Source organism: the organism of the source record quoted next, unplaced genomic scaffold (genome assembly GCF_019419815.1).
Source record: "Pyrus x bretschneideri cultivar Hongxiangsu unplaced genomic scaffold, Pyrus_bretschneideri_v1 Contig3, whole genome shotgun sequence".
Taxonomy (NCBI): Eukaryota; Viridiplantae; Streptophyta; class Magnoliopsida; order Rosales; family Rosaceae; genus Pyrus; species Pyrus x bretschneideri.
This window is the reverse complement of record NW_025999612.1, coordinates 2,939,209-3,010,254: the sequence shown is the minus strand read 5'-3', so window position 1 is coordinate 3,010,254 and position 71,046 is coordinate 2,939,209. Positions and strand designations below refer to the sequence as shown.

The 71,046-nt window shown below is 37.8% G+C and overlaps 4 protein-coding genes, 1 non-coding gene and 1 pseudogene across 8 annotated transcripts in view; 5 read left to right on the top strand and 1 right to left on the bottom strand.

The window, feature by feature from the left end:
• LOC103941962 (cation/H(+) antiporter 2-like) overlaps nt 1-3,552 on the top strand; it is a 4,639-nt gene extending 1,087 nt beyond the window's left edge. The window contains exons 1-4 of the mRNA XM_009352165.2: nt 1-148; nt 419-1,414; nt 1,743-2,680; nt 3,099-3,552. The exon at nt 1-148 is cut by the window's left edge and continues 1,087 nt beyond it. Coding sequence (XP_009350440.2) covers nt 1-148; nt 419-1,414; nt 1,743-2,680; nt 3,099-3,381 — 2,365 coding nt within the window. The 3' untranslated portion in view covers nt 3,382-3,552. The remainder of the gene's footprint in view (nt 149-418; nt 1,415-1,742; nt 2,681-3,098) is intronic.
• A 22,930-nt stretch (nt 3,553-26,482) lies between these two features.
• On the top strand, nt 26,483-33,540 carry LOC125479642 (annotated as a pseudogene).
• An 11,057-nt stretch (nt 33,541-44,597) lies between these two features.
• LOC125479839 (glutamate--cysteine ligase, chloroplastic-like) lies at nt 44,598-48,217 on the top strand. Of its 2 annotated transcripts, XM_048589913.1 has the most exons (15): nt 44,598-44,865; nt 45,381-45,531; nt 45,632-45,739; nt 45,897-45,989; nt 46,093-46,176; nt 46,260-46,328; nt 46,404-46,474; nt 46,611-46,679; nt 46,779-46,872; nt 47,000-47,089; nt 47,173-47,253; nt 47,414-47,506; nt 47,620-47,700; nt 47,782-47,851; nt 47,950-48,217. In XM_048589913.1, the coding sequence occupies exons 1-15, from the start codon at nt 44,618-44,620 to the stop codon at nt 48,036-48,038; spliced, it is 1,491 nt and encodes a 496-aa protein (XP_048445870.1). In that variant the 5' UTR covers nt 44,598-44,617; the 3' UTR covers nt 48,039-48,217. The 2 variants fall into 2 exon arrangements, with proteins under 2 accessions (XP_048445870.1, XP_048445871.1); XM_048589914.1 differs by lacking the exon at nt 47,782-47,851.
• Nucleotides 48,218-52,664: 4,447 nt separating this feature from the next.
• LOC103954803 (tubulin beta chain-like) lies at nt 52,665-55,326 on the top strand. Its single transcript, XM_009366628.3, has 3 exons — nt 52,665-53,218; nt 53,798-54,067; nt 54,413-55,326. Exons 1-3 carry the CDS (start codon nt 52,825-52,827, stop codon nt 55,078-55,080), a joined length of 1,332 nt encoding a protein of 443 aa, XP_009364903.2. The 5' UTR covers nt 52,665-52,824; the 3' UTR covers nt 55,081-55,326.
• A 2,023-nt stretch (nt 55,327-57,349) lies between these two features.
• TRNAC-GCA lies at nt 57,350-57,421 on the top strand. Its single transcript has one exon. It is a non-coding gene; the product is annotated as a tRNA-Cys (tRNA).
• Nucleotides 57,422-57,992: 571 nt separating this feature from the next.
• LOC125479880 (serine/threonine-protein kinase BSK7-like) lies at nt 57,993-66,622 on the bottom strand. 3 transcript variants are annotated; one of them, XM_048590034.1, is made up of 11 exons: nt 66,225-66,622; nt 64,601-64,815; nt 64,294-64,511; nt 63,215-63,350; nt 62,394-62,527; nt 62,180-62,285; nt 61,817-61,902; nt 61,314-61,502; nt 60,715-60,870; nt 60,009-60,122; nt 57,993-58,665 (listed from the first exon to the last, which is right to left on the bottom strand). In XM_048590034.1, the coding sequence occupies exons 2-11, from the start codon at nt 64,680-64,682 to the stop codon at nt 58,420-58,422; spliced, it is 1,467 nt and encodes a 488-aa protein (XP_048445991.1). In that variant the 5' UTR covers nt 64,683-64,815; nt 66,225-66,622; the 3' UTR covers nt 57,993-58,419. The 3 variants fall into 3 exon arrangements, 2 of the variants coding, with proteins under 2 accessions (XP_048445991.1, XP_048445990.1); XM_048590033.1 differs by lacking the exon at nt 66,225-66,622 and adding an exon at nt 65,473-65,767; XR_007260342.1 differs by lacking the exon at nt 66,225-66,622 and adding an exon at nt 65,473-65,768 and having other exon boundaries at nt 58,437-58,665; nt 60,009-60,129.
• Nucleotides 66,623-71,046: the final 4,424 nt, after the last annotated feature.

Here is a 71,046-nt window from a genome sequence, read left to right as displayed (position 1 = left end):
GGCTACTCACAAATTCGTATGCCAAGACGATTTGGTCAACCCTCTATCCTCCATGGGCATGCAAGTAGCTTGCATCCTTGTCATCTCACATTTCTTTCACATTCTTCTCAAGGCCTTGGGACAACCAGGCCCCATTGCTCAGATTCTTGTAAGTATATCATTTTCCTCATCTGCAAATACATTTGTCGGTCCGAATCGGTCATCGAGGGTATTCATGTTCGAACTTGGGATTCGGATTATAGTCTCATAACATTCGTAACTTGTTAAATTAACTCGCATACACATGTTATATTAGGCTGGTTTGGTTTGTTAATAGAAATCATCGGTCGCAATTAACATGTGATTTTGGTTGATCGTCTCATAACAAAATATGTCAAATTAACTCGCATGTACATGCTATTTTGTTTTATATATTCAGGCTGGTTTGGTGTTGGGTCCGTCAGGGTTGTCTAATATTTCTGAAATAAAAGAATTCTTCTTTCAAGCTTCTGCTGCAGAATACTACGAGATGTTCGGGTTCTTCTGCCGGATTCTCTTCATGTTCCTATTCGGTTTGGAGATAGACATTGCTTATATACGCCACAACCTACGCATTGTGTGTATCGTTGCCTACGGTGGTGCCTCAGTAGGCGGCATTTTTGGCCTTGTTGCCTCCTTCTTTATCTCCAAGCACTTAATGGCTGAAAATGCCAAACTGAACGCTAGTTTCGTTTTTTGCATCATGTTACTTGTAGCGTACACATCTTCACCAGTTGTCAATCGCTTAGGAGCAGAGTTAAGGTTTTCAACTTCTGACATTGGTCGCTTGGCAGCATCTGCAGCTATGGTCGTCGAACTTACCTGCTTACTTGTTTTCAATTTGATCATCGCGTTCTCAAAAGTTACTAATATACGGGATGGCTTCTTGATCCTCCTAGGCATGGTTCCAATACTTTTTGGGTTCAAGTACTTGGCAGTCTGGTTGAACAAACGAACCAATAAGCAAAAGTACCTCAGAAACCCCGAGGTGTTTCTCATTTTATCTATTCTAATAGCTGGTTCAATGATCATTGAAATGCGCATGTTTAACAGTGTGATAGCTTGTTTTGTTGCCGGCATGGTGTTCCCCAAGGAAGGCAAAACGGCAAGAACTTTGTTGCACAAACTTACTTACTCTGTCCACAATTTTGTACTCCCAGTTTACTTCGGCTATATTGGCTTCCAATTTGACGCGAGTCATTTGAAAAGCTGGAGAAATGTACTGATTGTGTTCATACTTGTGCTGTTGAGCCTCAGTAGCAAGATTGGTGGAACTCTTGCGGTTTGCCACTATTTGAAGATTCCACCAAATGAGGGGCTTTTCCTTGGTTTTGTCTTGAGCTTGAAGGGACATGCTGACATCTTGTTTGTTGGCAGCGCCTCAAAGGCACTAGTTGTAAGGTTCTTAACTTCGATTACGCTGTTTGGAAATTTTGATTGCACATTCAACTGCAAAAGACTAATCTTGCATATATCAGTAACATGTTTAATGACTATATTGCTGATCCCATCTTTCAAACGGCCGAGAGGAAACTTTATTAACGCTACTTATACCACATTCACTAGTCATCTCGAATAACAGACACGAGACACGGCTATTCAAATGAGTTGGTTGTTTCGTACGTGTGGTGTAAGTAGTTTTATTTGCAGATTTCATGCACCAATTCCATGCATCCTTACCTAAATTAATTGGGTATTAAATTTTCATTTTTCTATTGTTTCAGACTTGGAACCCGACGGCTTACAACTTGTTACTAATGACAATAGTGATTAACACCGTAATATCAGGGCCAGTTGTGGCTTTGTTAATGAAAAGAGAAGAAAGACTCTTCACTCATACACACACATCCCTTGGCTTTGAGCTGGAAAAGCCCGATCAGAGTGAGCTTCGACTGCTGGCCTGTGTGTACGGCCCTCGCCACATGTCAGCCATACTCTCGGTCATCGCATCAATGCGGGGCTCCCCAACAGCCTCCATCATGCCCTACATGGCCCACCTGATCGAGCTGAATCGGAAAAGCCGCACCAACGTGTCGTATCACGAGCTGGAGGCTGACGAAATGAGCGACGAAGAAGAGTACGGCGGAAACGATGTGCTCGAAATCCACGCAGCTGTGGATGCCTTCACTGCTGAGACTCGAATACTAATCAACCTCAATAAGGCCGTCTCGACAGTGTCGAATTTGCATGAGGACGTGTGCAGCGCTGCCGAGGACTTGCGTGCGACTGTCATTTTATTGCCCTTTCACAAGCATCAAAGAATCGACGGGAAAATGGAATCTGGAAAAGAGGCGGTGCGGACGACAAACCAAAAAATTCTTCGTCATGCTCCGAGTTCCGTTGGGATTATTGTCGAAAAGGGGCTTGCTGGGGCGCTAGGGTTTTCGCAGTTGTTCACGGTGGACGTTGTGCAACATGTTGCAACCCTCTTCTTTGGCGGACCGGATGACCGCGAGGCGATTGCTTGGAGTACAAGGATCGCGAATCATCCTAGAGTTAATTTGACAGTGATTAGGTTTCTGCCAGCAGAATCGTCGAATACGAGGAATATGAAGGTGGAGAATGAACTGGGGAATAATGACATTGAAGTTTTCATGGCTTTGTCGAGTTTAGAAACCGGGAATGACATTGACAATGCTTTTCTCAATGACTTTTATAATGGGTACGTACGATTCTTTCTTAATTAATTTGGATATGGAAGTCTAATATTTGTCACTTTATATGGGACATCATATCATTTTTTTGGTTGAAAACGGGGCTTATAGCCCAAACAAACAAAGCAAAAATAAGTCTAGGCGAGATCCCAAGTCGATTCTCATAAACAAACATTTGAACAAGGAGGATTATCAAAATAGTGATTTCATAGGTGTAGAGCAAGACTATAGTTAGCTATACTATTAGCTACAAATTCTTTTCTCTGCAGACATGTCGTAATTCGCATTGCCAAGATCTTAAAAGCAACTCTCGACGAGTAAAAATAATTGAGTCTCTTATAATTTTAGGCAAAAGGTCTTAAATTAATTTAACTAATTTTGCAAATTTATATATTCTAAACATTTGTTTCTTAATTTGTTGGCTAGGTATGTGGCATCAGGTAAAGTTGGGTATGTTGAAAAGCAGGTGAACAATGGAGCAGAAACAGTGGCAGCTCTAAGAGACATAGGGGACTTGTATTCTCTTTTTATAGTAGGGAAGGGCGGACGAGGACACTCTCCATTGACAACTGAACTAAGTGACTGGGAAGAGTGCCCTGAATTGGGAACTGTTGGGGATCTCTTGGCTTCTTCAGATCTTAATATCAATGGTTCAATTTTGGTCGTTCAACAACATAGGAATTCTAAGAAAAACCTTATAGATGATTAGTTATAGTTAATTTATGTTCTTTAACTATATTATATAATATTGCGATTTAGTACTTCTTCAAATATTGTATATACAGAAATATAGATTTTGAATTTTGGTTGGGCGTTCCCATTTTTACGTCTTACCATTTTTCACTTACTGTTCGTTAGGATGATAGGAAATAAACTTGAAATTTGGACAAAATTTAGAATTTGTAAATTGATATGACCAATTCCCTTGTTGAAGGAAAAAATGTATGAAATTAGAGGATTCGTTAATTAACTCATGCTTAAAAGCAAATTAAATGCAAAAGCTAGATATGCGTATATTCAAAAACCAAATCCTTTACAAAATCTTCATGGCCTAAGGGTTGATATTGTTCCTAACAAAAGTTGAAGGACGATATGATAATACTCTTGAAGCTCTCTTTGGTTCCTAGAACTAACGTTATCACCTTTGAGGAAAAGACCTTCAAAGATGTAGCCTTCATTTGCTCTCCTTGCATTCTTCTAGGTGTGAGTAAGATCTCCAAAAGTCACCATGATAGATGACCTCTAAGTATCTTCACCAACCTTGATTTGAAAAAAAGATGAGATGACTATATATGAAGAGAGAATTGTGCTAGCACTCTCTCCTCATAGTAGCTAAGTTTTGTGGAGAGAATGAGAAGAATGGTGGCTTTCCTCCTTTTCTTTGCTCTCCAAAACCGCTAAGTTAGATGCATATATGAAGTGGCTTATATAGGTGGGTCATTTGTGTGAAACCTTGGCCATTTTACTCCCCAAACCGGCCATTTAGCGTAGGTGGGTCTTTTGGGATCTCCCACTTAAGTTGTCATGCACAACTTGAGTTAAATACCCAATGGTCCTAGGAACCCGAAAATTACTTTTAAGGCTCAATACAATATCATATGTACATATAATTAATTAACTAATCTTAACCTACCCACACTAAGAGCATCTGCAATGGTGACCCTAAATGGAGTCTCTACAACCGTATAGTCCCTAAATATAGGGACAAATGACTTTCAATGGGCTGGAATTGAAGTCCTCAAATTATCTCAATACATAGGGACTCGCTGGATACCTCCTCAAAATTATTAAATGTAAGGACTACAGATAGGGACTCAAATAGTGGACTCCATATTAATTTTGAATGGGAACGGTGCTGCTCTTTATGTTTTTTTTTTCTTGTTTTTTGAACCCACCCAATTGGATTAACTTCTCATTTGCATTTCTTTTTTATAATTCTTGAAAAATCAATGGTAGAGATAGTTTTTTTTTTATTTTTTTATTTTTATTTGTTTCTTATCAATGGTTACAATATTTGAATGATATGAATAATAATTTTTTTAATATTTTAGTCCCTGCATTTAGGGATTATAGTATAAGGAATTTTCATTATAGACAATATTCTTTTAGGGACTCGAATATTCCTCTAAAGCTCCTAAATGAGTCCTTAAAAGGTGGTGGTGGGAGTCCCCAAGTAGGGGCTCCTATTGGAGATGCTCTAATTAATTGACCTCACCATCTTCTTAAGTTTCCAAAGCCTTAAGCTTATCAGTGTGCAATCCATTAGGTTCTAATCAGCGAAGTAATGGGAGGATAGAACTCTTACTAATCAATTAAAACTATCTTTTATTTCTACCTTTAACAAGGATTACGTATTGAAAATCAACATGGCTGCATATTCAAAACAAGTTGGAATGACAAAGCAAAGACATGACTAGGCCTGGATCCCTGACTCGTTGGAATGACATTCAAAACAAGTTATTGGTGAAGTTCTTTTCAACTCAGAAGACTAATGAACTGAAAGACAAGATCATGCAATTCACTCAATCAACAAATGAGACGTTTTACAAGGCTTGAGAACGATTCAACAATTTGTTTACTCGATCATTTGTGTTTCATTGTAACGAAAAAATTTCATCCTAAGATGTTCTCCAGTGACTCCTAGAAACCATGTTAGAATATCTGTAACATTAGTCAATGGATCTTTAGATTTAAACCATAAAAAGATGACATTATACTAATATGAACATTAATCGACTCAAAGTTTCTGGTAGCATCGAGAAGGACAATGCTTAATGGCAACGTAGGAGTAGTCGAGATATCAAGGTCTCCCATTGTTTCCTTCTATACTAGTGCCATCTTTTCTTCCTCTAGCCGATCGTTCTTCCCATTGTTTCATTTTCTTACTACTCTATGTGTGCTCGCGCACGAATGGCTGGCTTGTAGCATCCATATATTCTTGTGCAAGATGGCCTAGAAAGAAGAAGCTTGAACGAATCTGGATTTTTGGATGAGGTGGCAGAGGTTGCTAGAGCTGATATGTAATTAGGAGTTAAGCTAAGCCGATTTTATATTATTAAGCAAGATGTACAACAAACTAATTCAGATGGTTTAACTAAACTACTCAATCTTAGGGTTAAATATTTACCAAACTAATTTGTTACCGTTTGGGTTAATATTTGAATATTAGGCTTGAATGAATGAAAGCCCAAGAATGCCAAATTAAAGGAAGACTTGCCCGAAGCACTAGCATGAGGCTCAGAAGTAAACCGAAGCCTTTTCAGCCAAGACATAAAACACGTGTCTATAACTGAAGTGACAAGTGATGGAGACTAACCTACTATCAGCCAAGAAACATTTTCCAGTGGCACTACATGTAAAAAGCTGATGACTCACTACCCATCAAGAGCCTTTGGGCAAGAGCAATACCCTAACCTTCGGGCCAAATTGCCTATAAAAGGGAGAAGAAACAACAGAGACAAGGACACTCAACCGATTAAACAAACAAGCATACAAACTCTGCTCTCAAGCCAATTCGTACTCTTTAAGCCTGAAATCAACTCAGACTCAATCTCTTTAGCAAAAGTTTCCTCGTAAAAGCTGTCTTTTGTCTAGTATAAAAACTCTGCTACCTTCCTTAGTGTTCTAGTATCGATTCCTTAGTGTAAACCTGTTTACCATCCATCCTTTTTTAGCATACCCTGTAAACTCAAAGAGAAGTAGACGCAAGAGGTTCAACCTTTCCAGACAAGGTGAAATCTTGCATGAGTCTCTTTGTTTGTTCTTTAAATTAGTAGATCTATTGATTAATGTACTGTTCAGCATGTATTCAAGTCATTTCCACCTTGTTTTTTATTTTAAGAGTCTCATTTGCATCGGGATCTAGACAATCGAATGGATTCATTTTCATTAAGAGTAATTTGGAACAAAACAAATGACTTAAGGAGATCCGGACTCCCTCTATTCGAACATACGAGATCATGAACTAAAAGCCCTTGTTTACAAGGCAAGAAAAAAAAATTAATAAGACTTAACCCATCTGTGACAATCCTTTGATTCAAGAAGTTTAGTAACTTGGGGTGCAAGTAATCGACTTGAAACACAGTTGTTCTACATCTGCTATACTGAGATATCAGTGGCATGCCTAAGCACTTAGTTAGTTTTGATTATGAGCTTCAAGGCCTACACCTAAGGCCCCATAAAGGCACATTTCATAACTAACTTCAAGCTCTTATTATGGCACATAAGGCAAGCAAGAGCCCTACTACCAAAGATACACGTCCAAAGTGCCAATTCCTTGGGGAGCTGTGCTGAGATTCAGAGACCTTCTCTAGAGAAATCTTTGCCTGAACATAGTTTTGGCACGCCCAGTGGGACCTATTTAGTCTTGTATGCAAAGAAAGAGGAGAAAGGAAAGAACCTTAAGGTGGAATATGGAATACGGGCCATCGTAGTGTCTACCAAGATCAAGCATGACAGATCATTCAGAAGATTTCCTTTCCTTACGAGGATTAACCATTCTAGAAAGCCTGAATTCATCTGAGAAGTCAGGAGGAAAGGTGACCGATGAAGACTTGCAAGCCATCATGGTGCAAGTGTTGAAAAGTATAGAAAACATTACTTTGGAAACCAGAGGAGAAGTAAGTAGACTCTGTTCCTTAACAGGGAGTCTACAAAGAAGATTAGATCTAGAGTACTTTACTCTAAAAAATGGTTATGCCAGGGAAATGATGAGAGAAGCAAGTCATGAGAAAGAACTAGTTATTCCCCTATTTCCTTTGCTTGAGGAAAAAAAGGATAAAGGGAAAAATAAGAAGGGATCTGGAGTTAGTCAGCCAATATTAGAGGAGATTTTGGAAACATAATTGCTCGACCCTCTATTATTTTCACTAGATAGTAGGGGGCAGAGTGGGCAAGAAAGAAATAAGTATGAGATGCCTCAACTAATTGGAGAATCCAGCAGGAAAGGTGAGCTCACAACTGCAGACAAACATCCCCCTTATAGGCTACCACCATTGGCTAATAAGGGATGGGATGCTAGATGGAGACAGCCTAAACCAAAGAAGGAGACTTTCTCGGGCAATGATCGTAACCCGAAGTGGGGACCACTTTATACCCCACACAACAATGTGGCCAACCAGAAGCTCATAAATGAATTGGCCGAATTAAGAAGAATGGTTTGACTGTTCCCTTTAAACCAGAAGAAAGTGATGGTCATAAAGTAGAGTTTAAAGGAGTAAAGCCAGAAGAAAATGATGGTCATAAAGAAGATGGAGTTGAAATGTGTACCGCAGAGATGACTGCTCCCTTTAAACCTTTGATGGTAAAAGGTTTAGTCTAACCAGTCAAAGACCAGAAAGTGGTGATGAATGATGGTAGATTTGTCTCTATGAAGCCCCCTAAATACCAGAGTTATTCTTTTAATTTAACCAAAGCCTTGGAGATCTATGAAGAGTTGGTGTGGGTAAGAAAGATTGTGCCTGACAGCACCAAAAAGATGCCTAAACCAGAATAATTAAGAGGAAAGAAGTATTGTAAGCTACACTATACTTTCAATCATTCCATAACCAATTGTGTCTAGTTCAGGGATTGGATACAAGACCTCATAGTCAAGGGAAAGTTGCTTTTGGAGAAACCTTAGGCCAACATGATGATTGGCACATATCCATTCCCAGAAGCCCCAATAAACATGATTAACTTGACTTGGGCTGAGAAATGGAAGGGAAAAGCCACTTAGGAAGTGAAAGCAGAAATGAGGCAAGTTGACAGACCTATAGAATGAGCTATCAAGTTGTCTGAGAAACCCAGAACAGCTATAATTAAAAGGTTGGTGTTGCGTAACAAGTGCCAATGTGAATGCGAGCTAGAAGTACCAGCATCAGGAGCTATTATTGATCAGAATAAGAAAGAAAGAAAAGCAAGAAGCCCACAGAAGCATTATGCAGGCAACTAAAAAAGAGACCTTCAGAAATGTTTTCCAAATATTAGGGGGAGAATCTGAACCAAAAGAACTATGAAGCCTCAAAAGAAGTAGAGGACAAAGAGGCCAAAATGCCAAAATGGATGAATGTAAGGCTTCCCCAATCAGGTTATAATGATGTCATAATGAAAGGAACAACAAAGAACCCAATATCCCTAGTCACTAAGAAAGATTCTGCCCGACTTGCGCAAAAATGGTATGTGGTAGGGAAGGATGGAAAACCAATGAAGGAAATTGAAGTTTTTATGATCATGAGAGTCGAGGCAACACAAAGCTCATATGAAATCATTAAAAATCCCTGTTATATCAGAAGCCTCTAAAAATGTGAAGTTTGAAAAAGTGCCTCATAGGGGATGAAATCAACTTCAATGGAGAAGCAAAAATGAGGTAGAAAGAGCCAATAGCAAGACTGAGGGAGAATGAGATCATGTGCCACAAAACCTTCATCCTGGAAAGTACAGAATCTTGAGGAGAGCTCAAGAAGATATGATAATGATGCTAACCCCAAGATGGAGTTGAGAACCAATATGTTTTGGGACTATTTCACCTGAGAAAGGAATACCCTCACCTTTGTTGTTTGAAACTTTTTGTGAAATTCCAGGGCAAGTGCCAAACTTTGGAATAACTAGGAATGAAGAAGTGCCCAAACTAATGTTTCCAAAAGAAGCACATGCTTGGTTAGATGAGTTTATGGACCATATTAGAGGAAAGAATAAGGATTTACCTGGACTTAGCAACTTCCATGTAAACATGACATATGTACTATCTGCCATGTTTTGCACCGAACCTGGTCAACCTACCACAATGGAAGGTGATTACTTGGCGACAAAACCTATGGTAGCATATGTTAATGTTGAAGAAACAAGAAAAGGGAAATCCAGCCAGACAAGTTTGCCTAAATTATCAAGAAAGAGCCTGAGAGAATGTATTCTGATAGAATGGTCTTCAGCTGCCCGAGTATGTCTTTGGCTAACCATCTCAAGCCCATATACGTAACTGCTCATCTGGAGGAAGTACCCTTCAAGTGGGTTCTGATTGATGGAGGAGCTGCAGTCAATAAAATACCAGTGAAACAAATGAAGAAGTTAGGAAGAAGTGGGGAAGATCTTATTCCTATTGACTTGACATTTTCTAGCTTCTCTGGAGTCATTACCAGAACTTATAGGATACTACCCTTGAAAGTTGACATGGGATCCAAGCAAATCATGCTAGCTTTCTTTATGATGGATAGTAGTTCCATTTATGGAGCTTTACTTGGCAGATATTGGATTCACCAAAGTCTGTCTATGCCATCTACACTACATCAATAAATTGCAGTTTACCATAAAACCAAGACCAAAGAACCAGGGTTTTGGGAGATGGTAGAGGTCGAATCACGACCATTTCTCCCTACAGCTAATGTTACAGAAGCCATCTTTTATAATCCTATTATTGGAATTCTGCAATGCCTAGGAGTCGATGAGAATGGTCGTCCGACCAAGGTGATGGCCCAAAAGCTCTTGGAACGAGGATTGTTTCTCATTAGGGAAGAATGGGATAGACCCCATATCATCTCGGCTCCCCAACACTAGCAGTGTCAGAACAAAGAAGAAAGGACCAAGTAGTTGTAGTCAGATCCTTAATCAAAAGACTGTTGGTGTATGGGATAGAGAGGATCAAAAGACTGTTGGTGTATGTGATAGAGAGGAAGCAAGAAAGGGAGAGACTAGCCTCAAGTAGCAAGACCACAAGAGAGGAAGAGTTTTTTGAGAAAGAGATAGAGGTAGCCATACACATGGCTGAGTGTATACATGACTTAGATTGGCCCAATGACATGCTTGAGAGCCCATAATTAGTTGAATTTTTGTGTACAGAACATGACAACCCAGCATCAGAGGTACAAGACCCCTTAGAAACCATTGATTTGGGAACTAAGGAGGATCCAAGGCCTATACGAATTAATGGCCTGTCAGAAGCAGAAGATTGGGCAAAGATAGTTAGCCTTCTGCACAAGTTTGAAGACTGTTTTGCTTGGCATTACACTAAAATTCCAGGTTTAGATTCACCTTAGTAGAACACAGTGCCTATCAAGGAGGGATCCAAACCTGTAAAGCAAGCACCACGAAGGATGTCCAAGGAGATAGAAGAAAAGGTCAAAGAAAAAATTGAAAGGCCGGTAAAAGCTGGATTTATTAGGCTTGCCAAGTATGTCGAGTGGTTGGCCAATATTGTACCTGTATTAAAACTTATAACTAATGCAGTTGACTATAGAAACATTAATAGAGCCACGCCTAAAGATAAATACCCTATGCCAATGGCTGACCTATATATAGATGCAGTTGCAAAACACAAAGTTTTATCTTTCATGCTGGTTATAATCATATAAAAATGGCAAACAAAAACATACATAAAACAACTTTTAGATGCTTAGGACATGTCGAAGCATATGAATACTTTGTAATGCCATTCAGACTAAAAAATGCTGGTGTAACTTATCAAAGAGCAAAGGATGCCATTTTTCATAACATAATTGGCCATAGCATGGAAGTATACATTGATGACTTCGTGGTGAAATCTAAAACTAAAGAACAACACCTAGTCGACCTTAAACAAACCTTAACAAGAATGAGGACCCATAAGTTGAAAATGAATTCTAAGAAATTTGTTTTTGGGGTAAGATCGGGCAACTTCTTGGGATTCTTTGTTCATCAAAGAAGAGTAGAGGTCGACAAAAACAAGGCTTGGGCAATAATGGAATCACACCCTCCACCAATAAAGTATAACTGCAAAGGCTTTTGGAAAAAGTCAACTTCTTAAGGAGATTTATTGCTAACTTGACGGGCAAGATTCAACCGTTGACTCCTCTATTAAAAGATAAATAAGAGTTCGAATGGGGCCCACCACACCAAAAGGCCTTTGACAGAATAAAGGCTTACTTGGCATCTCCACTAGTGCTCATGCCACCTCAGAGAGGGAAGCCTTTAAAGCTTTACATCTATGCCTCCGAAAAGTCAATGAGAAGTCTGTTAGCCCAAAACAATGAAGGTGGGAAAGAGTAGGCAATATACTACCTTAATAAAATCCTTACTAGGGTAGAGACAAGATATACCCCAGTGGAAAAGTTGTGTTTGGCTCTGTACCTCACTGCTTGCAAATTAAGGCAATACATGTTGCCTTGCCACATTTACATCATTGCCAAGACCGATGTAATCAAATACATGCTATCAAAACCAATGCTAACTGGAAGGATTAGAAAGTAGATTCTAGCACTATCAAAATTCAGTTTTCAGTATGTACCTCAGAGAGCAGTAAAGGGGCAAGCAATTGCAGACTTCTTAGCCGAGCACCAAGAATCGCAAGATGAACTTATCAATATCTAGGGACTTTAGAGGTATCCAGTCTCTAGATCCCACCAAGCAGAGCTCTCTCGAGCAAAGAGGAATGAATTCAACAAGAGATAAAAAGGATAACCAGCCTTTGGATCACTCATTGGAAGTTGTATTTTGATGGATCTTGCAGTCAAAGTGTTACTGGGGCTGGTATCGTCATTATTAATCCCAAGAGGGTTCACCATTGCTATTCATTCTTTCTAGATTATCAAGATACTACTAACAATCGGGTAGAGTATGAAGCACTGATAATTGGTCTGGAGATCTTGATAAAGTTGGGGACAACTGAAGTGGAGGTGTTTAGTGATTCAGAGTTGGTTATTACAAGTGCAAACACATCACCATGGTCGGTTATTACTTGGCAGCCACTCAATTGTTGAGTTATTGGGGCATTGAAATATCAGTCAACTATATTCCCAGAGAGTCAAATGCAATGGCTAATGAGATGACGCAATTAGCTTCTGGAGCATATCAAGCTGGAACTAAGATGAAGTGGTTGTTAAGAAGATATGACTACTTTTGGCCCGAAATGGAGAACGACTACAAGGTCTATGCCTGAGGGTGTGAAGAATGTCAAAGGCATGAACCTTTCTAACATGTGCCCTCAGTACCCTTGAACCTTGTGGTCAAGCCTTGGCCATTCAGAGGATGGGCATCTTTTAACAAATGGTACACATTCATAATTGTGGCAACATATTACTTTACCAAGTGGGTGGAAGCTTCAGCTGTGAAGACTATCATTTTAACTGTTGTCAAGAAGTTCATTGAAACTAAGATCTTACATAGGTATGGGGTGCCTGAGATAATTGTTATAGACCGCGGGCCATCTTTTATTTCAAAAGAAGTAGAGGAATTTGCAAGTAAGTTCAAGATTAAGATGATCCAATCTAGTCCTTACTACCCTCAATCAAATGGTCAAGTAGAGGCCAACAACAAGATCTTGGTGAACATTATTAAAAGAATGGTGGTAGGTAGTCCAGAGAAATGGCATGAGAAGTTGGGAGACACTTTGTGGGCTTACAAAACCACCAAGAGAGTAGGAACTGGAACTACTCCCTATGCCCTCACCTTCAGGCAATATGTTGTGCTTCTTATGAAGATCAATGTAACTTCGATTAGACTTCAAAACCAGTATGGTTTACACAGTGAAGAATACATCCAAGCTATGTGCCAAAGAGTTGAAGATCTGGATGTAGTCTGAATTGAAACTTTAAATAAGATTGAAGAAGGGAAGAGAGGTATTGCCCGAGCATATGACAAGAAAGTAAAGTTAAAAGCCTTCAAAGAGGGGGAATTAGTGTGGAAAGCAATTTTGCCCTTGGAAGCTCAAGTTAGACGCTTTGGGAAGTGGAGTCCTACTTGGGAAGGCCCTTTCACTATCAACCAAACACTGGATAGAGGAGAATATTACTTGGTAGATTTAGAAGGGAGCTTGCAAAGGCATCTAATCACTGCTAAGTTTTTGAAGAAATATCATCCAACTTTATGGGATGCAAGAGATTGTTATATTAAAGAGATTTAAGCAAATTGAGAGAAGTTGAAGTTAGTTTACTATAGTTAAAAATTCGAAGGACAATAAGACAAGTAAAGGTGAAGAAGATATTCATTTCATTTCATAAGGAGATTACAAGGATCCTAGCCTAATAACTTTGCATCTTCAGCCAAGGCAGCTATCCTAGAATAATAAGTTTGCATAATGGTGAAGATTCTGCCTGGCTCTCCTAGGTACATATTGCTATTGGCAAGTTGGGCTTTGAAATCTTCAACTTCTTGGGTAATCTTCTTCATTTCTTCTACATTCTGAAAAAGATAGTTGGCTAAGGTCATCTTTTCAGCCTTCAACGAAGAAAGTTGCTTATCCAGTCTTTGAATCTCAGAATCTAGTATTGCAATCCCGTCGTCTATCACTGACCCTGCCTTTACTAGCTGTTGGAGTGTGGTAGAAGTCTGATTATGTTTCTCTTGATAACATTTTACTCTATTAGATGCCCGCTTCGCCCCGTTGGTGTTGATCCCTCAACGCTTGAAGGTTCTTAAAGAAACTGAGAAAAGACTCGTAATGAACCTTTGACAGTAACTAAGCCTTGTAAAGCTCGGTCAAGGCCTTCTCAACATCATGAAGGACCTTAAGACTGAAGGAAGTAGTAAAGTCACTACTCATCCAATCCTTGAAGATTTGGCAAGCATTTTGGAGAAAATGAGACTCGGAGGAACACGAAGAAGACTATAGCTTAGTCTTGATTTGCCTGAACCTGACCAGCTTAGGCAAATATGCCGCTGAAAGAGTGGACGCTAAAAGTGGAGACATTTGTCCAACACCTTCAGTAGTAGTAAACAGGGCAGCCTTGGTTGGCAAAGAATGAAGGGACTCACGAGAAGGAATGGAGGTGGCAACAGCAGTCTTGGCTTTCTTCTTGTGCCGAGGTATAAGAATTCCCGTGACCCCAGAAGCCAAGGAAGGCTTGGGAAAATCTACCTTGTGCACTAGAGGTGGAAGAGACTGGCCCGAGCCCTCACCAGGACTCTGTTGCAAACAAAGGGAAGAAAAATTAGAAGATTAGTCTGCAATGGAAGAAAGAAAGCTAGAAAGGGAAGTTGGTATACCTGAATTGAACCTAAAGCCCTAGTAGGAGATGGATGATGAGTTCTTTCTTTTAGTTGCTGAGAGGGATCATTTTTGCTTACTGAAGAAGAATGAATAATGCCCGAGCCCTCACCAGAGGCCTATAAACAACTTGCCCGAAGCACCAGAAAGTGTCAGTAACAAACTTATGCAGAAAAGCAAATAGAAGTAAAAGTACTTCCAAACCTGAGCAAGATCTTGAATAGGAGGGGAAAGCTCCTCTGTGGTTGTTGCTGCTTGAGGAGAAGCCTATGGGCTAGTCACCTCTGAGACCACAAAGATCTCAGGGACTATGGGCTCCCCAAATACAGTTGCTGCTAGTTGATGAGACTTATGTGTTGGGGAAGACTAGGAAAAGCAAAAAGAAGATAACTATAAAAGAAGGAGACGACTTTAAGCACAAAAATGTCAAGATAAAAAAGCTCACTAAGTTACTGTTATCCTCCACAAAGTGCAGCATCTCCCTAGTACTTGGATTGAATTGGGAAGTTGGAGTCACCACCAATGTAGGGGGATGAATAGAAGACATGTGAGTTAAGCCTTGCCTGGTTGAAGATGTGGCTTCCCCAATCTTGGCGTACAAAAGAATGGAAATCAACCATTAAACTCTAAAAGTGGTGAAGATATAAGTTTAAAGCCAAAAAAGAGATAGAGGTATACCATTGAAGGCTTAACTCGAGAGGGGGAAACATGCACTGATCAGGTAGGAGGAGAAGAAGGCTCAGGCTGAATAGACCCTTTACCCTTAATATCCTATTTTAAAACAAAAGTGAGGAATTGGTACAAGTATTGTGAGAGATAATTATGAAGAAGAGTTGGATGCTTAAAATAATAGAGTCTATACCTTCAACTCCTTGATGGTAGTGTTAAGGAGGGGCTTGTCCTTCTGATACATCTTTGCCCTCAATGGCTTTTCCCTTGAAACAAAAGTTGATTTTTTGGTTCCTTGAGGCCCTAGTTGTAGAAAGTGGTTAGTTCATATTCTAAGACAAAGTGAAATGACGGTAAAGAAAAATAGAAGATTGTTTACCAGAAGAATTTTGCTTCTTTATGCCCGCCTTAGCTGGAAAAACAGTAGAAGTAGTAGAGGCAGATGGGGCTTTGGAAGCTTTGGAGGTCTGAACCCTTGTCCTTTTCATGGTAGGAGTTACCCGCGGAATAGACAAAATAGGCCAAGTCTTGGGCTGATCTTCAGGCTCGAATTCTAAGGTTTCCACCACAGTTGCCCTTACCTGCTGAGGTGCCCAAATCTCTACCTCCGCTTCTGCCTCTGAATCTCCAAAAAGTTCAGAAATATATTCACCCCCAACTCAACTACAGCCCTTTGAAGGATAAGTTTGTCTGTGGCTGCTTCATCTAGCCCGACATCCACCTTTCTGGTGTTGCCTTGCAAGTTCAAAATAACCAAGGAAAAACTTAGAAGAGGGACTGATGATAAAATGTCATAAAATACAAGTTAAAAGAATAAAAGGTACCTATTATGAGAAGTTGGTTCTTTTGGTGGACCATCTCCTTCCAGTTTTCAAGCTTATTTGGCTTGGGATAAAACTTGATTGAGAGTTTACCGAAGAGATGGTCATGGGTTTCCCACAAATCCCATCCATACTTTTTAGTCCACTTAGCTTCCCACGATGTAGAAAAGGAAGGAGTACACTCAAAATTCAGCACCACAGGCTTATGGGCAATCTTGCTCATGACTTCAAGACTTCGTCGGGCAGCCCGAAATGTGACTTCTTGTGAGAGTGAAGACGGTAGGAGGTGCCACAATGCACAGAGTAAAAAAATGAGGCTAAAATGGCTTGCCTGAAACCTAGCTACCTGCTGCAGAAGTTTGGATGATAAACCTCCAGCCCGGGTTCATAACCGTCGCTCTTTACACCCCAAGCCAAATTTTTTGGCTGAATGCAACTTATAAATTTCTTCTTGAAAAATGGGCTGGCATCATCCCTGAAGAAATTCTGGAAGATTTGGTCCAAAAACCAAGGGTATATTCTCAGTACTGAAGCTCTCCAATCCAAGTCTGCTCGAGTCCTGCAAACTTTGAAAAAGTAGAGGCAAGGGAATGTGGAGTGGATGATGCCCCGACTAGATTGTGGATAGGGGCCACTCATTCGGGAAACTCCAAATTTGGTGCCCAAAGCTCAGGAAAGTACCACTGCAACCATAACTGGACCATCCAGGTTGGTCTCATTGAGGTTGGTCTCAAAAGCAGTGCTCGGGTCATCTCATAAAGAAGATGATAAAGATGAGCGAGGAGGAAGGGGCATGTGGCCATGTCATCAAAGTTATGGAGAACTTCCACCAAAGGGATCTACTCGACCTTTACTCCCTTGGACTTGTTAGGGAAGATGTGCTTGTTGAGCTAGTGCAGAAGAAAGTACATGTGCTCTTGATTTGTATTGGCATTGGTGGAGGAAGGGCCAAAGTTCTTCTTAACAAACAGGATAAAGCCTGTGAAAAAGGTCTGATAACTCTTAAAAGTAAAAGAGTTATACTCCAGCTGAGTCACAATATCATAAATGCTCGAGCTCTCAGCAATCGAGCACGAAGAGGGAGACTAGTTGTGGGTAACATCCACAACTTTGCCCGAGGGCCGTAGCCCAAAGACTTGAGCCATGTCGAGAATGGCCGAGGACATAGGACCCATCCTAAAATTGAAGTTGTTGGTCCTTGAATTCTAGAAGAGAAGAGCTGTGGTCAGCAGCTTGGGCTTGGCAATCACGGTGGTCTTGGAAAACATGATTAGCTCGTATATGCCGTCGTTCATCCATTTCTTCTTGAAGATGGGCTCGAGCCCGTTTATCCACTATGTCCAGCCCTCGTCTTTCATCAAAGGAAAACATCTTCGATGGCTAGAGCATTTGGAGGTCAAAATACCAGCATTGGCCAAATATGGGTTATGAGTAAACTAGTTGGCCTTGGGTATATTGCTCTCTACTGCAATTGGGACCTTAGAGGTCTATGTAGGTCCCAGGGAATGCACTCTTCCCTCTTCAAAGAAAAGTGAGGTTGGCAGGCTAACTCGAGGGTGATGAAGGTCGTTGAGCAAACGACACATAATGGCAATACCCTCGCCAGATTCACAAGAATATTAGGTAGCTTTCGGTGCCATTGGATGATTTTGAAAAGAAGATGGGTAGAAAATTGGGACTACGAGCAAGAATTGAGAGAACAAGAGAGTTCTGGGAAATTCGAAAAATTTGAAAGCTTTGGAAATTCAAAGTAAGGCTGGGTTTGGTTCGAAACGGTTTGGTTTTTTTCCAAAATCGAAATCGAAACCAAACCAAATTTCGGTTCGGTTCAATTTTTTTCAGTTCGTTTTTTCCGGTTCTGTTTTTTTTTTTTTTTTTTTTATTCCTAATAAAACATTGTTGTTGATTCAGTTCAAAACGTCACAAATGATAAGGGTTAGTGAATCTTTTAGCTGTAGAAAATCACAAACAAATCATTGCAACTAGGATCTAGAATTATTTCTCTGAACAAGGAGCTATCCCACAGTTCCCACTTGCATTTCTGAAAGGAAGCCCATCAACAACCACTCGAATTCCATGGTTTCCTACAACAACTGTCTTTTGAAATGGATGTTTAAACACATGAAAGTAAACATAAATATATAACCTTTCCATAAAATTTGTAGGATTACTGCACTGGTTTATTAATTTTTTTCTTTCATGTCAAAATGAATTGCATAATTTATTTATCCTAACACCAATGATTTGTTGGGTTACCAGAAATTAATGGAGAAAATGAACAGACAATATGGAAAACCCCAAAATATGAACAATATGCAAAAACCCAACAAAATAATTAAAAGAAAAACCCATTTTAATTCAGCAAAACCACAATACAAATCATATTTGTTTTGATTTGAAAATTACCTGTGAGAGATCGGAAAATCCGGTTTAGAATCTTCCAATTTGGAGGGGGTTCCGATTTGAAAGGGATGAGGGAAAATCATGGTTTAGAAGAAGGAATCCGCGAGAAGGACATGAGAAGGCTGGAGAGAGAGTGATTTGGAGGAAGAGAGGAAGGAGAGAGAGAGAGAGAGAGACTGAGGAGGCAGAGAGGAAGAAGGTAGAGGAGGGAATAGAGAGAGAGAGTTTGAGAATAGGAGTGAGTCGTGTGATGGCTAGGGTAGGGATTTGTAAACTTAAATTTTTTCTTTTTTCAAGGCATTAAATATTAGAATCCGTATAAATAACATATTTGTACAATTATAGCAAACAAAACTGGCAGTCAAGTTAACTTGAAGCAACTATCCCCAACCTGGAGGAAAGGGGCTCGAATCCTCACACCATTAGGTTTTGAGGATTTATATATGATTTTCATATATTGGTTCGGTTCGGTTTCCGAACCTCAAAAACTGAAACCGAGCCTATTAGATTCGGTTCGGCTTAGTTTGACAATTTCAGTTCGGTTTTTTTTTTTTGGTTCATTTCGGCTCGATTTTGTTCAGTTTTCAGTTTTTCCAACCGACCACTAATTCAAAGGATTAGGATTGCTAAGGTATTTTGGCCGAGAGTTTTAAGAGGAGGTCATATAATACACAGTTAGTTAAAACGTTGAAAATCGTGGGTTAGTGAAAAGGTTTGGTTAAACAAAACGGCTATTTCAAAATGGTGCAAGTCCCGAGTGAAAGCATGTAGCGGCTGTTTAATCATCATTAACTCCTTGATTTCCGGACTCAACAATTATTAAAGGGGGCACTATTTAGGTTAATATTTGAATATTAGGCTTCAATGAAGGAAAGCCTAAGAATGCCAAATTAAAGGAAGACTTGCCGGAAGCATCAGCATCAGGCCCAGAAGCAAACCGAAGCCTTTTTATCCAAGACAAAAAACACGTGTCTATAACTGAAGTGACAAGTGATAGGGACTAACCTATTATCAGCCAAGAAACACTTTCCTGTGGCACTACATGTAAAAAGTTGATGACTCATTACCCTTCAAGAGCTTTTGGGCAAGAGCAATACCCTGACCTTCGGGCCAAATTACCTATAAAAGGGAGTAGAGACAACAAAGACAAAAACACTTAACCAATCAAACAAATAAGCATACAAACTCTGTTCTCAAGCCAGTTTGTAATCTTCAAGCCTAAAATCAACTTAGACTCAATCTCTTTAACAATAGTTTCCTCATAAAAGTTATCTTTTGTCTAGTATAAAAGCTCTGTTACCTCCCTTAGTGTTGTAGTATCGATTCCCTCATATAAAACTGTTTACCATCCATCCCTTTTTAGCATACAACCCCTGTAAACTCAAAGAGAAGTGGACCCAAGAGGTTCAACCTTGCCATGCAACGTGAAATCTTGCATGAGTCTCTTTGTTTGTTCTTTAAATTAGTAGATATATTGATGAATGTACTCTTCAACATGTATTCAAGTCATTTCCACCTGTTTTTCTATTTTAAGAGTCTCATTTGCATCGGGATCTGGATAACTGAATGGATTTGTTTTCATTAAGAGCAATTTGTAACCAAACAAATGACTTAAGGGGATCTGGACTCCCTCCATTCGAACATACAAGATCATGAACAAAAAGTCCTTGTTTACAAGGCAAGAAAAAAACTTAAAAAAACTTAATACAGACTTAACTCATATGTGACAATCCTTTGATAACAAGAAGTTTGAGTAACTTGGGGCGCAAGTAATCGACTTGAAACACACTTGTTCTACATCTGTTATACTGAGATAGTAGTGGCATGCCTAAGCACCTAGTTAGTTTTGATTGCGAGCCTCAAGGCCTACACCTAAGGCCCCACAAAGGCACCTTTTAGAACTAACTCCAAGCTATTATTATAGCACACAGGGCAAGCAAGAGCTCAATTACCAAATATACATGTCCAAAGTACCAATCCTTTGGGGAGCTGTGCTGAGGTCCAAAGACCTTCTCCAGAGAAATCTTTGCCCAAACAGTTACTATTTAATGTTTCTATTTTATATGAAGAAAGTCTCATTAAATTTAAGGAAACGGGATAATTGAAAAGTTTTAAATCTTTCAACTCGGCTAACTCCGCCAAGAATTCTCTTCAATGGTTATGGAAGGTTTTCTTTTTCATGCACCAGAGCCTTCAATTAAGGTGTGGTTTTGAATTCTCCGTCGCCTCGAGAGAAATAGAAAAGGAGGAATTTAGGAGTTTGAGAGATTTTTATGAAGTTGAATTGGTATGTATAGATTCTATGTAAAATTTTGATTCAATTACCTCGAAATCTCATGGGAAGAGGTAAGATTTGTGGATGCTTCAAGTACACTACAAAATCTATCCAATTCCCTCTAATTCCTTAACTTTTTCAAATTCCTTAAAATCAAATTCTAATTGAATACACCTGGAATGTTATAAACTTCTTTAAAATCCTAATTGAATACACCTAGATTTCTAATGATTTTAATAAACTATCTTAAAATCCTAATTGAACACACATTGAATTTAAGAGAATCACTTAAATCCTAATTGAATACGCGTAGATTTGTTAAAAGAATTAAAATCACTCAAAATCCCAATTGAAAAATAAAACGGAGCACCTAACAACATATCTTCACAAACCAAGAACTACGAGATCGCCTTTTCCATTATGGGGTGACAGAGGGATCGTACTATTCAAGCTCTTTTTTTTCACACTTTTCGTGGAGGTCTGAAGAAAACTGCAATCAACAGGATTTTCCTAATCCTCCCCTAAGTGAAGTCGAGACTAAGTGAAAGAGAAAGAGAAAAGGTAGAGGTGGAAGAGGTGGAGGAGATGGAGGAAGAGGAGGACGAGGAGAGAATGAAAGAAAGAATATGGGATGATAAATCATTGGAGTTAGGATTGACGCCAGTGATGAGGGAGGGTGGCATAGTAGATAGCACTATCAGCGGTGAGGTAGGTCCGGGGTGGAGTTCTTTCCCTTCTTTCCTTCTTTTTTTTTTTTTTTTTTTTCCATAGTGCCACATCAGCACAAAATGGTTTTTTTAATGCCATGTAAGATGAAATAACTTAATAACTCTTCCACGTCAACACATTTGACGGCCTTTTGACATAATTGACGGAATCTCATTAAAATGAAACGAATATTGAGTTCCAATGTGCAAAGTAGTGATATTTTAGTTTCAAAGGAAGTAAGATTAAATTCGAGTTCTAGGAGCATTGAAGAAAATAGTTTTCTCTTAGTGATCATATAACTATTGTGTTCTCAACAACCGACTTAAATTTCTGCAATATTTTATACAACCTTTTAGAATCAGAAACGCATTTCTGAAAATTGTATTTGGCATATTAGGGTGCCATCCCCCACATGTTTAACGTGGGCATTTTCTAAGGTTGAATTACAAATTGATCCCTATTATTAATTGTAGGTGAAATGTAGGAGCTGCAGCTGCAGTTGGATCCCTAGCTAGGATTAGTTTATGTGTATCTGTTAAGAAGGGAACAATTGATTTTTCTAGTAGAGTTCATTATGGAGTTTTCTTGTCATGTTCTCTTTTGAGTTTTCACATCACGTGAAAAGAGATAGATGCAAGTGACCATATACCTTGGGCAGCCAAGTTATAGGCCTCGAAAATACTTGGCTCCTCACAGATAAAGAACCATTCTTTCTTAGAATTGGAGACCAACTAAATTATGACGTGTGCATAAAATTTTCGTTATGTAGTTTTGAATAAGATATTTTAGTACTATCTAACAGTTTCTAAAATGTAAGGAGCCAAGCAATGCTCTATTGCTTAGGTCAGGATGATAGTAGCTTTTTGTTTATGCTGCACTGTTGCTGATACTTTTATGATATCTTTTTAACTCTATATTGAGCAAGAAACTCATTGTGCAAAGTAAGATAAAGATTGCATTCTATTCATCCTCACGTGTTAATCATGCATGGGCATACTGTTACTCTACTTTATTCATTCATTCCGCATGTTTAGTCTGCAGAAGAGTGGCAATGGTAATAAAGAAATGCAGGAGCTGTTAAATTTATGACATGTTGGTGAAATGGTCTACATTATTACGAGAAGTTGGTGAAAAAGTGTACATTATCACGACCCGCGCACGCGCACATGTACATTCTCATTCCTCAAGGGTCACCATATTCTTATCAAGAAAGATCAAAGATCATTGCAATCATTTGTCACACATGGCACTCGTTTCACAGACCAGTTCATCGTCCTGCATCCGCTTCTCTTACTTACCGCCCTGCAGTGGCGAAGCCTGTTGGAAATCAATTTAGAAACAAAAATAACAGAAATACAGAACTTGAAATACTTATACTTTATTACTCAAAAATACTTGCAATACAAAATTTAAAATTACACAACAAATATAGAAATAAAATGATATTAACTTGAATGAATCAAAGGTAGAGGCTAGTGCAAAAGCTATGTCCTTTGAACAGTATTTCTATCCCACTCTTGTGCTTGTGGTTCTACAACATCTGCTCGACCAAGATACAAATACCTAATTCAAAAACCTGCACTGGATTATAGAATTCTAGCGAATTGCTTTGTGTGTTTACTCTCTAGAAAGTTTATATGGAAGAAAAGGAGGAAGAAAAGATGATCTACAATGGAAATGAGACTCCAGTTATATAGGCTCTTTCATACATCTTCAAATACCCTTTGGTTGTATCCCATTAATCAAAATGTTTTTAATTAATTTTAATTAAAAACTTAATTCAAATTTAAAATTAATGATCTGATTAATTTTAATTCTTAGGCCCCAAGTGCCCAAGGTCCAAGGCCTTTGTCTTGATTAATTAACATTAATTTATATTAATATTATAGTATAATCATCAAGCCTAATCCACACAATTAGTGGCCCAAACCTTAATCCCTATTCCAAATGGTCCAACACCTAATCACTAATAAATGAGACTAAATTAATATAAGGAACTCAAGTTCCCTTGAGTTCCCCAATGTGGGACTTAAAGGAGCTCAAAACTCCAACAAAGCCAAGAATTGTCTAGAGGAAGGGCGGAATTTAAAAAAGCAAACGTTCCAAAATAAATGTAGATAACCAAATTCTTTTATATAATATACAATATTAATTTTGTTCGTATATTTATCAAGACAAATAAGTTACAATTGTTGCCGATGAGATTTTATGCTGTAAATTTGCTACTCGTTCAATATCTTTAAGGGAAGGGGGCATTGCGGTGATGTCCATCTCTTTGATCATATACTATATGGTCTCGTTTGGTCAAGAAGACTGAATTTACATATTTGTCCCATTGATATAAAATCCTAGAATCCAAACGAAGCCTATATTTGATGCAAGCAAACATATTTACCTAATAAAAATTTTAATTTTCAATATAAAAACTGCAACTTTAACTAATAGTTGATGTGTCAACCCCTTTCAAGCGTCAAATTTTTACAAAAGTTACACCTTTTTGAAAAATGGTAAATTTTGCCTAAAAATCTACGATTTTGAGGCACCATCTAATTCCCACAGTGAAATTAGCAGCAAAAACGAAGGATCAGACTGGTTAAAAGCTAGTCTAAATCAAAGATCAAATTGCAATAAAATCGGGTAAAAAAATGCTTCAAGATTCAATTCTTTGAATTTCAAGCAAGAACAAACATATCCACTTATTCATCAATAATCATATGATTCATATCAATAATCAATACCCATATTACATTATAATTCTTATAAGGAAAGTCAACTAAGAAAACATTTATGTTAAATTAGGAATTAATAATTTAAATTAAAAAAAGGCAAAAGGCACGACAGTGGGGTGGAAATTGGGGAAGGATTTGGATCCCATCATGATCCAAATTGTGGGGATCCTAGAGATCCTTACATCTTAGCCATTCATCGTGCATCGTGCGGTAAAAAATCATTTGATTTTTTAATTAAAAATTAAATAAAAATAGTAATTGATGAAAACTAACTGCATGATGTGCGATGAACGGTTAGGATCTGGAAATCCCTAGAATCCCCACGAAGGGAATTCGGAAAGGATCCTCTTCCATATGGGAAGTGAATATGTGTGGGTTAATGGGGACAAGTGGTCCCCCTTTTGTTGTGTTTATTTTTTTGTTATTTTTTTTATGCCCAAACGACATCATCTAGCGTCTATGTCGTTTTCATGGACTTGTTAACAATAGAAAACGTAACCGCTACATCCTGCAGCAGCCATGGCTTCCCCTTGCAGGTTTTTCGACAACATCAGAAGGGCGAACCGTCGCTCCTAAGCTTGATTTCTGACGAGGGGAGAGGCGACCTCCCCTTCCAAACCCTCTGTAACTTCACCATTGCCACCCTGTACTGCTAGGAAGAAGAAGATTTCGTATGCATACAATGTAGGAGTGGGGCAGATGAAACCGTGACCCATTGTGATAGTTGTTGCAAGTCCTCCCACAGAAGCTGATGTAATAGCTACCTTACTAATAAAAGAGGATCTTATGGGGTATCTTGCCTCTAGATGCAAGCCTAAGGAAAAGTGGAGGTAATAATATTGCATTATGTGTTTATGTTGATCAAAATTATTTCCATGTGGCTTAAGATTCAATAGAATTCCCCTCGTTATACTTTTTATCTTAGCTTTCTCTCTAGCTATGCTTTGCCTTTAGGATATCTTGCCCTAATTTTTATACTTAATCGTGCTCCATCCTCAGAATTGGCACTGAACATGAGAGGTTTGGGTTTGATCTGAAAACTTTACATCCTATGACATACAAACACATTGCTAAGTTGCTTAATATGATTGCTGAGAGGTTGGATTGGGAAGAAATTATGGAAGGGGAAAGCATTATTGCACTTAAACAAGTAAAATTGCTATAATTCTTGTTTCTTTTTCTTGCCTGTCAAGGAACCCTTTCCACATTTGTGTGATTTTTAAAGCAAATGCATGATATTGTCGGCCAGGGTAAGCAAAGCATAACGTTAGAGTTGAGAGGTCAAGTCAAGCATAATTGTAACAACCCGTTCTAATTTTGGAGTGTAAATTTCAATTTTTCCTTTGTGTTGGGTTTTGTCCATCTGGCCCAATTCTTTGGGCTGTGCTACCCAACCCAAAATGCGGCCCATTGTTTTATTTCTCTCCCATGACTACCCCATCCCTAACTATCTCTCTCACCTGTCTCACAACCCTCCATCGTCATCTTTGCAAACATAACCTTAGCAGCAAGAGCCTTAACTCTCACCTTCTTTCTATCACTCAGCTAATCAAACCTTAAATTCTTATTTTCGAGTTCTATTGGACGCAAGGAGTTCACTGGTGGTCTTGCATGCTTCATCGAGACACTTTGTGGAGCTTTGCCATTAACACCCCAGAACCTTAAGTTTTATCTTGAAACTAGGTGAGGTTCCCTGGAACAGTCTTCAATTATTGTAATGTTTCTTGCATCTATGATGATTTGGAGCTGAGTTTTGGACCATTTAATTCATGCATGCTTGTGTTCTTTGAATTCCTAGATTTTTCGATGACCCCTGACGGCTTTTGAGCTAATTTTTGGCCAACTCCGACCACAGTTAACTATCAAATTGGTAAAATCTTATTATCCTCGTCCTTAGCTTCACTATGGTTCAAAAATCACCGAAAATAGTGAAGATTTGACCCCAAATCGGAGCCAGACAAATTTCTCAGGCAAAAGTCTGGCCTTCTCCTTCATTGGGTTCGAGGACCCGCAAGCAAATCGGGTTGACCCAATCTGCAAACCAACATCCGACCCAGAACTTGGATCCAGACCGGATCCAACCTTGGCTCAAATCCACCAACCTATTGCCCAGGCCCAAATACCTTAAACCATTAACCCAAGCCCAATCCTTTAGACCCGGCCCAAAACCCTCGACCCAACCTAGCAAACCTAGTTTAACCCATCAGACCTGAGCCCATATCTGTCCCAGATCTGACTCGACCTGAGTCAGAATCTAGTTCCACGACCGGTGCATGGGCGCATCGTACTGTGCTTCGTCGCCATCCACAGTGGCGCTGGTGACTTTTCTGGCCAACTTTCGGCGACCCATCTCTGCACTTGCAGCGGTGTATGGCCTTCTAAGCCGCCATCCGAGGCGGCGCATGCGGGAACCTGAGGTCCCTTCTTAGGTTTTTCAATGTGTCGAATCCAAATCTACTGTCCATTTTCTTAAAATCCATCATTTAGTATAGTTTTATTAAATAGTGTCTATTTGTGTATAGGTGCTTCTGTGGAAAATGATCACGTCTTCCCTAGTTCAAGCTACTCCCCAGGAGCGGAATATGTTTTTCAGTACTTATTTACTGGGTTATCATACATCATATACACACAACATAGGTATGTAGACCTCTATGGCCATAGGACACAATTGATTATATTATGTCATACCTCCAGCTTCACTGGCTAAACCAGTGTTGGACAGCTTCACTAGCCACGGCTAGTGTCGGTGTGTTATGTTTTATGTATAGGTTTCTTCTCTGGCGTAACCCAGAGTCGTACAGCTTCACCTTCGAGTGATAGAACCTACCATGCTTCTTCACTGCCGTAACCCAATGTCGTACAGCTTCACCTTTAGGTGATGGACAGGTTATGCCTTTGGGCAACTACAATACTCCTAGTTGAGTATACATATGATTTGAGTTATGAGATTTTGAGATTTGCCTTCAGGCGTTTCGATACCCATTTTAGATACAGTTTTTATCACCTACGAATGTTTTCATGGCATGTTAGAGTTTTAGAAAAACCTATATGTAGTACTATATGAGTTTTCAAAATAGGGGTTAGTATGTTTAGAAAGAAAAAGGGGTTTTTTTATTACTAGCACGTATATAAATGATGGTCCACTCACCTTTTGTTTTTGTGCCCCCTCAAGACATAGTGATGAGGAGTACGACCCGAGTGTCGAGGCATTCCCCTATCAGTGATCTAGCATTCTTCACTTATGTAGGGCTTTTCTTTGTTAAATATGTAAATTTGATGTCTTATCTTTCATTTATACTTCTGTTTAGTGGTATACTCTGTACATCATTGGGTATCTTTTATTTCTGATTAGTTATTGTTGAACACTCAATTGCACTCTTGATTTATTTGGAATCTTATTTATTCTCTCCCGGTGTTTGTATATTCCATATCATGGTTTTTTTTATTTCAGATTCTCTTTTATTCATGCGTATTTATATATTTATGGCTTTCATCACTCTCGAGTGTCAGCCAACACGTGTCATCTAGGTGTTATTCGGATATCTGGGTTGGGGTGTGTCAATAGTGGTGGTTCACCTCTTGAAACTCTGCATCAAATATGTGCTAAAGTTAATTCACATCTTTATCAGGTCAGCGAAAATATAGTTTTTGCTTTAGAATTCACATGCCACTATGCAAGCAAGTTCACACTCTAAGCATACTGTTCTTTTGGATAAAGTTTAGTTCACAAATGGAGTTTTTGATTTGTTGGTTTCAGAGTTAACTTGTCCTTATGTTCCTTTTTACTAGGTTAAAGAAGTTCTAAACGAAATAGGAATCAGATTAATGGATATTGATTGTCAGCCGAAGTGGGAAGGTAAAGACATACCTATGATGCCTAAGGTAATTTTGAACTTTGGCTACATATCAAAGACTCATTTTCAAATTCATGCTGCAAGTTTGTATTTTAATATTGGAAGAAGCAGGAAGCAGCTAAGGCTCAAATCGATCAAGTCATATCTTTTGTTCAATGTAAAATTCTCGGCTAAAGGCTAGGGTTTTATTCAAGATATTGTTTCTAGCTTGCTTTAGCCTAGAATTAAGGGATTGTGTTTACTTGTTATTGTAAATAGTTGGTAGTCCTTGTAGGAGTGATTTAAGGACTGATTGGAGGTTGTTTTCCAGCTGCTCCCTTTTTTTTCCGTCACTTCCATATATACATGCTTAAACCTTGTAAATGTTACTTATGAAATATACATCCAAAATTCAACATGGTATCAGAGCAGGAATTCTAAAATCCTGACTCTGAATTTTTTTTCCGTTGCAATTTTTTTCTTCACGCTACGATGGCGGAAGACAGTTCCTTTGAAGCTAGAAGCTCGTTGGCTATTGTAGCAGGTTCTGACATTGAGGTTAATCCAAACCAACGTCTCAGTTCTGTCTTATTGAATGAATTCAACCATCTTCCATGGGCTAGAGCCATATCTCTTGCACTGGGAGGAAGATCTAAGCTTGGATATGTCAATGGTGTTATACAGGCGTCTGCAGTCACGTCTCTTACATTTAAGTCATGGTTGTGTATAGATCAACTGGTTATGTCTTGGCTACTTAATTCTATGGAGTGTAGAATTGTTGAAATTTTCAGTTATTCAGAGTTGTCCATGCATCTATGGGATCAAGTCAAAGAAATGTATGGGAATCAAAACAACGATGCTCGTGTTTTTCAGCTTAAGAAAGACATTGCAAATTTGCAACTAGTAGGCAAGTGATTTGTTTAACATCTTAGCAGCTTGACGAGTATGTGGAATGAACTTGACATTTATCGACCTCATACTACTGATGCTACTGTCTTAATAAAGAGAGCTGAGAAGGATAAGATCTTTCAACTCTTCGCAAGCTTAGGCCCAGAGTTTAAAGATCTTAGAAGCCATGTGCTTATGAATTCTGAGCTGCCATCTTTCACAGGTGTGTGTGCTATCATTCAAAGAGAAGAAGTAAGGAAGAAAGTGATGAACTTGGAGACCAAGTCAAATATGCCTGAAACTAGGGCTTATGTTTCTAATCATAGTCGCACTGAAGGAAGGTCTTATAAAGGTAAAAGACCTGACTTGAAATGCAATTATTGCGATGTTGTTGGACACACTCGAGATAGATGTTGGATTCTACATCCAGAGCTGAAGCCAAGCTACTTAAATGATAGCAAGGGCCCTCAGAAAAGCTTGAATCATCCATCTCATTGAGCCAATCATGCAGCTGGTTCTTCAACTAAGCGAATGATAAACTTTATAGCAAATCTTGCCCTGTTGATCAACGAGTTCGCAACCTATCTTCACAAGACACAGTTGCCCAATGACTGTTTGGAAACCTCTATGTCTGAAAGCAAAAATCACACTGCTTTATTGGGAAAGTTCGCTGGATTTCTTGTAGAGACTGACTGTGTTCCACAATGTGATATTCGAGGTATCTTAAGTTCCTTCTCAACTGCTCTTAATGCTAGTTATGTGCATGATTATTGGATTATAGATTCAGGAGCTATGGATCATATGACAAATCAACTCACCAAACTGCATGATTTTAAAACAATGTACATTCGATCTCAAGTGTCAGTAGCTAATGGGAAAGGAACCTCAGTTGTAGGAAAAGGAAAAATCAATCTTCTTTCAGATCACATAAAGTCAGTAGCACTTTATGACCCTTCATTTCCTTGTCAAGTTTTATCCGTTGGAACCCTCACAAAATCTTTAAATTGCCTAGCCATTTTCTCCCCTCACAATGCTATTTTTCAGGATATCATTACCAAGAAGATGATTGGTGAAGGTCTCTTCTTTAATGGACTTTATTACCTAGCCAAAGATCTTAAGACTTCTAAAGTTTTTCAAGCTAGCTCCAGTATACCACAAGACCAACATCTTTGGCACCAATGGTTGGCTCACCCCTCCGAAAAAGTGATGTCTTTTTTGTTTCCAAACCTGTGTAAAGACAAGATTCAATGTGATGTTTGTCACTTGTCGAAATCTGTCAAATTACCCTTTGATTCATCCTTGTCTAGGGCTAGTAATCCTTTTGAAATCATTCATTTAGATATTTGGGGACCAGTTGTTGAGTCCTTTGATGGATATAGGTATTTTGTAACCTTTATGGATGAATTTACAAAGATTACTTGGTTTTACCTCTTAAAGTTTATAAGTGAAGTTGCAAGTGTGTTTCAAGATTTCCATAAACTTGTTGGCACTCAATTCTCGTCCAATATTCACATATTAAGATCCGATAATGGCATTGAATATATGTCCAATAATATGTCTCAATATTTGAGCAACCATGGCATTCTTCACCAAACAAGTTGTGTTGGTACTCCCCAACAAAACGAGGTTGCCAAAATCGAGACCTTCTTGAGAAGACAAGAGCTCTCATGTTTCATATGCATGTACCTAAGAAGTTCTACATACCTCATCAACCAACTCCCTAGTAGAGTGCTAGGTTTCAAATCTCCTTATGAAGTGTTGAAGGAGAGAAAGATTGATCTATCTCACTTAAAGGTCTTTGGGTGTATATGTTTTGTTCACACTCAACTTACACACCGTGACAAACTTGATCCTTGGGCTGTTAAGTGTGTGTTCATGGGTTATTCATCTACACAAAAGGGTTATAAGTGTTATAATCCAGTCACTAAGAAGCTTCTAGTGTCTAGAGGTGTTAGATTTGATTAGTCAACTCCCTACTTTACACATAAATTGGTTGATACAAATCAGGGGGAGTTCCTGCATGATTTCTTTCCATTACCTAACATCCCTTCTTATCAAGAAAAAGTAAAAGGGAATGACAATCCAAGCTCACATACAGAGTCCTTATCTCAAGTTTCTGAGCCACTGCCTTCATCACAAGTTTCAACTCGGAGAAATCCCACAAGAGATCGCCATCCTCCATCAAGGCTTGTTGATTATGTTACCTATACTACAAGATATCCCCTTGCGGATTTTGTCATTTACAAAAAATGTTCATCCTCTCATGCTACTTTTCTCAGTGCCCTAGATGATACTCATAATCCACAAAGATTTCAAGAAGCAAATGAGCATGATATTCGGAAAACTGCTATGAAAAATGAACTTCAAGCGCTCCATGACAATGAAACCTGGAGTGTTATTAAGTTTCCTCAAGGAAAAAAGGCAGTGGGTAGTCGTTGGGTGTATAAGACAAAGTTCAACTCTGATGGAACTGTTGAGAGACACAAAGCTAATGGCTTGTGGTTTTACTTAGACATATGGAATGGATTATAAAGAGACTGTTGCTCCAATTGCCAAGATGAACACAGTGAGAATATTGTTGTCTATGGCAGTTAATCAATCTTGGCCTTTATATCAAATGGATGTGAAGAATGCATTTTTACATGGTGAGCTAAAAGAGGAAGTGCACATGAAGTTGCCTCTAAGGCACCCTCAGTCCCATGATCTTGACATGGTGTGCAAACTTCATAAATCTATCTATGGCTTAAAGCAATCTCCACGAGAATGGTATTCAAAATTTAGCTCAGTGCTTGAAGAAGTTGGCTTTCACAGAAGCAATGTTGATTCCTCACTTTTTGTTCGAATTGGTTTAATAGCCAAATTGGTTGTTTTGATTTATGTTGATGATCTCATAGTGACAGGTGATAATATTGAGGAAATTAATTCTCTCAAGCATGCCCTTCGAGTCCGATTTGCTCTCAAAGATTTGGGAACTCTCAAGTATTTTCTTGGCATTGAAATGGCTACATCTCATAAGAGGCTCTTTCTAAATCAAAGGAAGTACGTTCTTGACCTTCTAAAGGATGCTGATATGGTGGATTGTAAGCCTGATCAGACTCCCCTTGACAGTAAACTCCAGCTCGACATGCAAAGTGAGGCTCTCACCAATCTCACTGACTATCAAAAGTTAGTTGGGAAATTGATTTATCTCACAATCACGCATCCTGACATTTCCTATGCCGTGAGCATTGCCAGTCAGTTCATGCATGCTCCCACCATTGTTCATTTACGTGTTGTTAAAAGAATACTTCGTTATCTCAAAGGCTCTTTTGGTCAAGGTATATTGATGAAAAGGAATGGTAACACTGCCATCATGGGGTACACAAACGCTGATTGGGCTGGTAACACTCTTGATCGTAAGTCAACCATTGGATTATGCACATTTGTGGGTGGAAATTTGGTTACATGGAAAAGCAAAAAACAACGTGTCATAGCTCGATCAAGTGTTGAGGCTGATATCGAGCAATGGCATCCACTGCTTGTGAGCTCATTTGGTTAAAAGGTCTTCTCTCAGATTTAGGGTTTCCAAGCAATTAACCAATATCTTTGTTCTATGACAATCAAGCTGCTATGCACATTGCTTCCAACCCAGTTTTTCACGAGAGGACTAAACATATCGAGGTTGATTGTCATTACATTTGAGCAGAAGTTCAATCTAAGGTTATTAACACTCATTACACACGCAGTCATGATCAGTTGGCTGATATTTTTACGAAATACCTTCCCACTGCTCAATTTCAGCGTTTAATGTTCAAGCTTGGCTCAACGAACCCCCTTGATCCAGCTTGAGGGGGAGTATTGGAAGAAGCAAGAAGCAGCTAAGGCTTAAATCAATCAAGTCATATCTTTTGTTCAATGTAGAACTCTCGGCTCAAGGCTAGGGTTTTATTCAAGATATTGTTTCTAGCTTGCTTTAGCCTAGAATTAAGGGATTGTGTTTACTTGTTATTGTAAATAGTTGGTAGTCCTTGTAGGAGTGATTTAAGGACTGATTGGAGGTTGCTTTCCAGCTGCTCCCTTTCTTTTCCGTCCCTTCCATATATAAATGCTTAAACCTTGTAAATGTTACTTATGAAATATACATCCAAAATTCAACATTTAATTATTTACATACTGATCGAGTAAATTTTGGCTCAGGAAAGATGCGAGATCATTACAAATTACATGCCCAAAGTTGGCTCTCTTAGACTTGATTTGACTGTTCAGGACTTGGACTGCACAAATAAGATGATTTTTACAAGCTAAGCTGATCAGGAGGCAGTATCTTTTAAACTAAGAACAACTTCTTTGTTCAATTTTTTTAGGTTAATCTGGACTTTAGTTTTGAAGCGGAAATGATAAAGAAACTTCGCTCTAGTCTTGCTTTGCAACCTGTGAGAACACTGAACTTGTTTTCGGTGTACATTTTTCTGCTTATATGGTATCTAAACTTTCAACAAATGGAAAAGATTGCAACAGCTCTATTTACAAATTCACCCTTCACTAAAGGAAAGCCTAATAGTTTTCTTGTTAGAGTAAAATTGGCAATCCCTGAACAAAACTCTGTAATGTCTAGTGCATGTCAGTTTTGATTAGTTTAGTTTAAGTTTGTCTCTCATGCTCTCGAGCACAAGAATGTCAAATGCTTTAGAGACATCTATGAGGTAAGTTCGGCATGCATATACATTCATGTAGTCTGAATTTATATTAATGAGCTAATTTGGATTAATTTTATTAATATTAAAAGGCCCCCCGATTCAAGTCAACATAAAAAATAAAATTAAAAAAACCCTAGCATATATGCTATAGCTGGTCCTTGCAGCATGACTTAGGTGTCTTATCCATAATTAACATCTGTTAAAGACAAATGGTTTTCAGCCTTGTCAGGTTACATATTTATCCCATCATCTTTAACTGAATTAGTGATTAGGTGTATCACTTATTTGGTCAACGTGATCTTCAGGTTCGTATGTTAACGTAATTGCTAAATATTTGTATATATATATAGGGGTCTAGGTTCATAAGCGTTTGATGCCGCATAAATATAACCAGGTCAGTATTAGAGCATTTTGGTGGCTGCCGCATAACACAGAAGAATAGAGCAGCATCACAGTAGGGCTTCATTTTTAATCTTTGTTTTTTGACATTTTTCTGGTGTTGTCATATGCATGATTTAGGGGTTTTGAATTGTTCTTGTACAACAAACCTCATGCATTAAAAGGTTTTCTGCTTTTCTGTTGCTGCATGTTTTTGGAGTCCAATATATATATATATATATATATATATATATATATATATATTTATGCTTTGCAATTATTGCAACAAAAATTGCATGTAAAGCTAACCTTTATATGGCAGCACAATAAGGCCGTGTTTGTTTGGCCTCGTTAGAAAGGATTAGCTAGAATTGGCTTAGGTACTATCCTAGTCCCTTGTTTGGTGCGAGTAATGGACTAGGTTTAATGGGACTAGACGGAACTCGCATTCGCTAAGGGCTTCACTACTAATACCGTGCAAAAGGTTGGGATTAGCAGTCCCGTTTCATCTTCCCATTGTTTTCGCCCATTTCAGCGAGAACCCTCTCTATTATGAACATCCACTCTAAGCGCTGCAGGATCTTGAGCACCTCGACGTCTTCATCGTTTTTTAGCTTCTGCTGCGGAAGCGATTTCATGGCCTCAATGGCTTCTAAAATTGAACCCAGGAAGTCGGAAAAGGGCGATGAGGATTGGTTTTTCTCGTCATCTGTGACTTGGCATGTTGTGGTAGTTAACTGGGAGAAGGGTGCAGTGGTGGTGGGGGGAGGAGGAGGCTGTGATTTTGAGGGATTCGAGGGAATCGATCTGGGTTTCAAACGGGATCCAATTTTTTCTTTTGTCTTTATCTTCTGCGTTTTTTCTTCCAAATCAATTCGGTTTGGAATTCAAACAGGATGGGAGGGATTTGGTTGTCATGCGTTATGGAGCTATCTAGCTTCTAGAGTTGGACAGAGAAAAATACGGAGGGGAGGGAGAGATGAAGAAGACTCTAGAAACCAAAAATAAAAAGATAAAATTAATAATTAAGTATTAAAAATATATAAATTAAATAATATAATTTTTTAGAGTTGATTAATTATCATGTTTTCTAGTCCGACTCTACACCAAACGATTCACTAAATCAATCCAGCTTAGTCTATAAAACTAGTCCAGTCCGAGATAATTCGGTGCAACAAACGTACCCTAAAAGTTTTAATGTGATTTGTCATCTGTGAGTTTTCATTTGAGAAAAATTGTTTTGTATTTTGAAAAAGAAAAGGCAGCTGTTGCTGCATTGTGTTTGAGTCACATATGTATATATGCATTAAAGATCTTAGAGTAGCCGCATGCATCGGATATAGATTTTGCACTTCACATTTGCCGCAAGCTTTTAGAGTCAAGTGCGCATGCATATATTTGCTGGCAATATTGATGTACTGAGAGCAGCATGTGTCTTTGAACCAAAATCATATTTTCTTGATCTTTCAATCGTAACAACTATGAGAATGTTTATTGTGATGCTCATAGTTGATTTATCATTTTAAATTATACACTTTATACATATATTCTGCATGATCGCGTTAGTATCCTGCAAATTAAGTTTGAGGATATGATGATTGTCGGCCGCATTAGTATCGTGTCACTTCCACTCAAAGGTTGAAGAGAGATCGAGTTGCAAAGCCCAGAGACAAAACTGCCTACTAGTATGTGTGTCTAGTTGATGAGTTTTGTAAGTCTTTCTGTACTCATTTCTCTTAGTGTTTATCCTAACTTGGGATCCCGAGAATTTTCCTAGTGGTGGTTTTACCTCGTTAAATCCTACATCTTGTGTGCACATTTTATTTATCATTTTAATTGCATATGAGTGTGATAATTTGATATGTATTGTGAATGTGAAAACTGCACTAAAAATTGAATTGAATTTTTAAGTTGGAACCTATTCATTTCCTCTAAGTTAAATTAGTACCCATCCTAGAACTTTCATTTCTCAGAATGAGAAGGTTTCTTTGATTCTGTTTTTCCTGTCTTATGCAATTGGAGATGCATGTCATTTCGGCACAATTTTCTCTTCTTCATGGCATCTCTATGTTTATTGGTTGATACATGGCGTCTGTATTGAATCTGCTACTTTTTCTAACAGTCAAATTTGGACCGATACTGACAAGGATCGTACTGGCATGATTCCCTTTGTTTTTGAGGAATCCTTTGGGTAAGAGAGTTTTTGTTTTAATAGTTGTACAAGCCATTAAATGCATTTCGTTGGTGTTATTTTTCTTTTCTCCTCTTAAAATGGGTTTTTTTTTTTTTTTTTTTTTTTTGTATGCAGGTTCGAGCATGTTGAATATGCTCTTGCTATCCCCATGTACTTTCTTTATCGGAACAAGAGGCATTTTGACTGTGCTGGGATTGTTGGAGTTTTTAGATCGACGGGTCTAGAAGTTTCAATCTAACGACACTAATATTGTTTCCAATTTGATAGTTACTACATGTCCAATCTATTAGGTGTAGGGTTTTATTACAAAAGGTCGCGGTATTAGTTAGAGTAAGGTTATTCTATTTAAAGTCGTTACTTTTTCTTTGAATCCACTGATATGTGATAGCTAACATGCCCCTTCATGTGTAAACTCACATGGTTCACACATGGAGATCCACACATCGGCAATTGAAACTCAAAGGTTTGCTCTAATGGAGTCCAGACTTGTTTTCAATCCTTCCAGGAAGTGCTTCTTAAGAACTCAGAGGCCGACTCAATGTTAAGAGTCCAGGCTTGTTTCCAAGCCCACACTTCCTGATGACAAGTCTTTGTCTGCACGGGCCCGTAACCAGGGCTCTAATACTATGTTGGAACTTTTAGAATGATGGGTTAGGGGGTGCCACTCTAACGACATCGATAATATCCACAATTTGATAATTACCATCTACCCAATCCACTAGGTGTGAGGTTTTATCACAAAATACCTCGATGTTAGTTAGAATAGGTAATCCTATTTAAAGTCATTAATTTTTCTTTGAATTCATCTATGTGGGATAGCTAACATTATTTTTTAGAAGAAACAGGAAATTGGTTTATCATTGAAACAAAATAAACTCGGTAACCCAAGTAGCACAGAACAATAAAAGCATTCCAATTTACGATCCAAATTCATCGAGCACAGAACAATAAAAGTCCTTGTTTACAAGGCAAGAAAAAGAACTTAATACAAATTTAACCCATCTGTGACAATCCTTTGATTACAAGAAGTTTGGGTAACTTGGGGCGCAAGTAATCAGCTTTAAACACACTTGCTCTACATCTGTTATATTGCAATAGTAGTGGCACGCCTAACACTTTGTTAATTTTGAATATGAGCCTCAAGGTCTATACCTAAGGCCCCACAAAACCTTTCAAAATTAACTTCATACTCTTCTTGCAATACACCAACAAGTAAGAGCCCAACTACAAAACATCAAAGTGCCAATCCCTTGGGGAGCTATGCTGAGGTCCAGAGACCTTCTCCAGACAAATCTTTGCCCGAACATAGTTTTGGCACACCTAGTGGGACTCCATTAGTCTTGTATGCCAAGAAGAAAGAGGAATGACAGAACCTTCAAGTGGAACACATAATACGGGCCACCCCAGTGTCTACCAAGATTAGAAATGATAGATCATCCAGAAGATTTCTCATCTCTACGAGGACCAATCGTTATGGAAAGCCTGACTTCATTTGAGAAGTTGGGAAGAAAGGTGACCAATGAAAACTTACAAGCCATCATGGTGCAAGTGTTGAAAAGTATGGAAAATATCTCTTTAGAGACCAGGGGAGAGGTGAGCAGACTTTATTCCTTAACAGGAAGTTTGAAGAGAATACTAGATCCGAAGTACTCTACTCCAAAAGACAGTTATGCTAGAGAGATGAGGAGAGAGGCAAGCCCTGAGAATGAACCAGTTATTCCTTTATTTGCCTTACTCAAGGAAAGGAAGAAAAAAAGAAAGGAGAAAGTAAGGCCTAGGGCCAGCTAGCCAACCAATATTAGAAGAAATCCTGGAGACTGAGTTGCCCAACCTACTACTATCCCTACTAGATAGTAGGGGGCAGGTCAGGCAAGATAAGAAGAAATATGGAATGAACCATCAAGTTTGAAAATCTAGTGGAAAAGTTGTGTCCACAATCGTGGGCAAGCCTCTTCCTTATAGGCCACCACCATTGGTTAATAAGGGATGAGGGGCCAGATGGAGATAGCACGAACCAAAGAAAGAGACTTTCTCAGGCAATAAGTATAGCCCGAAGTGGGAACCTCTTTACAGCCCACATAATAATACAGCCAACCAACTGCTTAGAGATGCGTTAGCTGAGTTAAAAAGAATGGTGGTCCAGAATGCTCAACCTTAGGCTTGCCCGCTGTTTAGGATCACCTACCAGAAGACCTACCCTGAGTATATTGATGAGCATAATCATTTTCCCCTAAACTTCAAGATGCCCGTGTTTCCAACTTTTAGTGAAGAAGATGGCAATGTGTCCTCTAGAGATTACATCTTTAAACTTTTCAATTACTGTGTGGCATTTGAAGACAATTCTAACTATAATTTAAGATTGTTTAGGAACTCGTTGGTTGGCCTAGCGTCTCAATGGTATTCTCTATTACCCCTCAATTCTATTGCTAACTAGGGGCAAATAGAGATGGCTTTTCATGAACAATTCTATAGGGTGGAGCTCAAGATGACTATCAACGATCTAGTTAAGGTGAAACAATATGAGCATGAGTCCACAGAGGACTTCATGATGAGATTTAAAAGGACAAGGATGAGGTGCCAATTTCCTATCAACCATGCCCAACTTATATCTATTGCTCAGAAGGCATTGAGGTTGCCTTTGAGAAAGAAGTTTTATGATGTATAGTTTAATGAGTTATAAGAGCTGGTACTTGTTGCCATAAAGTATGAGAATCTGTTGATTAACGAACTACAAGTAAAGCACTCATCCAAGGTGCATCCGTTCTTCAAGAATAAAGCTACAATTCACCAAGTAGAGTTTAAATGAGCAGAGCCAAAAGAAAGTGATGGTCATGGAGGAAAGGGAATTGAAATGTGTGCAACAGAGATAACTACTCCCTTTAAGCCTTTAATGGTAAAGGGGTTAGTCCAACCAGTCAAGGATCATAAAGTGGTGATAAATGATGGTGGATTTGTCCCTATAAAGCCCCCTAAATACCAGAGTTATTCTTTTGATTTAACCAAAGCCTTGGAGATCTATAAAGAGTTGGTGCGGGCAAGAGTGATTGTGCCTGACAACACCAAAAAGATGCCTAAGCCCAAAGAATTAAGAGGAAAAAAGTATTGTAAGTTGCACTATACCTTCAACCATTCCATAACCAATTATGTCCATTTCAAGGATTGGATACAAGACCTCATAGTTAAAGGAAAGTTGCTCTTGAATAAACCTAAGGCCAATATGATGATTGACACAGATCTCGTCCCAAAGGCCTCAATAAACATGATCAACCTGACTTAGGCTGAGAAAGGGAAAGGAAAAGCCACTTGGGAAATGAAAGCAGAAATAAGGCAAGTTGACAGACCTACAAAATGAGCTATCAAGTTGCCCGAGAAACCCAAAGCAGCCATAGTTAAAGGGCTGGTGTTGTGTAGCAAGTGCCAATGTGAATGTGAGCTAGAAGTGCCAGTATCAGGAGTTATTATTGATCAAGAGTGGATCAGAAGAAGAGAGAAAGAAGAGCAAGAAGCATGCATAAGCATCATGCGGACAAATGAGAAATAGACCTCCAAAAATGTTTTCCAAAGGTTAGGAGGAGATTTTGAACCAAAAGGGTTGTCTGAGTGTTCAGAAACTATAAAACCTCAGAAAAAGTGGAGGATAGAGAGGTAAAAATGCCAAAATGGATAGAGGTAAGGGCTCCCTAACCAAGTTATGATGGTGGTGCTATTAGAGTAAAAGGAAGAACAAAGAACCTAGTATCCCTAGTCACTAAGAAAGATTCTGCCCAACTCGGGCGAAAATGGTGTGTAGTAGGGAAGAGGGAAGGATGGAAAACTAGTAAAAGAAATGGGAGCTTCTATGATCAGGATAGTCCAGAGGCAACACAAAACCCATATGAAATCATTAAAGGTCCCTGCTACATCAGAAACCTCGCAAAATGTGAAGTTTGAAGAAGTCCCTCATAGGGAAGGAATCAACTTCAATGGAGAAGCAAAAATGAGGTGAAAATGGCCAATAATAAGATTGAGGGAAAAGGAAATCATGTGCAACAAAACCCTCATCCTGGAAAGTACATAATCTTGAGGAGAGCTCAAGAAGATATAATGATGATGTCAACCCCAAGATAGAGTCTAGAACCAATTTGTTTTGGGACTATTTCACCTCAGAGAGGAATATCCTCACCTTTGTTGTTTGAGACCCTTTGTGAGATTCTGAGGCAAGTGCCAAACTTTGGTATAACTAGGGAGGAAGAATTGCCCAAACTAATGTTGCCAAAAGAAGCACACGCTTGGTTATATGAGTTTACAGACCATATTAGAGGAAATAATGAGGATTTACCTAGACCTAGCAACTTCCATGTAAACATGACATATGTACTATCTGCCATGTTTTGCATCGAACCTGATCAGCTTGCCACAATGAAGGGTGATTACTTGGCAATAGAACCTATGAATGCATATGTTAGTGTTGAAGAAGTAGGAAAAGAAGAATCCAGCCAGACAGGTTTACCCAAACTTTCAAGAATGGAGCCCGAGAGAGTGTATTTTGACTAATCTTCAGCCACCTGAGTATCTCCCTAACTAACTATCTCAAGGCCATATATGTAACTACTCATCTAGAAGGAGTACCCTTCAAGAAAATTTTGATTGATGGAGGAGCTACGGTGAACGTGATACTGTTGAAACAGATGAAGAAGTTGGAAAATGTGAGGAAGATCTTATTCCTACAGACCTAACAATCTGTAGCTTCTCTAGGTCCATTACCAGAACGCTTGGGATGTTGCCCTTGGAAGTTGACTTGGGATCCAAGCAAATCAGGCTAGCCTTCTTCGTGGTAGATAGTAGTTCCACTTATGGAGCCTTACTTGTTAAAGATTGGATTCACCAAAGTCTCTATGTGCCCTCCACCCTGCATTAACAAGTAGCTATTTACCATGAGGCAGGGGCCATAGGTCCAGGATTTTGGGAGATGGTAGATGCCGAATCATGACCATTTCTCCCTACAACCAATGTTGCAGAAGCTAGCTTTTATAATCCCAGTGTTGAGATTCTGCAGTGCCTATGAGCTAATGAGAACGGCCGCCCGACTAAGGTGACGACCCAAAAGCTATACGAACAAGGATTGTCTCTTACTAGGGAAGAATAGGATAAACCCCATATCGTCCTGGCTCCCTAATACCAGTAATGTCATAATAGAGAAGAAAAGACCAAACAGTTGTAGTTAAGTCCTTAATCAAGAGACTATTGGTGTATAGGAGAGAGAGAAAGCAAGAAAGGGAGAGCTCAGCTAAGAAAGAAGCTTCAAATAGCCAAAACACAGGAGAATAAGAGTTTTGTGAGAAAGAGACAGAGGTGGCCATACACATGGCTGAGTGTATATATGACTTGGATTGGCCCGATGACATGCCCGAGGGCCCAGAGTCAGTTGAATTTTTGTGTACAGAACATGACAAGCCAACACCAGAGGTATAAGACCCCTTAGAAACCATTGATTTAGGAACTAAGGAGGATCTAAGGCCTATACAGATCAGTGGCCTGCTGGAAGTAGAAGATCGGGCAAAAATAGTTAGCCTTCTACACGAGTTTAAAGATTGTTTTGCTTGGCATTACATTGAAATGCCAGGTTTAGATTCAATCTTAGTAGAACGTAGGATGCTTATTAAGGAGGGATATAAACATGTAAAGCAAGCACCACAAAGAATGTCAAAAGAGATAAAGGAAAAGGTCAAAGAAGAGATTGAAAGGCTGGATTTATTAGGCTTGCTAAGTATGTCGAGTGGTTGGCCAACATTATACCTGTATTAAAAGTTATAACTAATACAGTTCGATGTTATGTTGACTATAAAAACAATAATGGAGCCGCGTCTAAAGATGAGCACCCTACACCCATGCAGTTGCAAAACACAAAGTTCTATCTTTCATAGATGGGAATGATGGTTATAATCAGATAAAAATGGCTAAAGAAGATATACATAAAATATCTTTTAGATGCCCAGGACATGTCTGAGCATATGAATACTTAATAATGTCATTCGAACTCAAAAATGTTGGTGCAACTTATCAAAGAGCAATGAATGCCATTTTTCATGACTTGATTGGCCATAGCATGGAAGTATACATTGATGACATTATGGTGAAGTCTAAAATTGAAAAACAGCACCTAGTAAACCTCAGACAAGCCTTAACAAGAATGAGGATCCATAAGTTGAAAATGAATCCTAAGAAATGTGCTTTTGGGGGTAAGATTGGGCAACTTTTTGGGGTTCCCACCAATAAAGTACAACTGCAAAGGCTGCTGGGCAAAATCAACTTCCTGAGGACATTTATTGTAACTTGGCAAGCAAGATTCAGTCGTTGACTCCTCTATTAAGATTGAAAGATAAAGAAGAGTTCGAGTGGGGCCCACCACACCAAGAGGCCTTTGACAGAATAAAGACTTACTTGGCCTCTCCACCAGTGCTCATGCCACCTCATAGAAGGAAGCCTTTAAAGCTTTATATTTCTACCTCTAAAAAGTCAATAGGAAGCTTGTTGGCCCAAAACAATGAAGGTGGGAATGAGCAAGTAATATGCTACCTTAATAGAATCCTTACTGAGGTAGAAATAAGATATACCCTAGTGGAAAAGTTGTGTTTGGCTCTGTACTTCACTGCCTGCAAGTTAAGGCATTACATGTTGCCTTGCCACATCCACATTATTGCCAAGACAGATATAATCAAATACATGTTGTCAAAACCAATGCTAGTTGGAAGGATTGGAAAGTGAATTCTAGCACTATCGGAGTTCAGTTTTCAATATGTGCCTCAAAGAGCAATAAAGGGGCAAGCAATTGTAGATTTCTTGACCAAGCACCAAGAACCACAAGATGAACTAGTTAACATCCCATGAACTCTAGAGGTGGCCAGTCTTTGGATCCCACCAAGTAGAGCTCTCTCGGGAAAAGAGGAATGGATTTAGCAAGAGATAAAGAGGATAGCTAGTCTTTGGACCACTCCTTGGAAGTTGTATTTTGATGGATCTTGCACTCAAAATGCTATTGAAGCTGGGATCGTCATTATTGATCCCAAGGGTGTTCACCATTACTATTCATTCCTTATGACAAAATTGAGGGAATCTCACTAAAGTGAAGCGAATATTGAGTTCCAAGGTGCAAAGTAGTGATATTTAGTTTTAAAAAAAGTAAGGTTAAATTCAAGTTATAAGAGCATAGCAAAAAATAGTCTTCTCTCAATGATCATATTACTATTGTTTTCTCAACAATCGACTTAAATTTCTTCAATATTTTATACGAATTTGGATCCTCGTTGGATCCTCTTTGTGAGGATCTCGGGGATCCGTGAATCGTGTCCATTTATCGTACATCGTGCAGTAAGAAATCATTTTAAATATTTTTATTTTAAATTAAGCACAAACAGTACCTTATAAAAACTAACCTTACAATGTACGATGAACGGATATAATTTATAAATCCTCAAAATCCTCACCAAAAGGATCGGAAGAGGATCCTGTTGGATTTTATACAAGCTTTTAGAATCAGAAACGCATTTCTGAAAATTTTATTTGGCATATTCGGGTGTCATCCCCCGCATGTTTAACGTGGCATTTTCCAAGGTTGAATTACAAATTGATCCCTATTATAATTGTAGGTGAAATGTAGGAGCTGCAGCTGCAATTATTGGATCCTTAGCTAGGATTAGTTTATGTGTGTGTATCTGTTAAGAAAGGAACAGTTGATTTTTCTAGTGGAGTTTATTATGGAGTTTTCTTATCAAATTCTCTTTTGACATCACGGGAAAAGAGAGACAGATGCAAGGAGCCATGCACTTTTTGCAGCCAAGTGAACCATCTTGAAAATATTTGACTCCTTACATATAAAGAGGCAATTTTCTTTAGAATTGCAGACCAATTATTTTATGACATGTACATAAAAGTTTTCATTTTGTGGCTTGAATAAGATATTTTGGTACTGTATCACTAACAGTTCCTAATAAGTAAGAAGCCAAACAATGTTCTATTGCTCGGGCCGGGACTATAGTAGCTTTTTGTTTATGCTTAATTATTGCTGATACTTTAAGATGTCTTTATAAACTCTATAGAGAGCGAGAAACTCATTGTGAAAAGTAAGATAAAGATTGCATTATATTAATCCTCACGTGTTAATCATGCAAGGGCGTAATGTAACTCTACTTTATTCATTCATTCCTTCCTAATCTGCAGAAGAGTGGCAATGGCTATAAAGAAATGCAGGAGTTGGTGAAATAGTGTACATTATCACGAGAAGTTGGTGAAATAGTGTACATTATCACGAGAAGTTGGCGAATAGTCTACATTATCACGAGAAGTTGTGAAATAGTGTACATTATCATGACGCACGTGCACATACATATATATATTCATTCCTTAAGGGTCACCGTAATCTTGTCAAGAAAGATCGAAGATCGTTACAATCATTTGTCACACATGGCACTCGTTTCACAGACCGGTTCATCATCCTGCATTCACTTCTCTTTCGTACCACCCTATACTGCTAGGAAGACGAAGATTTCATATGCATACAATGCAAGAGTGGGGAAGATGAAACCGCGACCCAGTGTGATAGTTGCTGCAAGTCCTCCCACAGAAGCTGCTGTAATAGCTACCGAGCCACTGACAAAAGAGGATCTTATAGGGCATCTTGCCTCTGGATGTAAGCCTAAGGAAAAATGGAGGTAATCAAATGGTTGATTTGATTTATATATAAATTTACTTTAGCTTATATGCAAGGTAATAGAAAAGAGTTGTTATTTTTCAGTTTGTTATAAGGAATTGCCCCTTGTCTAAAACTCATACGCTAGATTAGATGGATGGCTAGGATTACAAGTTGTGAGTGCGAGACTCTCTTACATCCTATATGTTCATTGTAAATCGTGCAGTCAACAATTATTTTGAATACTTTTATTTAAAATTAAATACAAACAGTACCCAACGAAATTATATTGCATTATGTGTTTCGTATTTGATCCTTGTGAATCTAAGCTTCTGCATCAACACATTACAATTTTAAATACTCTAACAATAACTATATTGCATTATGTGTTTATGTTGATCAAAATTATTTCCATGTGGCTTGAGATTCAAGATAATTCCGCTCGTTATACTTTGTATCTTAGCTTTCTCACTAGCTACGCTTTGTCTTTTGGATATATTGCCCTAATTCTTATACTTAGTCCTGCTCCATCTTCAGAATTGGCACTGAACAGGAGAGGTTTGGCTTTGATCTGAAAACTTTACGTCCTATGACATACGAACACATTGCTAAGTTGCTTAATGGGATTGCTGAGAGGTTTGATTGGGAAAAAATTATGGAAGGGGACAACATTATTGCACTTAAACAGGTAAAATTGCTATAATTTTTTGTTTCTTTTTCTTGCCTATCAAGAAACCCTTTCCATATTTGTGTGATTTTTAAAGACAATGCATGACATTGTCGGCCAGGGTAAGCAAAGCATAACGCTGGAGCCGGGAGGTCAATTCGAGCATAGTGGTGCACCTCTTGAAACTCTGCATCAAATTTGTGCTGAAGTCAATTCACATCTTTATCAGGTCAGCGAAAATATAGTTTTTGCTTTAGCATTCACATGCAACTATGCAAGAAGATTCACACTGTAAGCATAATGTTCTCTCAGATAAAATTTAGTTCACAAATGGAGTTTCTGATTTGTTGTTTGAGTTAACTTCTCCATATGTTCCTTTTTACTAGGTTAAAGAAGTTCTAAACGAAATGGGAATCGGATTGATGGATATTGGTTGTCAGCCAAAGTGGGAAGTTAAAGACATACCTATGATGCCTAAGGTATTGTTGAACTTTGGTTACATATCAAAGACTCCTTTTCAAATTCATGCTGCCATTTTGTATTTTAATTACTTACATACTGATCGAGTATATTTTGGCTCAGGAAAGATACGAGATCATTAGGAATTACATGCCCAAAGTTGGCTCTCTTGGACTTGATTTGATGTTCAGGACTTGCACTGCACAGGTTAGATGATTTTTACAAGCTAAGCTGATCAGGAGGCAGTATCTTTTAAACTAAGAACAACTTCTTTGTTCATTTTTTTTTAGGTTAATCTGGACTTTAGTTCTGAAGAGGACATGACAAAGAAACTTCGCGCTAGTCTTGCTTTGCAGCCTGTGAGAACACTGAACTTGTTTTCGGTGTACATTTTTCTGCTTATATGGTATCTAACTTTTCAACAAATGGAACAGATTGCAACAGCTCTATTTGCAAATTCACCTTTCACTGAAGGAAAGCCAAATGGTTTTCTTAGCATGAGAAGGTTCCTTTGATTCTCAATTTTCTGGTCTTATGAAATTGGAGATGTCATTTCAGCACAATTCTCTCTTCTTCATGGCATCTCTATGTTTATTGGTTGGTACACGGGTCTGTATTGAATCTTCAACTTTTTCTAACAGCCAAATGTGGACCGATACTGACAACGATCGCACTGGCATGATTCCTTTTGTTTTTGAGGAATCCTTTGGGTAAGATATTTTTTGTTTTTCATAGGTGTACAAGCCTTTAAATGCATTTCGCTGGTGTTATCTTTCTTTTCTTTTCTTAAATTGTTTTTTTGTATGCAGGTTCGAACAGTATGTTGAATATGCTCTCGATATCCCCATGTACTTCGTTTATCAGAACAAGAGGCATTTTGACTGTACTGGGATGACCTTCCGGGTTTCCATCTATCCTTTTTATAGTCTTGTAATTTGAGGCTTAATTTCTTCTGTAGCTGTAGCCTGCAGTCTTTATTTGCCTCAAGCTACTGAGTGGTTAAAAATATAGTGTGGTTGTATTCATGCAGGACTTCATGGCAGGAAAGCTTAGTTGCATTCCCGGTGCATTGCCAACCCTCAATGATTGGGAGATGCATTTGGGAACTATATATCCCGAGGTTCATAATAATGTCAATAATGAGATAGCTTTTGTTTTTGCGATGTTGTTGCCCAATCATGCCATGTTGCTCTTTCCATTCAGGTTAGGCTGAAGAGATACTTGGAGATGAGGGGTGCTGATGGAGGACCGTGGAGTAGATTACAAGCTTTGCCTGCCTTTTGGGTAAGCAGCATTTGGTTCCTTACACATAACTTGTCATCATTTGGTCACTTTTCAACATTATCTTCTCATAAGAGAGGGTGCAAATACTTATCATTTTGTATCTACTAGCATTAATTTACATATCTGAATGCCAGCTGATTGTTTTCGTTTCGAATGTCAGGTTGGTTTGTTGTATGATGAGGTTTCCTTACAAAATGTACTAGACCTGATAGCCGACTGGACAGCTGAAGAAAGACAGATGCTGAGAAATCAGGTGAAGTAGTGAAATACTACAAGAACAAAAGCCTATTCTTCTACAGGCCTCCTACATTCTACTACAATGATTAAGTTTCCAAATCTTATTGTATAATGGCATTTAATTAGTAGGTCCCTAAAACTGGTCTAATGACACCATTTCGTGGCCGATTGCTAAAGCATGTTGCTGAAGATGTGGTACAATTCGCAAAGGTAAGTCACGCTTTACTAGCTTGTTGCTGCTCTTGTGGTGCTTTGTGCGACTGAATCATAGAGTTATTCATTCTTCTGCAGGCTGGCCTGGAAAGAAGAGGCTTTAATGAATCACGGTTTTTGAATGACTTGGTGGAGGTGGCTAGAACTGGTTTGTAATTAGGAGTTTAGACACATTTTTAATAGTTTTTTCGTTTTAAATCACCAGATAAATCGGTATTTATAAGGAACGTTAATTGTATATTGCAGGTGTAACACCAGCAGAGAAGCTGTTGGATTTGTATTACAAGCAATGGGGACAAAATATAGAGCCTATCTTTGAGGAGCTACTAAGCTGATCAGGTGGAAGGCACTGCAGCAGTGGAGCCGTTGCAAATTTCCTGGTGTGTAATTTAGTTTAGGCATGAGGCTTTTCATCTAATTTCAATGAATGTAATCAGATCATGGCGTCAGGTTATGTAAAATGGAAGATTAAAAATAAATAATACGAACACTTCTTGGGTTGAATTCATCTGGACAACCCATTGGTATGTTTTTTTTTTTTTTTAAAAAACAAATAAACACTATTTATTGGAAAAAAAAAATCGTTAACAATACATTAAAGACAAGTACTAATCGACACAAATCTCAACAGGACAGTAAAAGCAACAATGGGGAATGACAAACCCTAACATGTGTTATGTGACAGAAAGTACCGGACAGGAGTCCATTTTGTTGCAGCCCACTTTTTTTTACTCAACCCTTTACCTTGCATTTTTTTCATAAAACCCCTTGCTTGCATTTGTTTCAAATTTTCAGCCCAAACTCAGATTGAAAAAGAATCATCCATGCCTCTCATTTACTTATTTTTCATCTGTTCTTTGGAAGATTAACAAACTTGCAGCTTCAGTGAATGCTAATGACGTTTGATTAGTTAAACGGATTCAAATGTATGTTGCTCGTGTTTATATAATTTGTGCTTGGGGATGGATTAGACATATATTTTGACTTGAAAAGGTAAAATGGTTATGCGCATGTTCATGTACTTGAAAAATCGTGAATGAGAATAATGAATGATACCCTGTTCGGGTTTGGAATACACAACTCCCTGTTCAAGTTGGCATACCAATTTCAATATACAAGCTAGGGTAGTCGTTCTGTTGGGGTGTTTAACCATTTTTAATTGTTTTGAGTCAATTCCGAAGTCTTGGTTCTTTCTAACTGTCTTGTGCGGATTTAAAGAATAAGGCTATTTTTGTGGTCCGACAACCATACATTATGTGCAAATCGACTAGCCTAATCTATTATCATCCTTTCATTAAATAAAAAAAAAATTCAATATTAGCTTTTATGAAGGGGACACAAATCATATTATCTTATTGCAATATGGAAGGGAAGTTTGAGTTAGATTGATCTATGTACTTATAAGGGACTTACATGTACTTATAAGTAATTGGACTACACTTTCTATATTGCCAATTAAGTTTATAATGAAACTTCAACTTTATGAAATAGTTGGTCCGAAAAAAGAAAATTTTCTTGATATGAATTCATTTGTTTGTCCTACCTAGCTAATGATTTGTTGTGGCAATCCAAGCCCAGGTCATGTGGCTACCTATATGTGCCATGTGCTCCTGTTTCCTGTCCAAGTACTTACATATTACCATCATGTTTTATTTTTTTCTTGTGCTTCTGCACCAATTTACCAATGTCTTAATACTCAGTTTATTGATTTTTATTGTGTTTATGTTCGCATGTGTATTAAAATTATTCCGATTCATGACAATCATAAAATAATTGTCATATATGAAATCAAAAAGTATGTGAGTTCCACATTACACTCCATAATCAACACCTAAAAAGTAAGAAACTAGATTGATTATGGTAGGATAATTGATCTGATGATCCATATTCCTTCTCTCCCCTAATTTTTGCTTTCATAATCCATCTCATTCAAAGTAAGTAAACATGTAGTCTTGAGCGTATTTGTAAATCTAAGAGCTTAATTGTAATCTGTTAATTAATTTGGATATATAGGTAATTAGCAAGTGTTAGGGTTGAAATGGATATATACAAGAAGAGAAGAATAGATGGGAGGGGTGTGCGAGATATGCCAAATGCATCTGTCCAACTGGATTGATGGGTGTGTGGTTGCTGTCGAGGGAACATCCCAGCATAATTTTGTGATAGCTTAAGATGTGGATGGTTCACCAAACGTATGTATGCATATAAGATGCTCCAACAGCCCATGATATCTTCTCCCCTCTCTTATTCTACCTTTACATTTTGAAGTTTTAGTATAATTGAGTTAGTAATATGTTATTGGATTACTTTTATTTTAGGGTCATTTGATAATTAATTTGTTTTTTATATTTATTTTTGTGTTAATAATAGAGGAAAATATGAGGAAATCGAAAAATGTAAAAGAGCGGATGAAAGATGATAGAAGAGATGGAAAAGTACATAATGAAAACTAAAAACTATTTTGATGTTGTTTTCACTTTCGAAATTTTCTTTTCACTTATTTTTATTATTTCTTTTCCTCCCTCCCACATTCCTAATACCTTTGTTTATATTACGACAAAATAAAATGGTTATCAAACAATTGATTAGACTATGAAGTTTCCCACAAATTGCATGTTTATATATATGTGGTTCCAATTTTGGGAAGAAAAAAAAAATCAGCACCCTTACATATCAAAATCATGGCAATTACAGAATTACTGCACCTTACAGATTGACAAAAAAATTAAAAAAATTTGACAAATGGGAATTTTAAATTCAAGACCTCCAACAACCAAAATTTTGATATCATATTTTACAACCCACTAGTTCCCAAATTTTTAAGCTGATAAATGCTTTTATTTTCCCCTTAAGAAAACAAATCGCAATTGATGTGAAGATTATTAGTGGGAAAAATCAACACTAACCTAATTAAGAATTATATTTTGTTTAATTAGAGTAAGCTCAACCGTCAACATTGGATTCCAAGCAGCCAAGGCAACTAGTCCTAGTGGGGTGTTGGAATTGGAAACAGATGCAGGGATTGCATCCAATAATTGCCTCTCTCTCTCTCTCTCTCTCGTACAAATATATACACATTATAGTATACGTATACATTGCCACAAGGCACCTCAACTTATCTGGAAATCACGTTCTTCTGGTGAAAGTCATAACTTAATAGATCATTGACTAAGAAAAGCTCGATTATTGCGAAATTTGTTACCGTTCATAATTAGACAGTATTATGAAAGATAATATGTCTCGTTCTAATTGGTATAGGATCAAAGTAACGTAAATCTAAGTTACTTTGTTTTTAGGACATGTTTTCAATCTCTGGGTAGGCAGATCAAATCAGCCATAACACGATATCTATAATAAAAAAAACTTTAATAAATTTAGATGGAACCCCGTAGACTTGTGCAAGTGACCCTTTACCACAGTAGTGGAGAGGAGTGTTGCCCTTGCACCAAAGTGTAGCTTCGAACTCCGTCAACTCCCTAATCTAATTTCTACTCTAGCAAATCTTTCGTTTGACAAAAATAAAATAAAATAAATAAATAAAATAAAATAAAAACTAGATGGAATATCTGTTTAATTATGAAAATAATTTCTTGGTAGAAATCTGTTTATGAATACTTTGCGAATAATATGCATGGCATGTACGAAAACAAAATTTTCGAATATAGTAAGCATTATTTTAAAATAAATAAATAAATAGGAGCTTTGATTTCAACATACATGAGCAAAATGTGTGGAGGAGATTTCCAAATTCTTGTTGATGGTCTTCTTCATCAATGTTTGATGCATTGGCGAATTAGTAGTCTGCATGGACATTTTAAACTTAGCAAGTGATTTCTCTTCTATTTTCTTTCATCATATTTGTAGAGAGACCAATTTTTACTGATGCTATTTGCTAATTTTAGGCATCAACAAGCTTCTGAATGTCAACTGTTGATGACCATATATTCATCAATGATTTACAATTATGTCAAGATCTTAGAGTCGGGTCAATGGTCCTCTACTAATAACACCGATATTGTATCAATTTAATCACATGCAGAGCTTGACATGCATCATCAGTAGTGAAACCATTCATTGATAAATAGTGATGTATTTATGCCATGTTTCTGATGCAAGATGGCATTTTTCAACACTCCTCACGTGGGATCATTTTTTTGTGGGCCACAAGTTCAACCAAGATTCCTCTTCAGGTCAATCCAAGTCAAGGTCTTGTTCACAATTAGAACGTCCGGGTTGGGTCTTGTTCACAACTGGAACGTTCAATCGGGTCAGAAAAATCTGCTATGATACCATGTCAAGATTTTAGAATCAGGCTACTGATCCACTACTAATCACACTAATATTGTCGCAACTTAACCGCCTACACACACGACATGTGTTGGGCTTTATCAAAAAAAGCCTCAATGTTTTTAGTAGTGAAATAATTCATTTGTCATTTTTCCAATGTAAAATTACATTCTTCAAGAAATTATTCACATGTACATAAACAACTGTCCTCAACTCATTTGTCAAAAATATGTAACAACCGCATAATCAAGTATACATAACCTCTACGTACATGTGCACGTATGATGTATGAGTTGTTCTTGTCATAACATATAATACTTTCATATACTTCCACCCTTGAATTAATATAGCATTCCTCGTTGGGTTAACATATCTTTGATTATACTAAAACAGAGGATAAGTATAGCATATTAATGACAATAATCCTCATAATGTGTTAAATAATTAACTCAAATTAGGTGAGAGAAAGGATCAAAACCCCCAGATTAAGAAATGGGCATTTTAGGAATGTCCTAAGTAATGACAGAAGTGAAATGAAATGAGCAAGCATGAATCTTCTTGTCGTTTTCCCTTATCCAGCTCACAACTCCTTGTTGGAGTTTTGACATGCCACTCTGAACAAACCCACATGAAATTATTGAATGATATTATTAATAGCTATATATTTTCATTTAATTCAACAAGAAGAAGAAAAAAATCAAGAGACTTGAGCAACTACAAAAAGGCCATCACCAATTATAATTTTCCATTGTTCTTCCCTTCCACTCTCAACCTTTCTTTTCTCTTTCTCCCCATAAACCCTAACTTATTTATTTTTGTAGTACGGTTTAGAAAATGAGAGAAATCTTGCACATTCAAGCTGGACAATGTGGGAACCAAATTGGAGGGAAGTTTTGGGAGGTGATGTGTGACGAGCATGGGATCGATCCCACCGGAAAATATAACGGGAACTCCCACCTTCAGCTTGAGAGGGTAAATGTCTACTACAATGAAGCAAATGGAGGAAGATATGTGCCTAGGGCAGTGCTGATGGACCTCGAGCCGGGGACGATGGACAGCTTAAGAACTGGTCCTTATGGGCAGATTTTCAGGCCGGACAACTTTGTGTTTGGCCAGAATGGAGCCGGAAACAATTGGGCTAAAGGGCATTACACAGAAGGAGCTGAGTTGATTGATGCTGTTCTTGATGTGGTTAGAAAAGAGGCTGAGAATTGTGATTGTTTACAAGGTATTTAATTTGGGATTGCTGGCCTTTTTTTTTTTTCTTTCTAATTCTTCTTTTTTCCGAGTCCTAATTGATGTGATCGTACATTTGTAGAAAAGTTGGGTCCAATAGAAAAGAAATGTGGTTTTCCTAGATTCTAAACATGGATCAAAATTAGTCTGGAAGAATTATTGTTGAGTACTGCAATACCGCCATGTGGTATAATTAGTTCACGTGTTACAATATAAGCGAATATCTATTGGTATACACCCTTCAAAATATATGAATCTCAACTCATATTATAACATGTGAACTAGTTATACCGCATTATCATGTTCCAATACTAGACAATAAATTTTTACCTTTTTAGATGTTTTACCTACGAAAAAAACACTCAGATAACACCGGAAAATACTAAAGACAACATGGTTGACTAATTTGGGCTATTTTGATTTTCTTGATTATTTTTTTCATTTTTTGAGTTTGGTCTTAATTGATTTTATTAAATCTAACCCCTCTAAACACAATTAAGCAAGGCAAAAATCACCTGCTTTGTCCATCTTTTTACCAATTTAATCAGTTAAATGTATAAATTTGTTATAGGGTTCCAGATTTGCCATTCACTAGGAGGTGGGACAGGGTCAGGAATGGGGACCCTACTGATTTCAAAGATCAGGGAAGAGTACCCAGATAGAATGATGATGACTTTCTCAGTCTTCCCCTCACCAAAAGTCTCAGACACAGTGGTCGAACCCTACAATGCAACCCTCTCTGTTCACCAATTGGTTGAAAATGCTGATGAGGTCATGGTCCTTGACAATGAAGCCCTCTATGATATTTGTTTCAGAACTCTCAAGCTCACAAATCCAAGCTGTAAGTATTGGGTAATAGCTTTTTAGTCATATAAATGCAAGTTTTTTGACAATTTAATGTGATACGTTGTTAGACTATAGTCATTTTGGATCATTGATTACGTGAATTTGTTTAAATATTTGAACCGAATTAAGAGTGCAACAACTTAACATGCATATTCTCTTATCATATAGTATGACATGTTATGTCGTTAAATTGTCAATCTGAATTTCTACCAAATTGGAGATCCAAATTGAGAGTTTTGATACCATAACTTGTCAGCCAAGAAATAAAAAACATTATAATTTTGCTATTGTGCACAAGTTTTAAATACTAAAACCTACATTTTCATTCTACTTGTTACAGTTGGTGATTTGAACCATTTGATTTCCACAACCATGAGTGGAGTCACATGTTGCCTCCGCTTCCCGGGACAGCTCAACTCCGATCTTCGAAAACTAGCCGTGAATCTCATCCCCTTCCCCCGCCTCCATTTCTTCATGGTTGGTTTCGCACCCTTGACCTCTCGCGGCTCCCAACTCTATAGAGCCCTCACAATCCCTGAGCTCACACAACAAATGTGGGACGCTAAGAACATGATGTGCGCCGCAGATCCACGCCATGGCCGATACCTGACAGCATCGGCCGTGTTCCGCGGCAAAATGAGCACAAAAGAAGTGGACGAGCAGATGATCAACATACAAAACAAGAACTCCTCATTCTTTGTGGAGTGGATTCCAAACAATGTCAAATCAAGTGTTTGTGACATTCCACCAACCGGGCTTGCCATGTCCTCTACATTCATGGGGAATTCGACATCAATTCAAGAGATGTTTAGGCGGGTTTCGGAACAGTTCACGGTCATGTTTAGGAGGAAGGCCTTCTTGCATTGGTACACAGGCGAGGGTATGGATGAGATGGAGTTTACTGAGGCTGAGAGCAACATGAATGACTTGGTCTCTGAGTATCAGCAGTACCAAGATGCTGTAGCACAGGATGAGGGAGAGTATGATGAGGAAGAGTTGGAGAACTGAGGATTGGATGTTTTCCAATTTTAGGTTGCTTGGGATTGAAGAAATTAAATTGAATTATGTATTGGGGTCAGTAATTTGTGCTTGTTCTAGCTTGGTTCTTATCTCTTTTTTTTGGTTATCAATAATGGGTTATTTATTGTAAAGCCTTCCCATTCTTGGGGATTTGGGTTCTGTTGTGGATATGTGATTGCTGTAATGTTTTTTTTAAGAGAGAAAATAAATAGTTATGCTTCTTGTTATTACAAATTATATTTTTTATGGCACAAAAAAATTGAGTGAATATTGATGTTACTTATAATGTTGAGATCACTTTCGACGCATTGAAAAATTTGGATTCAAATTTAATTTTGTATTCAAACATACGTTCACCTCTTCATAGCATCGAATTTTTAAACTCATATATAAGTTTTTTTAGAAAGTACTACTAAAATCACTCTATTGTCTTATTTTCCCGCCTCACCTTTTAATAAAAATGTTAATCACACAATTATCCTTTTAGCAAAAGACTTTTAAATCCACATATATAAATTCGTTATAACTTTAATTAAATAAACTAAAAGAGAAGAAAGAAAACCTAAAAGTAACAAAAGTAAAAATAAATCCATCCTCCTCCCAAATCATCCACGATAGACTGACGACTATCAAATCCCCAATCATCCATTACCCTCGCCAGCAACAAACACCACCGCACCCTCCCTTTCAATTCTGGTACTACCACCTCCATGCTCTCCTCCTTTTACTCATAAACGAACAACGACGACAACCCAGATTTTAAAATTGAAGAATACCCAATTCCAGTTGGACTAAATCGATTTGGAGCAATCTGCCTCTGTATTGGAAAACTCCCCCTGTGCTTCTGTCTTCCTTCCCCTTTGGTTTCTCTCTCTTTCCAAGTGAGATGCCGCCAAGCAGGTGTCAAAGGTTTTGGTTTTTTATGGGGGTGGGAGAAGGTTTTGGTGCGGCTAGGGTAGTGGCAATTAAGGAAGCATGAAGTTTTTTTTTTAAAAAAAAAAAAACATATTAATATTATTGTTTAAAAAAAATTAGACATTAGAGGTTATTTTAGGAATAATGGTGGGTGGAGAAATAATATTTTAATTTTTTTAATTTTTATGGTGGGTGAAATTATAATGTGCGTGTAGAAATAGGACAATAGGGTAGGTCTATCATCACTCTTTTTAGAGGAGCAATTGTAAGCACAAAAATTATGTAACGAATGAAACAAGAACACGTGTACAAAGTAGATTTATATTGATGAATTTGTAGGGTTACAATCTCTGTTTACAATTTTCCTCTAATTCAGTCTTCAAATTTGATGTAGATGCGTGGGTTGTTGATCCAAGGGTTGCGATGACTTGATCTCGGACGAACGATTGAACGATTGCTTCAAGTTTTGAGATTGAAACAAAGCGTGGATAGTCTTCACCTCTAGGTTTGTGTATGACCTACGGCAAAGGTGATGTTGATGTGGGATTTTGTTGATTCAAGGGTCTTGGCGACTTGATCTTGAATCAAACGTCGTTACAAGTTTTAAGCTTTCAACAAAGTCTTGAAGGAATCGGCACAAGTGCTTGTTGATTCTTCAAGGGAATGCTTTGGCTTTGGTCCAAAGAAAGCTTCGACTTTGGTTGTACGTTCTTCGAAGAGAGCTTTGGCAGCATATTAGTCTTCAAAGATTTGGCAAAGGTTCTCCTTTTGTGAGAATTTCGGCCCTTCAATGTAGAAATTGTCGACCTTTATACTTGTCTGAGGACCTTGTATTTATAGACGTCTCAAAGTTTTCCTTTGGATGGATTTGGCTTTGATTTGTGTCTTGATTCGTCCATGGGAAAATTTAGGCATGTTTTGTATCTTATTTTCAGCCACTTTCCCTTGCTTGGCCAAAATCTATAAGGCTTTCTTGCCTATTTTGCGAGCAATCTTTAATTCTTGCTTGTTTTGTGAAGATGCTTTAGCTTTCATTCCAGTTTTGGGAGCAATTTGGGCCCCTTGCTGATTTTAAGGAGATTTCTTCCCCTTTGCCACATTTTAGAAATGCTTTTGAGCTTCCTTTACTTGATTTGTGCCACATGTCATTGATGACTTATTCATTTGTGACGAAGTCATATGCCACGTGAAGCTTTATGATGCATCATTTGTATGCAACGAAATTTACATGTACTGATAAAATTGAATAGATGTAATTCATAATTAAAGAAAAACAATTTGATCTATCAAAGCTCTTACCTAATCATAATATTTGGTAAAAAAAGAATTATCTTCAACAATTGGGTCCATAGCTCAGTGGTAGAGCATTTGACTGCAGATCAAGAGGTCACCGGTTCGAACCCGGTTGGGCCCTTCTTTTGTGTTTTTCTGTTTTATTTTTTGGTTTCTTCCTACATTCGTTCATTCATCAACGCTTCTTTTGCTGGTCAATCATCCAGCAAGGTTTTTCAGTTCAGAAATGCAATGTCAACGTCCACCGTCTTCGTTCCTTCTGTCTTCGGTTTGGATTTTTTTCTAGATTAGTAGTGATTAGGGTTTCTTCAACGTTTATGCATACTTCACGTGATTACAGAAAATATTTCAAAAAATTCAATTTTAAGAGTAGATGGTCAAAGATAGAGTTATTTTTACCCGGACAATAGCACAAGAGACACCGTTATCTAAGGAGGGTTTCGTCGTTCCGCTCCTTGCAAACGATGTTAGGATGCGAATCACTACCCAATGAATTTTCATGGGAATTATTTGGCAAAATAAGGTAGCTTTGCTTATACATAGCATGACTATTCCACCCAAAAGTTTGATTTTAGTTCAAAATGATCAATATATAGAATCAGAACAAGTAATTGCTGAGATTTGCGCACAATAAACGACAAATTTTATTTCAAATAAAATATATAAAAAAAAAATAGTAAAAAGCAGAGAAATTACAAACATGCCATTGTCAGCACTTCTCTTCACCTCTTTTTCAATGCAAGATCAAAACAACAGAAGATTAAATCCTTTACAAATATATATAACGTTTCAAATGCATCATATGATGTGATTATTTCCCCAACATTCTTGTATTGGAAACAGGTCATTTGAACAACAATGAAGGGCAAATTCGTCATAAACAAAAGAGACCAAACCAACCCGTCCAGTAAATTTTGCCAAAGAATGCTTCAACATCCACAACGCACGAACCAGTCATGCAATAGAAGATTAATGACTTGCTTCTCTTCCGTCTCTGCGGCCTACTCGATGACTGATTAACCTCCTGACTAAGAGTCCCTGTCCAGTGCTCATCTTTCCGGAAAAGAGCGGTTCAATACAAAGGAAAGAGATTCATGTTCCACCTTTAGCAGCTAACCGTCAAGCGCTTGCACTCCTTTTACTTTCAAGTACACTACCCTCTTTGAGGGCTACCTGTGCCTCGTCATTCTTTCCAAGTGCCAAAAGTGCTGCAGCTTGCAAATACAAGGCTATGTGCCAAACAGGGAAAATCACTTGGGCTTGTGCCGCATCATTCAAGGCTTCCTGTGGCATATCATTCATGAGGTATGACAAGCTACGGCGTGCAAAAACTGTCGGGGAAACCATGGTTCCGACATCAATAAACTGCAAGTTAAATGAACAAACTGTCAGCTATATGAAACCAATTTGAAACCGACTTATATAAAAGAACTAATTTGAGGTTGTAGTACAGTCCATCGGAAAAGGCTAGCCCCAGGACAAAGCTTTTACTGAATTGGCAGGGCCAATCTTGGCAGGATTTTAGCCCCCCCCCTTTTAGTCAAGGCTAACTCAATGCCCTACATCAATCATGAAAAAACCCCGAAAAAATGTGCACAAATAAAATGTGAAAACAGACCATACAATTCTAAAACAATATTGCCTCAATTTATTTTCATTTCTCTAATGGAATGTCTTACAGTCCTCTGCTGAATCCTTCTTGATCAATTACACACGTTTGACATAGAGGAATGATGGAAAACGAGATAGATAGAAAGGAATGGGTATTCGCCTCGTGTTATTTAGTATATTTTTATGGGAAAAGGAGGGTACCCCGTTCCCTCGTGTAGTCATGGTATTGCATGTAGGTGTGAAGAAAAGATAAAAATCTTCTTATCTAGTTACCATTCAACTTCTTTTCTTCCCAAAACAGATTTTAGGTAAGGGTAAACCTAAAATATGACTGAAAGCAATTAATTTCAATCCATACTTTGATCCAACCAAAGTTAGAAAGTTGAAAAACGGTATGCCTGGTAGATGTGCTACCGCTCCACTTTTCCTCGCTACCAAGCAAGCTTCCCTTTTCCCCCTTCACCCTTCTCTTTTCTTTCCTTTTCCAAACATACTGTTAGAATTAGTTCTCCTGAAGAGTAATCCCCATCCCACCATCGGGACATTAGAAACTATCTAGCTTACACCTAGACACCATTAACTTTAGTTTTCAGAAATATCAGAGCTTACACTGTTGGTGGCTGTATTTGGGCTTTGTGGTTGTGCTGGATATAATGACTGAGGGGGTTTGTATATCTGGAAATTGACATGCGGTGAAGGTGGTCGGGATGGCAACAGATTATAGATCTGATAGTTTTAGCGGCTGTGCTCATAAAGGTGGATCAGTCTGTCGCTATTGAATGAATTTATGGAAAGTCTGAGGCTGCCAAGTGAGGATTGGAAAACCCCATTTCTCATTTAGGCTGGCCCAAACTAAGCCCAAAACAAAAAGATACTTATGCAGGCTCACTCTGGATAGGGTTACTAGAATGCATATGCCTTGGGCAGCGCTTGGACCAGCCCCTTAAACAAGTGATACTTCACTTAAGCCCAATGCATATGCTTTATCATAAACATTAAAGTTAATTTATATGGTAATGCAAGTATTGATTGCCAAATGTGGTGGACATCTATCTACTCAGAAAGGTTAATTTGAAAGGACGGCAAACTAAATTGACCTGGGAGTAGCACTCAATTGCAGCTCTGAAATCTTTATGACGGAAAGCAACATCACCCTTTTTCTTTGAGTTCAATGTCTCCTGCATCTGGTTGGTCCACATCTGGAATGAAAGCTGAAAGCTAGAAAAAGCAATAATTAGCATACCATATGTGAGTACAGGATGCAGCTGCAGGACAAATATCAGGGAATCACAAAATCTAAGAGTGGCAGCTATAAGTACATAGCTGACAATTGACAGAGAGGGTATGAGTTATATCACATTTAACAATCATCTTGTTAGGAAGATTAACAAAAATAAAAATACACGGAGCCATTATCTAAATGTGCATACTGAAAGTGAAAAACCAAACATCTAAAGAGGGACATGGTTATACAATGACCAAAGCAAAGAAGCTAAATAGATAGCTCGTTGGTTCATTCCAACTGATTTTTTTTTTAAATGAAGGATTGACTTGATTCTATGCCATCATGATTTATGACAAAGTATAGACTATAGTCATAATTAGATCTCTCTATGAGTCCTCATGTGATTTTGGGGTAGACATGCACCTTCATGTTATGGATACCAGTGAAGGATCAAATTACACAAGTATTATGCTTGCTATGATTATAATTGATATATAAGAGAAGTCTACACAACCTACTGGATTATGACAGAACAAGAGAATTTGGCATTCCTTAAATATGATATATTAGAAACAAACCTCAGTTGCTGCACCTTCATCATCCTTGTATCCAATACTTTCTATGATCTCATGAATAGCCGTTAAATCCGTCCTCACACAAGCTTCACCAAATGGTGATAGATTAGGTAAAGCTGCTGCACCATGTGGTATACCCATCAATACATGAGAAGGAACCTGCAGAACAACGTACTTAAAGCTTCTCTAGATTGCAAAAGACTATTCAACGTTTCAATACAAGCACAGATATTAATTAATCATGATTTGCTGTTGAGGATGTCCACAACGAGTGAAAATTGAACATACACTTTAGAATGAGGTATAGACCTTCTGCCTTAATAATATAGATCAATAGGCCACATGAAAATATTCTTTGAGTTTATTACTGGAGAACTCCAAGATCAAATGGTACAACTTATTCAGAATTGAAGCACAAAAATGTGAACTTCTTCATTAAACATGGCTGTATTTTCTTTGGTTTTAAGTTGTAAAGAGTACCAGAGTCTCTGACAAGAAGAGGTATCAATAGTACCAAAATGACAAAATTTGATTGTCACAACACTTCGAAAGAAAAGAACAACCAATAAGAATAATAGTGTCATGAACAAAAGAACACCAACCTCTGTGTCCTTCTGAAGAGGAACCAAGGCAGCAACTAATGACTTTGGATTAGGACGCTCTCGCGGTTCATATTGCAAACATCTTGAAGCCAAACGGACTAATTCTGTTCCCTCATCATTTGAGAATTGGCCTTCCAAACAAGAATCTGTTAGCATCTGAAGATTCCTGTCGCGAATAAGGTCAAGTGCCTAGAACATTGTGCAACCGAATATTAGAAATGCAATCACATAGAATTGACAACTGAGCTCAACTGAGAACAATAAATCACCAAAAGAACTCCTATGGCTAGAGTCAAATGTTTTTTAAGTGAGCAAGGAAAAATTATGCAATGTCACTAGTATACCTGCAGTTGCTGCTTCCATAATCATCATTACTTCTATGAAAACTTCCTGTATGGTACAAGTACTAGTACCACACAAGTAGTTCCCATATTACTCTTAGATGACACAAGTGGTGCATTAATTGATCACATCGAAAGAGTCTTATTGCAAAAGAGACTTACATGGCTCGGAGGAATATGTTTTCCACTGAGGAGGTCAAGCAAAAGGGTGCCAAAGCTATACATTACACTTTCTGCAGTAACTCTTCCTACAAAAAAGATGGGGGAGGTGATCAATATTCGTAATATAAGGTAACCATATGAGCAGAACAAGGATACGAGAATGGAATTAAACATAAGATCACAAGTCAAAACAAGCAAACATCACAATGATCACATTTAAAATCTTATTATCAGTGTCCAGATTGTCACTAGGGTTCAGCCGTCATGATGTCGTCTAATCAAGAGGCCAAAGATGTTACTAATGAATGAATGTCAGCACGGTAATCTGGAAGCTGAGGAATTTTACTTCTTGAAGATGCATACCTGTCCTTAGATACTCAGGAGGAGTAAATGCCAGGTTTGTACTGTAGCTTTTTCCATCTCTACTGTTTTTCATCAGACCAAAGCATGAAAGTCTAGGGTTACAATCCTGAGATTTAGGAAGAGCAATTCATATCAGACTCACACTATACAAGAGAGATGAAAAACACAGTACTGCATTAAGTTTGAAGATAACAGTGAATTGATAGATACTCACATCATCAAAGACAATTCTATATGCATTTAAATCATGATAAAGGGCACGTCCTTTACTGGTACAATATTCAAGGGCCTGTGCAAGATATAAAGCCACCCTTAACCGCATTGCCCACTTCATGGGTTGTGTTTCCCCTGAATCAATACAAATTAAAAGCAATAAATATTGTTTTCTTTGGAGAACCAAAAGTTAAAACAAAAGGAGGAAACATAACTACACAGAGGAGCATCACTACATAACAGATGTCAATGATAAAGTAAAAGAGATTCATAAATACTTCAACAGATATGGAAACCCCAAAAAAGTCCAAACAAAGCAATTATCACGATTGACGATGATGAGTGGTTTCCGCACCTGATCCCAACGTGCCAGGAATGATATTTAAAACAATAAATTATATGAAGCTTTAAGAAATTGAAAAAAAGATAATATATATTATAACCAAGGGAAACTGCCAAACCAAGAAGCTATTGCACCTTATCAACATTTATAATCATTAAAAATAAAATAAAAAAATTTAGCACCTGATACCCTACAAGTGATTTTCACAATAATTTTTTTTTTTTTTTTTTTTTTTTTAAAAAGACGCTCAACCAGCTAGTTGAGAAATACAATTACAACAGTTAAACTGTTTAACAGTCAGATAATCAGATAAAGGTGAGAAATAATTGCTCAATAGAGAAACTTCAACCTTCAGACTCATAATTAAAGTATTTCAGTCTCAACTCAGAGCATATAGGGAAATGAATTCACACAAAAACTAAAGGCGTTAAAATTGCGAACAAACTATATATAAAAATTAGTGAATCTAATGAACTTACAATGGAATAAATGCTTTGCCAATGTATCATTGGGCATATATTCAGCAACAAGTAGTCTCTCGTCACTTTCCCAGCAACAACCAAGTAAATTTGCCAATCGGGTGTTCCGGAGCTGCCCAACAGCCCTTGCTTCTTCCTAAAATTGTAAAGGTCAGGTTAGAGCAAGAAATAAAAAATCATAACTCAAGGAGAGGAAAAGAACTACGTTAACGACTATGTAGAAACGTAGACATTGCATAATGCAAGCATTGCTGAAGAGGTGAAGATGGTAAACAAATCTCTTACATATTCAAAAGATACATGACATGCATAAAATGTTTGAAATCAAACTACTTGGTTTAGCCAATTATTATATGCTAAAAACAGACCACACATAATGTCATTTTCCACTCAAACTAGTGTAGCTCAATGTGATCAAAAGGGGAGAAAAAGTGTAGCCGAAAGAAACAATTTTGCTTTCAGGACTTCTTCCACGGGAGGGGGGTGAACATTCAATTTAAAGTGTATCATAATTAACTGAAACAAGATCATGATCTTAGGAACATCAAAGCAAATGATAGCAGTTACCACAATATTAAAAACAATGATGACGAAAATATGTTGGGGATTAATTCTTTTGGTGCTATCAAGCTGGATGTGCAAATCATGTCAAGAGATTCATACATCACAAAACCATTTAAAGGCAGTGAGGCATCCAATTTCAAACACACTCCAAAAGTTGAACTGCTCATGTGTAAACCATAGTACAAACTCCTTTTCCGAGGAAAAAGATCAATTTAGTTTAACAGATTTTGGTACAGGAAAGAGGAATTCATATTACATAATGTTTAAAATAGTAACAAGGATGGAAAGAAGTTACTCAGCAATCAGCAATATCAAGAATCCATCTATTGGTCAAAAACATCTCTAGCCATTCTAATACATTATGAGTAACGCAAATAAATTATGAGTGACGCACTGACAGGGAGAGAAAAAAAAAGACATGAACCTGGCAAAATCTTTGAATGCTGATCAGCAAGAGAACTTTTTGGAAATAGATATAATGACATCATAATGATTGGGAGCCAGTACATACTTACCAAAAATTGTCGGGTATCAGGCCAAGCTGATCTGTTGAATCTTTTGACAGCTATCCGTCTTTGATCCTCAAGCTTCCCTTTGTAAACCACATTTGGGGCCTTTTCCCCGTGTTCAGAAACTATATTCTCCACAGCAAATCCAGATGTTGCCATCCTAAGTTGCTCGATTGTGTATTCATGAAATGCAGGCAAATCAAGTTCATTGCTCTCCTCATTTTCTACAAAAGGACAGCAAACTGTGATATTGCAATCATTCCAAACAGAATAAAAATGAGACATGATAGCTACACTTCATTAGTTCGCTTACCCACACTTTGGGTCTCAAGAACTGGTCCGTCAACTTCTGGGCCCCAACAACACGCAGAGAGGTTGGAACACCCACAACCCATCCTAATCTCAGAATTTGACAGCACACACTAGCAAGTCTTGAGGCTTCAAGATTTTATACAAGTTTGTAGAAACTGAAAACCGCCATCTGCCCCTTCAATACCAGCCAAAACAGATCCTGTCACCGTGCAAGACCTGCCAAATATTCACCACTCAGAAACTACAATCATATGGAAAACCTCAAAAACCCCATGTCAAATTCCAGCTCATTATCATAAAGGCTTCTGCCGAAAAAAAATTCCCTCCGTTCTTTTTGTGGACAGCTTCTTTCAAATGTTTCTTTCCACATAAAGCAAAAATGAAATCAGGGGGTCAATACAAATCATTCAAATTTCAATGATTCAAGTCAAGGGACACTTTAGTACTAATACTGATGCCAAACACAATACACACAGAAACAATGCAGAGGATGCAATCATTAAACCAATTCCCAAAAAGCACAGACAAACAATACATCACCGAAAAAGCAGCAACTCAGCTCAACAAAGGATTCCAATCTGAGTCAACTCACTATGATCCGAGCTTAGTCAATTGAGTCCAGACTACCAACTAGGCCAAAACAAAAAACCCAGTTGTCTGAAACCACCAAACACAAAAAAGCTCGTTCCTTTTGCAGCAAACGAGCCGACCCAGAAACCAAAACAGCATAAAACAGAGACCCTTTTAGCTCAAATCAAAGATCACAGAAGCAAACCACAGCACGCCCAAAATATATAAACACGAAATCGAAAATATAAAAACAATATTTATTTTCGAATAAAAATGAAAATTCGAGAAGAACTTTGAGAGAACCTGAAATTGAATGAATGAGCCAAGCAAATTCCCCGTCCTCGATTCGGTCAAAGGCAAGGAAAGCAAAGGGGTATTTTAATTTTATTTTTTTTACCTCGTTTATTTTTTTATTTTCTTTATTTTTTGAGTGCTGAAATTATATATTATATATGTATACTGTGCTGAAAATGAGTTGTATGGACAGTGAGAGTTGAGGGACTTTTGAATCATAAATCGTCGTCGTCGTCTTCTTCGTCGTTGTTTTCGCGTTGCTTTCTCTGCGGAACAAGAAAATATATATATATATAGAGAGAGAGAGAGAGCGAGCTTCGAGATTTAGATGAGAATTATATATAAAAAATGTGAAATATTTTAATTTTAATATTCACGGATATAAGACTTTTTTTTTTTTTTTTTTTTTGAAACAAACATATTAAACAGCCGAATTCAAGAATTATTTATTTAATTTAAATTTTTTGTATTGGTGTTATATAGTGGGTGGGTGCCTGCGTGTGGGATTAGTCCTCCATTTCTCTATTTCCACCGACATGACCCTTTTTTTCTGATTTTCACACACCCAGGTCACTCCCTCCCCATAATCAACGGGTGTGTGAAAGCAAAAACAATAAAAATAAAATAAAAATAAAAAACAACGACAAACTTGAATGGAATCAGATGGAAAGCACGCTTGCAGCAAATCAAGAACCCCCAAAATCACCAACTCTACAAAACCCTAATTTATTCTTCAATCCTAAATCCCTGTAATTGAATACCTTTTGTTTGAAGATTTTGGCTTCGAGATGGACCGTCAGGTGGTGGTCGGAGTCGACTTCAGAGGAGCTGAAGGAGGGAACTCAGCTATCGAGATTCGAGTGGGAGGAGAGTCAGTCAGTCAGGCTGGGAGATAGAGTTCGAGAGGGAGGAGAGTCAGTGAGTCTGAGAATCGACGACCAAGATTTGAGAGGGAGGACTGAGTTGTGGTCGCGACGGCGGTGATGATGGGGTGACGATGGTGCTGAGTCGGTGATAGTCTGGGGAGGACTCAATTGCAAAACTATCTCCCCCTGTAAAAGGACAAAACCCCAAAAATTAGAAAGAAAAAAAATAATTATAATATTTGGGCCAATAATTGTGTAAAATATAAGATATAATGGGAAAAGGGGCGTTTAAATTTCGATGCATCATTGCCTACTTTTATTGATTAAACATTTATTTTTTTTATTAAAATGCTTTTTTAATTAATTAACCCATTTGTATGTGCAAAATTACGCATATGATATTGAATTTTTTTTTTTTTTTTTTTTTTGAGAAACATGATATTGAATTTAGTAAATTCTCCTAACTAATTAATTGGCTAAAACTAGGAGATTTATTACAGAAAAATAATTTCATATGAACAGAAAATTTGTCAAGATATGAGGTATCCGCGAGTTGAAAGGTAGGACTAGCTTGGAAAGGCTAAATGCATTTTACTTCTCGTTTCGGTCAAATGACACACGTCCTTCTAAAGCTCTCAAGTAGAGAATCACTCGTGTTTTTGCCAGCTTTGTGCCTTGAACCCAAGACCATGGTGCATGCCTAACTTGGAATTCTAACGCACTTCAAATGGACCACTTTTTGTGGTTATAAATAAAAAAATTGGTGAGGTGTGTTAGTACATAGGCACATATTTATCTTTTTTCATGTAATTTCATATCTCATTTAAAATTTTATTGTGTGCTAGTAGGCATTACTCTATTCTAAAGTTGAGATTGAAATTGAACTAATCATCTTGCTTATGGAAATGGGCTTTGATTTTGAAATTATAACAATTGTGCCATTATGAGTGTGTGAGTGGGTCGGGCTTCAACCAAAACAATCAGGTTGGGCTGTTGCATTTGGGCCCAGCCTGCAATTCTCACACATTTTGGGTTGGGTTTTACTAAAGTAGTCAAATGACTTTTTTGCCATCTTCAATCCAAATCCAACGGTCACTTTTAGGGTGTTTTTCATGTCATTTTGAAATTCAATGTGAGGAGGGGGATAGGTGGTTTCGATCTCCTCAAGGAAATCGTGTGAGGGCTGCAAAACAGAAGGTTGACATCAGGTCAGGGTTTCTACAATGAAAGCCAAGAACCTTGATGGGAATGGTTGGGGGTGACACAAGGTAGATTTGGAGAGTAGGAGCTAGAGGGGGTGGGTTGTCCACTGGCGTTAGTTGTGGAGAGAGATGGGAAAAGCAAGGGGTGAGGGTAAGCAAAGGGTACATAGAGGAGCAATGAGAGAATAAGGGACATATGACCTAGGGGTATGGGTGAATTTGCTGCATCCATCTGATTCAAATGTAACAACTAGTTTTCAATTAATTTTTTATTGTTTGATGTAATTTTCATTGTTCGATCTCTGGCTATAAATTAGGGATTTCAATTGTTATTTGTGTGGGTTGCTTTCTGCCATTTCTGATTTTGAAGTAACCTAATTGCAGGTTCATTTTTGTTTTTCATTTCTTGGTTGCTTTCTGATTGTTTGGTTTGTTTTCCATTTCTTGGTTGCTTTTCCATTTCTGCTTTGTATCTGCTTTTGGCTTTGGTAATTTATGCAACTACACAAAGACAATGACGCATTTCTTGGTTAATTTTGGCTCTATTTTTTATCTGCTTTTCCATTTCTGTAACACACTTTTTTATTTGATACTTGACATGCATACAGAAAGAAATTGTTCTAGATCAACATGGAAAATGAATTTAATTTTTTAATTTGCTTTTGGGTTCAATCATTTTCATTCTCCAAAGTGTCAGTTTAGTTATGATTTGATTAAGAACTTTTTTTTTGCATTTTGTGATTGGAATCTAATTGCAGGGTTATTTCTCTCTTCTCTGTATTTCTTTAGAGGTTTAAGGTTATGTTTTGGAATGGGTTCAATCCTTTTCTGTAACGCCCAACCCCCGAAATATTTATTTTGTTGATAGGCCCAAATTAAAATTTTGTTTAGTTAAATACCATTAACTCCGATTTTCTAATTCAATTCATTTTTCCTTTAGTACAAATTCACAACAAAGAATTTCCCTTCATTATTTAATTAACTAACGTGATTCCTTAATTATATGCCTTGCTTCCAACCATACTAAATACTTATAATTTTTTTTTTTTCCAAAAGTATAATTTCATTTCCAATATATTACATTTCTCTTTCATAGAGATTTCCATTAGAAACATGGTTAATCACATTTCATCATTCCCACGATTTGATTCTTACAAATTTGTCCATACCTTTAATTACCAAAACAATCAATTTAATTATCAATTTAATTCCCCAAATTATTTTATCAAACAACCTCTAAACAAAAGATTAATTCTCAAATATTTAATCTCACTTATTTTATGGTGGCATCTAACATCTCGTTAGACTGCCTACGTACCCTATACAGGGATCAAGCCATTCGTAGTTCGTCACTTCAATTTCAATTAAATTCTGAATTTTTCTTTAAGTGACAAACAATCACCATCGTATTTCAAACAAGTGAACCACACCAAATGCTTATCAAATTTGGTTTTAGAACATCAAAATTAGCTTAAAAATACGGCATCGGCTCAATGGCCACGCGCCGCCACCGGTGGCTGTCGGCTGCCCCGAATTGTCTGAAAATATCAACTATTTCCAAAAATTACCAAATTTTACAGGAAAGTAGATCTCAATGAGTGAAACAACTTTCATACCTTTGCCCAAGTCCAATTGGCTGGGAAACACCTCAAATTGGCCACGAACCACCGGAAACCCTTGAATTTGGGTGTGTTCAATTCGACCTCAAACGAACTCCAACGCCCCCAAACTTGTTTGGGCTTTGTTTCAGACCTCAAGGGAGGTCTAATAGTGGTAGAGACGGATGTGATTAGTTTCAAATTTAGGTGATTCAAACCCGATTCCGCTGCACCCTATCGTACGGGTTCTCCCAATTTCAAGGCCAAATCCCTTAATATTTGGGGTGTAATTGGAAAAGGGAAGGTCATGAAGGGTTTTCCAAGTAGTGGTTTGATGTAATTCGCCGGAAAAATTGGCGTAAACCCGTCGAAAAAACAAGGAAACCGATCGGGTTGGATCAAAAGGGCGCGGGTCGAGGATCCCCCACTTCCCCTTTCTCTCCCTTCCCCTCATTTTTCTTTTTTGATTCGTCCACCTCCCATCTTTACTCTCCTTTCCTTTGCACCTCAGCCACACTATAAGGGTGGATGTGTGAAATTGGGCATAATGACCCGTGAATGTGCAATTGGGCACAATGACCCGTGAATGTGAAATTGGGCAAAAAATGGCCCGTGGTTTATAAGGGTGGATGTGTGAAATTGGGCAAAAGACCCGTGGATGTGGAATTGAAAAGAAAAAAAAAAGAAAGAAAGAAAGAAGAAGAAGCAAAAGAAAAAAAGTGTGATATGTATTGGCCAGGTATATTACAATCTTTTCCAGTCTACTAGACACTGTTTGGGGCAAAAAGGAAAAAGTGATGAAAGCATTGTTTTGACAATGATAAGTATGGCTAAAAATTTTAAGCCAATGATAATTGTGGTTGGAAATTTTAATATTTATGGAGGTTATGGTGATTTATTGAATGCAAATGAAATTATAAACTGTGGTTATGGATTTCCCATTATAATTAAAATGGTGGGTGGACATGAATGAAATTGTGGGATGAAATTTGAGTTCATTTAATATAAATGATTCTATAGCTGAGTTTTTTCCGTTTGATGAAAATAATTGACGGGAAAAGTTTATAATTACAAAATGGTATCATAGCAAATGATCCTACTCTGTAATATGCAATGTTTTCGAGTTCTTGTCGGTGTGAATAAAGTGGCATTTATGTTTTATATGTGAAATACATATATAAATTGTATTGACTGTGGTGTAATTCCCTTGGTAATTATGAAAGTTTCGTTAATGAGAATTGTGATTTGCGTTTATAATGCATTATGTCTTAGTTCTTTGAATAATGAGAAAATTATGTGGAATATGTATATATTGTAAATCATCATGAAGTGAATTGAATTGGATGGAAGATTTTTAAAATGTCATATGTCATATAATAGCTTTAAAGGTGAGCACTTGATTAAGTTTTGGATTAATCTTGCATTGAGTTGATATTATGTTATGCATTATGAAATTGTTGAATGTTAAGATGATAGTGATATTGTAACAAGTAGATTGAAGAGTTGTATTATACATGTGCCAGTGAGAATATGTGACTAGGCGTTACATTTTCCTTCTCCAAACTGATAGTTTAGGGATGGTTTCATTATGAACTTTTTTGCATTTTGTGCTTGGAATCTAATTTCAAGTTCCTTCTCTTTTTGTGGTTCTTTGGTGCTTGGTTACAATAGTTTTAAACACTTAAGAAATCTTGGGATTGCGTTTTTTTTTCTTGTCAAAAAAAAATAAATAAATAAAATAAGGGTTGTTAAACAAATTTGATTTGGTAATTAGGGTTTAGGGTTCTGTTTTGGTAATGGGTTGAATCCTTTTCCTTCTCCAAACTGTCAGTTTAGAGTTGGGTTGATTATGAATGTTTTTTGCCTTTTGTGATTGGGATCGAATTGCAAGTTCCTTCTCTTTTTGTATTTGTTTGG

What these genes read in the sequence shown, in the direction of transcription:
- LOC103954803 (XM_009366628.3), top strand. Translation starts at nt 52,825, where the DNA reads ATGAGAGAAATCTTGCACATTCAAGCTGGACAATGTGGGAACCAAATT. An exon ending in GAATTGTGATTGTTTACAAG is followed by an intron (nt 53,219 to 53,797) that starts GTATTTAATTTG and finishes AATTTGTTATAG; the next exon opens with GGTTCCAGATTTGCCATTCA. An exon ending in CAAGCTCACAAATCCAAGCT is followed by an intron (nt 54,068 to 54,412) that starts GTAAGTATTGGG and finishes TACTTGTTACAG; the next exon opens with TTGGTGATTTGAACCATTTG.
- LOC125479839 (XM_048589913.1), top strand. Translation starts at nt 44,618, where the DNA reads ATGGCACTCGTTTCACAGACCGGTTCATCATCCTGCATTCACTTCTCT. An exon ending in ACATTATTGCACTTAAACAG is followed by an intron (nt 45,532 to 45,631) that starts GTAAAATTGCTA and finishes ATTGTCGGCCAG; the next exon opens with GGTAAGCAAAGCATAACGCT. An exon ending in GTACTGGGATGACCTTCCGG is followed by an intron (nt 46,873 to 46,999) that starts GTTTCCATCTAT and finishes GTATTCATGCAG; the next exon opens with GACTTCATGGCAGGAAAGCT.
- LOC125479880 (XM_048590034.1), bottom strand. Translation starts at nt 64,682, where the DNA reads ATGGGTTGTGGGTGTTCCAACCTCTCTGCGTGTTGTTGGGGCCCAGAA. An exon ending in TCCTGAGTATCTAAGGACAG is followed by an intron (nt 61,903 to 62,179) that starts GTATGCATCTTC and finishes TCTTTTTTGTAG; the next exon opens with GAAGAGTTACTGCAGAAAGT. An exon ending in CTCTTCAGAAGGACACAGAG is followed by an intron (nt 60,871 to 61,313) that starts GTTGGTGTTCTT and finishes GTTGTTCTGCAG; the next exon opens with GTTCCTTCTCATGTATTGAT.